The sequence below is a fragment of the Rosa rugosa genome, chromosome 5 (genome assembly GCF_958449725.1).
Source record: "Rosa rugosa chromosome 5, drRosRugo1.1, whole genome shotgun sequence".
Classification (NCBI taxonomy): Eukaryota; Viridiplantae; Streptophyta; class Magnoliopsida; order Rosales; family Rosaceae; genus Rosa; species Rosa rugosa.
This window is the reverse complement of record NC_084824.1, coordinates 14,300,126-14,361,073: the sequence shown is the minus strand read 5'-3', so window position 1 is coordinate 14,361,073 and position 60,948 is coordinate 14,300,126. Positions and strand designations below refer to the sequence as shown.

Below are 60,948 nucleotides of genomic sequence, written 5' to 3'. Positions count from 1 at the left end.
GAGAATGTTGAACCCGATCAGTGAACAGTAACCCAGAAATTCATCTATTCGATTCTTCCTCCACACTGCAAATCGTGGCTCAAGGCTAGGGGCAAAATGATCCTTGGAAAAAACCGCACATTCGACGCCGGTTTAGTGGCCGGAGATGGCCGGAATCGCCGGAAATCGATGAAACCCCCGTTCGGCTACAGTAATCTTCGCGGCTCCGAGCTCCTCCGGCCGAGCCACCGCAAAACACCACCACAGGCGTGACAAAGAGGAGGAGGCGAGCTTGCCGGTGCCCGGATTCCGTCGTGGGTCGGCCGGAGAAGGGAGAAATGGGAGGAAGAAAGGGTCGGGGGAGAGGAGAGAGAAAAGCCGGTAGGTTTCCAAAAATGGAAACTTACCACAGTAACTCGGCTATTTATAGATAAATTACCATGAACAGTAACTTTACCTTTTCGCTTATAACTTTCGTATACGAACTCCGATTTTTACGTACCACATATGCACGCGCTCGGTTTAACGTCCTCTACCACTTTCATGAAGAACATTTTCTCAAATTTTGACTCGAACAAAAAAATCAACTTTTAGGGCCACTAAAAGTATCGAAACAAAGTAAAAAGTGAAAGTAGTTGTCATTTACCGTCCAAATGACTAGTAAACCGGTGAATTCAGGTTCGGGACATTACAGCTACACTCTCCAAAACCAAAAGATACTGTCACCAACACCAAAAGCTATGCTCACCAGCAATAAACGTTACCGTCACCAACACCAGAAAGCTACACTCACCAGTAAGAAAATCTACTCTCGCATCACCAAAACTTACTCTCATCAACGCCAGAAGCAATAATCAAGTAGAACAAAAGCTACTTTCGGAGACTGAGAAAGTTATTCTCAGAGACTAAGAAAACTATGACAATATAAATGATACAACAAAAATAAAATGCTACTGGAATCGAGAAAAGAAAACATATTCAATGTTACAAAACGTATGTTGGGTTCAACAATAATGTAACTATATAAAAAGCTACTTCCATACTTGTAAAAAGCCACTACCATAGTTGTGAAAATCTATTACAATAGTTGTATAAAGCTATTGTCAATGTTGTAATGCTACTATCATTTTTCAATGGTGATGCTCTAAACCCATAGGCATCATTTGCCACCTTTAGCACAAAACTTCATTTCAACATTTCTTGGTTGGCCGAATGATCTCTTGGTCAATGGAGGCTTCAATATCCAAATTCACATGATTTTCTAAATCTACTACTACAAATGCAAAGGAGAAGAACTCTGCAAGAACAAAGATACAACAAAATATTAGTATTTGAAATGAAAGCTAAAACAACAATGTACCGCTGCGCTACAAACGTGACACTCTTTATCAACTAGATAAAAAATAAGCAATTTAAAAAGCTACTGTCATAAATACAGAATGCTACTATAACACACGTACAAAACTACTAAATCAGTAACAAAAAGCTATTGACATAGGTACAAAAAACTACTATAAAACTTGTACAAAGCTACTGGACCATTAATAAAAAGCTACTAATTTTGATATATAAAGCTACTATAACACATGTACAAAGCTGCTAGACTAGTAATAAAAAATCTATTGACATAAATATTGATTACACAAACCAGCTAATTATACATGTTGATAGTGTAACACAAATTTCAAATAAGAAATGCTTGAAATATGAAATCACAACAATAAGAAAATTGAATTTCATTCAGGATCATGCTTTTTCATTTTGATAAGCTATTGACAAAAAACTACTTAAAATCAATCAAAATGAAAACAAAGAAGCTACTGACATTATATTGAAAAGATACTAACATAGAGATAGAAAGCTACTATCACTGTGTTGAAAAACCACTGTAACAGTTATAGTAAGCTACTGACTTGAAATCAATTAAAACAAAAACAGAAAACCTACTGACATCAGCTTGAAAAGATACTAACATAGGCATAAAAAACTACTATTACTGTATTGAAGTCACATGTAGTCCATATTTACCAACGGCTGAATACAAAATTCCACTGGTTGATAAAAGAGATTTTAACAAATATGTTTGAGCATCAGCTGCTCTAATGGCAGTTACATGAGTCACCACAATTGGAGGCAATTGGTATAGAAAACAGAATGGTTAGTCTTGGTTGGTCTCTGCGAAGAGCTGGAAAACTCGGGGTCATGACCTTCCAGCTATGCGACTAATAAGACCACCACGAAATGTACGTAGGAGCCTTCTATCAATTATCATCTAGCACAAGCTACATTATACGTTGGTAACCATTTATTGATTTTTTCCCTAGGGGTCTGGAAGACAACGGAACTACCTATGAAATCCAACACAATGTATACCACATCAAACTAATAAATAAGGTGTAATTAATGAATTTACCTTTCTAGAGCAATAGCAAATAGCATATCAAGCTCAGTAGGTCGTACATCTCCATCCTAGTGTTTGTCACTAACCAATACAAATTCTTAATAACACAACTCATTAATAATCTTTCAAATGAAAGATAAAACCCTGAAAATCTAACAAGAATTCATCTTGATGATTCAAATTTCACAAAGTCCTACAATTTAACAAGAAGCAGAAGCAGGAGAATCAAAGTAACAACATATGGATCGATGGATCTGTTCATAACAAAAAAAGTGATCAATTTCCAAGAAGCAAATTTGAACATGAACCAAACACAAGAATCAATGTAAAGCATCCACTCGCTTTAGTTCTTCGCTGCGCTTAATACTAGTCTCCATGCTAACAATTCACACATCCACAAAATCAAAATCAAACGGAGCTCCGTTTCCAGTTGCATAGGGATTTACATCAAAAATCGATAAGTACAACTAACCTGGATGATGTGTCGATGACGGTGACGGGAATACGATCAGAGGAGGAGATCAGATTTTTGAAGACGAAGCACAGGCCTATCCGATCTCGGAGCGACTCCGATTTGCGCCAAGTCGGCGACGGCGAAATCCTGCAGATCGAGTATAAAGCACAGCCCAACCATTTCGGCTCTTCTTCGTCATCACTACAGGAGAATCGGTCGCCGGCGACGTGAGAGCGACATCGAGATGCTTCAATTCAACAAGCGCCTCCGCTGTGCTTGGAACGCTGAGACCTCTCGCCGTTCAGGTCGTACCTTAGGTTGATAAAGGTCGTTGGTTCTGCTTTGATGAAGGCTGTAGTCGTCTTGGCCGCCGTTGCCGGAAGCCAGAAAAACAAAAGCGACGAGTTTCGTCGGAGGACGAAGAGGAAGAGAGAGGGCTTCCTCGGGAGAAACGCAGAGAGAGAGGGAGAGTGGTTAATCTGATACCAGGCGGTTAGTTTTCTTAGGTAGAAGGGTAAAATGGACAGAGAAAAAATAATTTAAAGAGGCAAGTGGCTTTATGTGCACAAAACAATTTAGGTGGCCTTATGACTAATATAAGTCTCAAAGTGACACTTGTTTTGTAATTTTCTAATTTTTTTTTGTCACCTAATTAAATTCATTAATGTAATTGATTCACCCCCTAATATCTAAAAGAAAATATAAAAGGATAAAGTTAGTGTTGAAATAGTATGATGTGGCAAGATATATTATATGGAATTGAAAATAAATTTTTATTTACTTACATGACATGACACCTGAGATTTGAGGCTACAAATCTTAGGCCTCATTGAGGCTCCATATCATTGCCCATTGTGATCTATATGAAGCTGTTTCGAGCATCCTATATATTATTAATTCACTATACTGACAATTCTTTTTATTTTTGGAATATAATGCCTTGAAAAAAAAGTTTTTGTCAATTTATCCTAATTATAAAATCCATATTTCCACTTACCTCATTAAGTTTTTTTAATTTCCCCTTACTCATAAAGACTCTAATGAGGTGTTCCATAATACCCAATTCAGTCTTTTATTTTTTTTGTAGAGGGTAACATAGTCTCAAAAATACAGTTACGTTTAACACATTTATCAAAGGGTTGTGTGAAGATGGAGAAGTAGATTGGGCTATTAAGGTGCTCAACAAGATGAGAGAAAATGGGTGTTTGCCCAACATTACGACATATAATGAGTTATTGGATGGTCTGTTCAAGGTGAACAGATTCGAAGAAGCATTTGGACTTGTCAGGGAGATAGATGAAAAGGGACTGAAACTGAATTTGGTAACATACAACACCATTTTGAATGGTTTTTGTCGCGCCGGGATGACCAACGAGGCTATGCAAGTTTTTAGCAACATGCTAACAAGGGGAACAAAGCCTGATGCCATTACATATAACATACTGATATATTTCTATTGCAAGCAAGGCAGGATAAAGACTGCTATTCAGCTTTTCAACAGTGCTGGTGCAGCAAAGGAGCCTGGATGTAATAGCTTACACTAGTCTTCTAAGTGGGATTTGTAACTCGGAAGGTCTAGACCATGCCAGGCCATGGTTTATCTTGATAAGATGATAAGGGAAGGTATCTACCCCAACATTGGCACATGGAATGTGTTGGTGCGGTGCTTCTTTAGCAGCTTAGGTCATTTGGGGTCAATCTACATACTGGATGATATTCTTCGTGAAGGTTCTTCGTGAAGGATAAGAACCATGATCTCCGATTTTCTTGTAAGGAATCGTCTGTTAATCACTTAATCCAACTTCTTGATGAAATGACAGATGCTAATCTTAACATAAGCGTCTGCCGTGACATCCTGTTTGCTTTCCTATGCCATGAGCAAGCCCGAGGACTAATAGCACGGTATAACACTGAACAGCATAAGGGCGCAAAGGCCGGTGCACCAGGCTAGCTTGGAAGGTGCTCATACATTGAAATCCTGTTACCCGTGAACGTCTAGAGTATAAGCTCATATGCCGATTCGTGGCTTGCAGAAGTTTCACATGCTGTGACGCTTGGCCTTATGGTGACTTTGTAATGGCAATTGTGCTCCTTGTAGACCATGGTGATGCAAAATGGTTACGGCAGCAGAAATTACTGGTTTAAGGGCAAAAGTCAAGGAAATCATATTGTTGCGCCCGGTAACAGGTCACTGGAACCGTCATATGCACTTCTCGATCTTTCCTGTAATCCACATGGTCTTTCTCTCTTGTCGGATCAAAAATGTAATGCATGTGGTCTGCACATTGTGTATGTATCATGTTTGTAATAGAAACTTGGGAACTTATTCAACGCAGTAATGGATTTTTGCTGTATCTTCTTCTTTCCATCTAATTTACATGTTTTCTTGCTATCTAATATATGAATATGAACCCCCAGTCTATGAGTGAGTTAACGTTGGACTAGTTTTAAGTCTGTATCCATCTTAATCTTACTGGTTAATTTCTGTTCTTTGTTTCATTAAATTAGTGATTTAAATGAAAAAAACAAGGAGTCTGAACAGTATGAAGCTGGAGACAAATTCCTTCATCACAATCATTAAGAACATTTATTTCTGCATGTCTAGAGAAAGAACAAACTGTGAACTAGTACTACTAGTTAGTATTGTTAATTTATAGGGAGTGCATTCAGTGGCGGATGCATGATTTTATGTTCTTGAGGGCGGAAAAAAAAAACTTAAACAACCACAAAACAAAATTTCAATTAATGAAACATTGTTTCAATTAGTACATTTCCTAGCAAATAAAAACATAGATTTTCAATAATGCATTTCCCAACAGGAAAAACTTTTACAATTAGTTATAAGAAAACAAAAAATAAATTTTCAAAAGAAAACAAGCGTCAAGCCAAAGCAAATTAGAAAATCTACAAATATCTTCAAGTTTAGTAATTCAATTTTTTAGCAAAGTAAGTAACTAATTAAAAAACAAATTAAAAGAACATTAGAACCCTATTAGTTGATAATTCAGTCATATGTTGTTCTAAGAAACATAGAAAAAAATATAATCCATCATGAATTCACTTTTTCAAGTCCTATATTTCTAGGAATTCTAGCTGATTAACAACTTGCATATATAAGCAACAAGCCCAATTAACTAAGTATGAATATTGTCCAATTGTAACTTGGAGTGAAGTGGGTTGCACTTCATCAATAGAAGTTTCTTCTGATTTGTCAAGAATCAATGCTGCAGAATATAGGTGTCGTTTGGTGCATGGGTCTGGGGGCAAAACAATTATATAATGTATCAAGATGAGAAAACCAAATATTTGACTGGGGGGGGGGGGGGGGGGGGTCCCAACATACGTCCGCCAACCAATGACTAAAATTCTGAAATATCGATTTCGGTAAATTATCAAGAAAAATGATGGAAATTTTAAGTGAAACTTTTAGATATGTTTATTTTATCAATTGTCTACTATATGAAAAGAAAACCTTGAATAAACATTGTTATATAGTCATTTGTAATAATCTAAGATGAAACGGTAAATGTTGAATCCCTGACAAGTCTGAAATTTTTTAAAATAAACATCTAATTTTTTTTTTTTAATGGCTGGAAACTCAATGGGAGGCTAGGCCATCACGCTTTATATACATTCTTTATACATATCATACATTATACTTGAATTACATGAGTAACTTAGAACCACGTAGAAGACCTATGAGGTACAAAATCTTCACTATCTTCATCATCTCTATTTGTAGAGTCTTGAGTGTATTGTGAAGAATAGTCATTAAATGATACATCCCCTTTGTAGTTTTGCATGTATTGACTTACATGCCAACCATATGGGTCCGAGGGGATTGGCTGTGGGTTTTGGTGCTGTTGATTGGAAGTGTACCTAAGTTTTCAGATTCGTAGGCAAATCAATATATATAACAATGTTGCCAGTAATTCATGAAGAGATGAGTAGCAGAGTTGGCCAAGGCATGGAATGAGTCAATGATAACCAAGGTTCGATTCACAAGTTGGTGATTGATGCTTTTTGAGTGAATTTTAGGCCAACTGATTGTCCCACCACGTGGTGGGCCGTGTGCCATCAGTTTGAACTTTGAAGAGTGGTGGACGTGCATGTGAGTCCTTGTGGCAGAATGGTAGGTCAAAGTTGACCTTGCATGTGAGAGAATTCATGCAAGAATGGAGGGTTGGCGTGAGAAACTAAGAATATTCCGGAAATATCGCTAATTTCGGCGATATATCGGGAAATTTCCAAAATTTCGGCCGAAAGATGCTTGGTATGTTAAAGATATATCGAACCCTCAAAAAAATGAAAATTTCGACGAAATATCGCCGTTTCGATTTTTCAGTCCTTGCCGCCAACTATGCATTGAACAAACTAAGGATAACTCTGTCTCAACATCAAAGATATGTTAAAAGTAAAAGATGAGCTGAAGACTAATGTCTGTGGCCTTCCCTAGAAGATTTGATTTTCAGTTGGCTGGCCCCTCGAAAATACTCGAGCGACTTTGTTTGTTTTCTAGATTGAAATAGACGGACTGTTAGCCCTCAAGAAACATGTGCCGTACCCGTTAGAATATCATCGGCATTTGCAAGAAGTCTCTTGTGATTAACAACAGTCTGCAGGCTGATGCATTGGATGATGACATGCCTCAAATCGATTGTGACCTTTTGCATAGCAAAGTCTAACCATGTGGCCGGCTTGTCTCATACACTCACGGTTACAATTGCAAAAGTTTATGAGGATAATGCCGGTCAATTTCAAGTTTTGAAGCTGCAAAATTATTAGTTTTTTTTGTGGAGGGGATCATGGGTTCCAATTTTCTTTTTTATTTTGTTTGAACGCGTACGTCGAACCTCTTATTTATTTAGCAAACCACTTTTAAGAATCATGCTGTCAAGTTGGCTATTTTAATTACGTATTATAAATCAGCATGTTAGCGAGTTGTGGTTTCTTAGTTATTTAGAATAATTAGTATTGTGAAGGTTTTAAATTCAAAACTTACTGACATTATGAGATGAATTGATTATATATGTGGATTAGCGTATTGAACTTATTAAATTATTATATATATATATGATAAAGATTAAGTGGTTGCCTCTTCATCTATTTTTCCAGATTCCAAATCCAATACATATTAATCAATGTAAAAGAAAAAAAAAAAAACACCACCAATGAGTACGTGTACGACTTCACCTTTTGGTCTTGGGAAGCTTCCTCAGGCATCCTGTCTTGTTCTAGCAGCCGACGTATACATGCTTTCTATTTCTAACATTGCTAACACGCCACCTAATTTCTGACATCTTATCTTTATTTGGAAAGCATAGCTTGTTCTAGGTTTTGGAACATATTTGCGTTTTCCTTATTAACAAACAAATAATAGAACAAAAGTCACCTGTCACATCATTTTGGGATCGAAAATGATACTTTAACACCTATCATTTATTTTTGTGGGACCCGCCCCTTAAATCACTTTTGGAACATATTTGCGTTTTCCTTATCAACAAAAGAAAAGAACAAAAGTCAACATTGTCCCATATCACTTTGGGATCGAAAATGATATTTTAACACCTATCATTTATTTTTGAGACCCACCCCTTAAATCACTGTTCATTACTATTTAATGAATAATTGGACGATTTTGCTCCGGTATGTTTCAAGATTCTCTCTCTAATGAATAGTGTGTTTCCCATTTTGCTCCCCAATTTACTTTGCTCTTTGACCATTTTGTCCATGATTGCAAATATCTGAAACCTATTAAAAAAAACCCCAGTGAGAATTGAGCTCATGACTTTTACAATATTGGATTATAACTTACCAACAATTCACAGCTCACGGGCATTTTTTTTTCCTTAAAAACTGTAAAAAAAAATAGACAAGCTTGGTCAATAACACCCGCTCTTGCTTAAAACTTCTATTTTATGAAAGGATCCGGATCAAGGGACACATAATTGTACACAATTTTTTACACTCCTTATGAGCCCTTAGATTTTAAAATATTAAACGGTTTAGATTAAGTATGAGAATGACATGGCATTATATTTATTCCCTAACATAAATAAATAAAAGTGGATTAAACTATTTTTTATAATGACTACATACTGTTTAGTCCTTGAGCTTTTGACCATAAAACACTTCAGTCCCTGACCTTCTAATTTCACACGTTTAGTCCCTGTACTTCAAAATTTCAGACCAATAGGTCATTGCCGTCTAAAAGTCGCGGCGAAATGTCTATTATGCCCTCAATTCTTTTTTTTTTTTAATAAATTTATTCCTTTCTATTTTTTTTATTTATTCTTTGTTCTTTATTTTATTTATATATATATATATATATTTTTTTCAAACAGAAAGAAAGAAAGGAAAAAAAAACAGAAAAAAAAGAAAGGGGAAAAAAATTCCTTTTAGAAAAAAATAAAATAATTAATTAATTTAAAAAAAATAACTGAGGGCATAATAGACATTTCGCAGTGACTTTTAGACAGCAAGGACCTATTGGTCTGAAATTTTGAAGTACAGGGACTAAACGTGTGAAATTAGAAGGTCGGGGACTGAAGTGTTTTATGGTTAAAAGCTCAAGGACTAAACAGTATTTAGTCCTTTTTATAAAGACTATAATACAAAAATAAATAATACTGGACTTAGAAGAATGGAATTAAAAGAATAGAAGGATATTGTACGATTAAAGAAACAGAGCACCAAGAGCCCCAAAAGAAAAGAAAAAAACCATTGTTGTTCTTTGACCTATATCTAGACTCTTACATGGTAAGTAGGATTATAATATCTCCTTCAATTGAAATTAAATCATGGTAACTGTGTTTCTCTTATTGAATTAGTCCTCAGATATTTGTTCTCTAATATTCAAATGTACCTGATATTCATTGAATATGATAGAATAAAATCACAAGATAGGCAATTTTGTTGATGCTTCCCATAATCCTCCCTCAGCTTGTACGGGGTTGGAAATCTTTGACAGAATTGTTGTTTTCTTCTTTGTTTGGTGTTAGTGAAGTAATAGACATATATTTGGACAGATCATCATGAATCTCAACTCCAATATTTGGAGTTTGAGGAAGGTGATGGGGATGAAGCTTAGGAAAGGAGATCTGGTTTTCTAGTTCTTGTTATTCTGTTCTTACTTTTTTTTATTTTTTTTTTTTATCGTGCTCTGATTCTCTTTATTTTTGTATTTTATTTTTTCTTCAGAAAAGAATAATTTATTTATTTATGTTAGGGAAATATCATCATAACAATCCAACCGTAGCAACCTTTATACCCGGATCCTCAGTCTCATTTTTTCTAACTTGAATTGCATGCAAAGATAAACTTGCTTTAGAAATTCCACACACATTACACATTTCCATCCTAATCTTCTTCTTTAATCAGTAACTGTTCTAAATCTTCATAAAGAAATTAGAAAACAAGAAGAGAAAGAAAAAAAAAAAGTAACTAAAACTCAACCAGGTGGCAAACCCAAGTTTGACTCGGTTACTCTCCTTCTGCCACCCTTCCTAGGCCAAAAGGCTATAAATCAGAGCAACGCCCTTGAATGAGAATATGAGATCACACACATCTCAATAGAAAAAACAGTCAAAGCAAAACATGGCACATTTTGCTCATACCAGCACCACCGCTACTCTTGCTTTCCTCATCCTCCTCCTTCTTTACTCTTCTGAGTCCATTTTGAGTGATGAGTATGGCCTTGAGTCCTCACCTGTACCAGATTCAGATGTTGATCTCTTGGAGTTTCCTCTGAACCTTGAGTACTTGGAAGCTGAGTTCTTCCTGTATGGCTCTTTGGGTTTTGGCTTGGACAAAGTCGCTCCAAACTTGACAATGGGAGGTCCAAAACCCCTGGGTGCTAAGAAAGCCAAACTGGACCCCTTCACTAGGGATGTGATGGAACAGTTTGCATGGCAAGAAGTTGGACACTTGAGGTTTTAAATCTTCTATATATGTTTTCATTTTCTCACCTATTTTTGTGTTCGAGTATTTTTTATTTTATTTTAATTTTATAGTTGATGGTATTTGGAAAGGGGATTTGAACTCAGGACCTCGTCTTGTTTGCAGAGCTATTAAAAAGACAGTGAAAGGGTTCCGAAGGCCACAGTTGGATTTAAGTGCAAAATCATTTGCAAAAGTGTTTAATCTTGCATTTGGGCGTGTTTTGAAGCCGCCATTTGATCCTTATGCCAATAGCTTGAACTATCTCCTTGCATCCTATTTGATCCCTTATGTTGGTCTTACTGGTTATGTTGGAGCAAACCCAAAACTCCAAGGCTCTACTTCCAAAAGGGTAATTAATCTTCAAACCCAATAATAACGACACTTGAAAAAGTCTTCTTGACAAACAGTTTAACATATTATGTTGTGAGACGTAAAATGAATCATAATTAATGATTCCGCTGATTTTTTTTTTTTATATGTGAAATTATATTGGCAGTGTAATAACATAATGTTCCTCGAGTATCTAACAGCTAGCTCTAATAGTTTGTATTGTTTTCAGCTTGTTGCAGGTCTTTTGGGTGTGGAATCAGGACAAGATGCAGTAATTCGAACATTGCTGTATAACCATGCTATGGTGAAAGTGCATCCATATGATATAACAGTGGCCGAGTTCACAAATCGGCTTTCTGATCTGAGGAACAAGCTGGGAAAAGCAGGTTTGAAAGATGAAGGCCTTTGGGTTCCAAAATATGAAGGAGCTGAGGGAAAAATCAGTGGTAATGTTCTGGCCGGAGACGGATATTCAGTTGCATATGACAGGACACCGGAGGAGATACTGAGGATTGTATACGGATCAGGTGATGAACATGTCCCTGGGGGTTTCTATCCGAAAGGAGCTAATGGTCGCATTGCCAAATCTTATCTACAAAATGAATAGAGCTGGAAGAAATTATACATATACTAAAGTAGAATAGGATTTTACTGTTGAATGAGCAATTCTACCGTGATGAACAGTACTACAATGATGCGGTGGTGGTGTTAAAGTATCATTTGTAAGAATAATAGATTTCTTCAAAATAAACTAAATGTGTGGACCAGAGTCTCAAGATAAACGTATCCGCATGATGCTGCGGGAAGGAGTTGTTATATTTAGTAGACGTTAACCAAAGATATTATATATTGCTTTACATATTACGTTTTGTAGAATTGTGAATAAGGGTTCATGAAAATTCAAACGTTCATTCATCCATGCGCAATCTTTACTTTCATTTTGATGTGTTGAATATGGATTCTGGCATATATACACATTTCGTAAAGGGTCTGAATCAAGGGACACATATTAAACGGCTTAGATTAAGTATGAGCCCTTAGATTTTAAAATATTAAACGGTTTAGATTAAGTATGAGAATGACATGGCATTATATTTATTCCCTAACATAAATAAATAAATTATTCTTTTATGAAGAAAAAATAAAATACAAAAATAAAGACTAGAATCAGAGCACGATAAAAAAAAAAATTAAAAAAAAGTAAGAACAGAATAACAAGAACTAGAAAACCAGATCCCCTTTCCTAAGCTTCATCCCCATCACCTTCCTCAAACTCCAAATATTGGAGTTGAGATTCATGATGATCTGTCCAAATATATGTCTATTACTTCACTAACACCAAACAAAGAAGAAAACAACAATTCTGTCAAAGATTTCCAACCCCGTACAAGCTGAGGGAGGATTATGGGAAGCATCAACAAAATTGCATATCTTGTGATTTTATTCTATCATATTCAATGAATATCAGGTACATTTGAATATTAGAGAACAAATATCTGAGGACTAATTCAATAAGAGAAACACAGTTACTATGATTTAATTTCAATTGAAGGAGATATTATAATCCTACTTACCATGTAAGAGTCTAGATATAGGTCAAAGAACAACAATGGTTTTTTTCTTTTCTTTTGGGGTTCTTGGTGCTCTGTTTCTTTAATCGTACAATATCCTTCTATTCTTTTAATTCCATTCTTCTAAGTCCAGTATTATTTATTTTTGTATTATAGTCTTTATAAAAAATAATTTAATCCACTTTTATTTATTTATGTTAGGGAATAAATATACTGCCATGTCATTCTCATACTTAATCTAAACCGTTTAATATTTTAAAATCTAAGGGCTCATAAGGAGTGTAAAAAATTGTGTACAATTATGTGTCCCTTGATCCGGACTCTATTAGTATTTAGATTTTTAATGAAGAGAGATATAATTTGTTATGTTAGAAATTTTTAATGCAGTTACTGAAGATCAAAATGAAACTTTATTTACAAAATGAGTGTGAATACCATCTCTCTCTCTCTCTCTTTTATTTATTTATTTATTTATTTTTTAACATGATGTGAATACCATCTCTACGTAGTGAATAGTGAGTGGTCACTAGTTTTTTACCACTCTCTCTCGTTCTAGCACGTTCAGGATTTCAGCAATTTAAAGTCATTTCGAAGTACTTAATACATAAATTCAAATAAGGGTACAGACAATTATATATATATTACTTGAAAAACCTATGGTTTTAACAAATTTATACAAAACTCAATTCTCAAAACTCTCTAATCTCACTTCTCTGTCACTAGTTTTCTCATCTTACTACTGTGTTTCCTACACTAGTTGTTCTAGTAGTTTACTATCTTCTACATCATCATTGTCAGCGTCAACAATGATGATCCCATCTTCATCATCGTAATCTTCATCATCGTATTCCATATCATCCTCATCCTCGTCATCCTCTTCAGAATCTGTACCTGCATTCATGGACTGAAACTCAGGAGGAGCAGGGCAGTCCTCTGTGATAGCCTCATCCCTCTTCATCACCAGATGCCGAATGACTCTTTCATCCTGGTCCAACAGGCTCTTGAAATCATTTATCCATTTGGCGTCTATCTCAAAGTTCATCAGAACGTAGTAGGCGTTCTTGGCTTTCTGTATTTTGTATGCTAGTCTTCGCATTCCCCAATCACTCAGTCTCCATATCCTGGCTCTTTTCTCCCCTAGAAAAGCTGCAAGTAGATATACACAAGTATCAATGGAAAGTCGTGGCACATGTCAACTGCAACTCAAAAAGAAAATTCATTCTGCTAGACTTGCAATAGGCGTACGCAAGCATCAACAAATAGTTAGCAAGTCCCTTGATGAATTTTCATTCCATGCAATGCCAGGCAACTTGCAGAGTGGACATATTTCTGCAGGGAGCAACTACAACCTAAAACAACCTAACTAAAGATTATCTCAGAGCCCACTATTGACATTCTTGCCCAAAGAGACACACTGTCAGCTCATTGCCTACTCTGTATATGAAACGTTGTTTGAAAAGGAAGATATTACAAAGTGCCGGGCAATAAGAAGCAACAAAAAAAACAAAAACAAAAACAAAAACAAAAAAGCAAAGTAATACCATCATTTTCTTTGTCTTCTTCTTCTTTCTTTCTTTTTTTCTTTTTTCAACCCTTCTTCTGTTTCAAGTCTCTTTAACATAGTACAAGATAGTATAAGAAGACTGGAGAAGCACTCCAAAAGAACTTTTTTCTTTTTTGGTTATATTCACAGCCAATTCTATCATATTTGGTTCAGTAATGATGTGGACAATACTATCAGAGCAGAAGAGCAAAGCTAACCTTCAATTTTCTCCTTCACACTCCCCACCTCTTCAGCATGTTTCTCATGAATCAGATAAACCACCTCATAGTGGCGCACTGTAACAAGGGAAACAGTAAGTTGTAAGACATTTCCAGCCCCCTTAAAAACGAAACAGTTACATATAACTAACATTGTCCGTTGTTAATGTAAGAGACCATTACTTTTTATCATCTAAATCAAGTAATGCTACGTTGGCACGTTGCATCTCAAAAATCACACAAGGTCGAATAATAGTATTTGAAGTACAGTGTAAATTAACAGATATAGTGCATGTGCATACGAGTGTAAAATGCACTATCCTTCTCTGCCAGGAACCAAAGGAGAATCCTAATATCGAGAAGAATGAGCATGAGGCACACTTACGTCTTTCCTCATCCAGATCATCTTGCAGCTGAAGCTTCAGAAATTCATAGACCTTCTCTGCACAGGATGAAAACAAAATTAATTACAGCAGTCCATATGGCGAAAATACTTCTTTGGAAGAAAGGCAATTCCTGTTCTATGGCAAGCAACTGTAACAGATTCGACTCCAAATCACTCACCTTCATCTGCGTCCGCAAACTCAGGGAGAAGTGCCCCATCTTCCTGAACTTTCGACTGCAATTCATAACAAAATTAAGTCTCAAAACCAATCTCAATTGTATTAGTCACTCTAATAATACATGCAACTTAAGCTGAGGCAACCAAAACCTTATCTTATCCATCTTCATTTACTTCTCAAGAAAAAGAAAATCTTTTCTAGTCTCAACCCAAGTTTCATACTTGAATGGTGAAACATTATAGTTTAAAACAACAACAACTAAAATGAAACCCCTATACCCACAATTCAAACCTAACTGAAACCACAATCCACTTGGCTTTAATCTCAGATAACCAACATGAACTCTTTCTCATAATTTCAGAAACAAAAAACAGCACCAACAAATTAAGAGGTCAAAATTTCAAAGGCTACCTGTTTAAGCAGCACAGCTTCAGGAAAAGGCCCAGTAGCCTCATCAGGTTTAGACACAAAGCTATGCTTATCTTCCTTCTTCCTCTCCTTGTTGTTGTTCTTCTTCTTCGCCCCAACAATCACCGACCTTCTGGGCCCAACTGAGAACTTCTGAGCTCTAAATGGTCTGCAAGAATAAGAAAACCAAGGGTACCCATTTGAGAATTCCGAGCAAGAACTCTGGTTCCGAGAAGACCCATTTCCGGTGACCAGTTTCAGAGCCGGTGGAGTGAAGAAAGCTACAGAGGCCATTGAAAACCAGTTTTGGAGCTCCACTCTGTTCCAGGATATGCAATTAGAGGTTCAAGTCAGGGAGATTGGGGTAGGTTTGTAATTTCTGTTTAGTTTTGAGGGTATTTAAAAAAATTAGAAACTTAAGGTCGGGTCGGGTCGGGCTTTGGGGGCCTGTTATATTCTCAGGTAAGTTTTTTTTTTTACTTTTCCTGCAAATTCTATAGGAACAGACAATGGGTTTTTATATATGTTTATTTATTTATTTTGGTGATGAAGAAATTTTTATAGACCCTAACCAGAGGAAAAGAACAGATACAAAAACCAAGAGGGTAATTTTTTTTTTGATGGGTAGTGAAAAGAAAAAGGGTTGGGAATTTAGATATAGTAAATCTTTACCTCTTCAGTGATTTTAAATTTTTGATGCAACTCTTGGGTCTTTGATGTTCATGTTAAAATCTCATATGTTTAAGTAGTAATAAGTAAATTGTACTTCAGATGGGTTGTTGTTCTTTTTTCTGGAAAATGGATTCTTCATGGGGTCCTATTGCTATATTTGCTTATTTATAGATAGATAAAGTACTAAGTTGTGGCAGTGTCGGTGCTTCAATGTTTCTAGCTAGCAAAGTGTCGCACAGTACTTACTTTGAACAAGATGCAATCAGAGCCCAACCTTTTCTGTACTTGTGGAAGTTGGGAACTTTTATGACCAGAGATAGTACCCCTTCATTATATTCAATAAGCATATAATCAATGGATGCAGCTCACATGTTCTTTTGCTATTTTTAGGTTTTACCTGATTTCTTTGTTGGTAGACACCATTGCAAATGCGCGTGTTTTAATGATCACTATATATGCTTTTAGGTTCTTGAGCATTCCATTACATCGAATCGAGTTGGGAGTTGGGAGTTGGGAGTTGGAATGGGGGTGGTCGAGGGGCTGCAGCGTTCGGAATCACCTAGAACAATTGTACCGACAAATGCTAGTCATGGTGAAGAAAAATTGGGAAGATTGTTGCCCAAGTATAAGAAACGCAGAGTCTCTTCTGTTCGTGATTTTCCACCAGGCTGTGGACCATTTGCTCACTTGAACAATTCGAGACCTGTTCAGGAGGTACCTTCAATTGTTAAAAATTATCCTCGGAGAATAGTAGAAGCTGTTCGGGAGTTTCCTCCTCTCTGTGGTATAAATGCTTTTGTTGAGGCCAAGAATTTGAGTCAAGAGAAGTCAGTTATGGGTGACGAACCATCATCATCAGACACAGCAAAGACTACCGTGAAACAAACACAAGTTCAACCTACAACTGAAAAGAAAAGGCCTAGGGAAGATCCTTTAGATTTGTCTTATCAAATTAAACAACTGCATGGAAAAGCTTTTGAGAGGTCGGAACTTGTATCTCATAGAGTGGTTGTGCTGGGTTTGATGGCTGCCTCAAATAACCAACTGCATAGAGAAGATTCTAAGAGTTCAAAAGTTGCATACCAACTGCATAGAGAAGATTCCAAGAGTTCAAAACTTGCATACCAACTGCATAGAGAAGATCTTAAGAGTTCGAAACTTGCATCTCATAGAGCGGTTGTGCTGGGTTTGATGGCTGCCTCAAATTCTGTGTGTATGAAGAGGAGAAGGGGTCTATAAGCGTAAACCAGATGACGGTACGAGTGCAAAATATCTAAAACTTGATTTTGAATGTACAGATTTTTACCCTCCTTGTTTTTGTCACAGTAGTTCAAGCAGGACAAGGGATTGAAATATTGGCCGGAGAGGCAGCCTCATCGTAAGCTTGTTTTCAAGTTTCGACTAGACAGGAATGGAGGCCAGAGCTTGCTCAGAAAGGAATAACTGGCGAAGTTTAGAAGGATGGTGTTTTGGAAGGTCGTCTAGCTATTCAGATATTATAAAAGTTACAGGCCGGGAAGTTTGGAAGGATGGTGCTTGATTACCTAATGAACATCAATCTGCATTTAGTTTATTGGTTCTCTGCATTTCACTACTGATTGATTGAAAAGTATGGGATATGAATAGACCTGTTTTTTTTCTCTTCTAGAAACTATGCTTGGACAGTGGACACTGCATTATAAGATGCCTGTAGAATTATTCTGGTTGTTTTTGTTCCCGTTGAGTATGGAACAGAACATATCACCGATTTTCCTCGAACCACATAACGTGATGTTGCATGCTTCAATGTTCTCTGCTCCTAGTTTCCTCAACTTAATAATGAGAAACTGGGATAAGAGTCTGGTTTACGACTCAAGGTTACACATAGCAGAGATTTGTTTTCCCAGCAGATCTTTCAAACTGAGTTCATGCGTCCGCAACAGAAATTAATGGCCCTCGCTATGAGTGTCTATTTCTCACACCTCAATGTTTACTCTGGTAGAGATCAACAGCTTTGATCAACATACTGATGAATTTCAGCATGACAAACTGATGAACAACTAAATCATTTCAGCATACAATTCTATTATTTTTATTTTTACTTTTTATTTTGAGGACAGAATACGATTCTATTTAGCAAGCTGTGTTACATTGGATTAACTAGTATAGCATGACTCTCCTAGTCCTGGCCTGTCTCAATTTTTGAGGTAGAACTATTGTAAATCAGCCATTATTTGTTACTAATCCAATAGATGATGTTTTTTGAGTTTATCTTTGCATATTTCTTTGCTAAATAGAATATGGATCCAGAGGTAATGTCACTCTAATGTAATGATGCATCAACAATCCTGTAATTAATTTCATTGGTCAGGAAGAAAAATGTCCCTGAGATTGTACCACCAATAATGGCTTACATATCTTTTACATATCTATTTAACAACTAAGATAACGCCTTCTTTTCTTCATTTTGCACAGGCTGATGTTTATGGGAATGGATTTCTGGATTATGGCGAGTTTGCATCAGTCACAGTTCACTTGCAAAAAGTGCAGAATGATGAACATGTCATTAGAGCATTTATATTCTTGAAGTGTATCAATAACAAAAAGACCCGCAGCAAAGCGCGGGCCGCCTCACTAGTGTATAACTAAAGATATAACTCAAGATACATTTAGTTAAAATAAATAATAATGAGACTTGTAAAATATAACCCCCACAATCAAGATATTGATGTGCTTAGCACAAAATTAATAATAGTAATGAGTCATACCCCCCACATTACTATGATATCAAATGCTCCATAAAATTTGTTCATTCTGAAAAGCTGATTTTAAACATACAAAATTTTAAATCGAAGAGAACTTACAGGTGGTCATGAAGCAATATTACCATGCATGGAACACTACTATGTTTGCTTGTGGTGCTTTGTGCAACTCGGAATCCGCAAGTATATTTTTCTTATTCTCAATAAGAAAATTCATGAATTTGCAGCATAGTAAAGAGGCTTTCAGGATGAATGAGTTAATGCATAACACTCATATAAGCAATCAATGTGTAGAAATACTATAGAAATATGAATCAAAGCTCATTAGTTAACTTTGCACATACGTCCATGATGCAAGAAGTAGAAAACATAAGTATTCTTTGTTAGTATAAAGCTCAATACTTTCATCTCTAACAATAAAAATGAAAATCAAACCTGGAACTCTCTTGCTCAATCTCCAGTAATATATTCTTTCTCTTGATAAATATCAAGATGAAGCAATGGATATGGCTGTACAGTAGCAAAGGCTTTTCCTCTTGCCTTCACCACACTTCTTGTGTTCTAGTTACTAACTTACTGCAGATGTATTCTTTGGGCCAACACTTGTATCTTTAATCTTTGAACTTGAATCTCAACGAAGTAGCAATTAGTTCTGGCAATCAAAGATTCATTTGCAAGATCACACGAAGATATTTTTCTTTCTTCAATGTCTCTTTGGTGGAACGATCTAGACGACAATTAAGCATCTCATGGAATGAGAATAACCAAATCATGGCTTCTCCTGGTTTCCTTTTTAAGCATCTAAGCACTGGAGGATTGCCTCAGAGTAGTGGCACTGGCAGATATATCCAGATTTTGCTTATCAGACTCTGATGCAGTATTACTCTTTGTCCTGATCTCACTTGTGGGGATTGTCATCAAAATCTTACATGTACACACAAGAGAATTCAATGCAACGGTTATAAACAAATATAAACTCCATGTAACTGAATGTAGATTTTTATCGAATCTGATCCAATGTGTCTATTCAATTAAGAAGTATGACGTAGCAAACACCACAGCAATTTACTAACATAAATTTCTTCAGACAAAGCTTTATTAGAATGATGACAGTGTTCATACATCCATAATAAAATCATAGAACTTAAACGTAAATAAAAGAATAGACATGGAAGGTCATGCAGATCTTGAAACAAGTCATGTATTACTGTAGTCATACAGTTTCATGACAAAGAAAGTTATATTTGATTACATCTAAAACCATTATTACCACTTTCTCAAAGTATTCATGTATGTGCATTTATAGAAATACTCTTAGCTATTTTCGCCCCTAGCGCTCTGCTAGGGTTTGTGGAGCGGCGCGTCTCGTGGCCGTCGCATCCTAAATCTGCTCCATTCATGGAGATCATACTACTAGGCTTTGGCCTCTGTGTGTTTACTCTTGTTGTTTTCGATGGTAGAGTGTTGTTTGAGGAGAGTTTTGGCGTTGGTGTGGTCATGATCCGGGTAGTGGGTGGAATATGTTCCCTCTCTCTCACGGTGGTCTTAGCAGGTTGTACCATTCTGGCGCTGACGGTGCGATGAGCAGGCTGTGGTCTGGTGTAGGCGACCTTGTTTGGGCAGTCGGCGATCTTCGAGATCTGCGTGGTGAGGTAGACGACGGCCCTTTGATTGGAGGCATGGAGGCGACGGATACCGGGTGTGTCGTCGGCGGTAAGGTCGATTGGCCAGATGCTTTGGGTATGGGGCGAAGACCTAGTGGGTTCTGGGCTCAAGAGTTTTTGGACATGGGCCGAAGCAGCCATAGGTGGACAAGCGGATTTGGGCTTCCACAGTTTCGGATCCAGATCTGGGATCCGGGTGGTATTTGCAAATGGATTCGGATCTGGGATCCGGGTGGACGTTGGACTTGGACTGAGACCCATGTTTTTTTGTGGGCTGTTTGTTTGCAAGAATGGATTGGGGCTCCTGTGCTTTATTGGTATTGGATCCAGGACCCAATTCTATGGTATTTGTTCGTGAAAGATCGTCTGCCAACATGGCCATGTTCTGACACCCTTGGCCGGCTTCGATCTTTAGGTGGGAGAGTGCCTTCATTCCAACGCCAAGTTGATTTTTGTCAATTTGTGTGTTGGAGTTCGATGGGTAGTCAAACCACCGACTACTCAATTCACTACACGGCTGCAATCCGTAGTGTAAAATTAGCTGGCGTTTCGACGTTGCTACTCTTGCGTTTTTCCTTTTTTCCTTGTATTTCAGATGCAATTTTTGCATCTTTTCTTTTTGTGTTGTTTTCTTTCATGGTTGATGCATTTTTGCATCGTATCGTTGTAATCTTTCATTTTCAATAAAGGGCTGACATCATTTTACTCAAAAAAAAAATGTATGTGCATTTATGGATCTGTACGAATGCCAAATAGAATTCCTAATCTCATTCTCCATGTAAAAGAAAAAGTCAATAACGTATTGCTTTTAACACAATAATACACACATATATATGCACTAATATTCCCAAAATGGTGTTGCAAATATCAGAAATTATTCAATGCACCGACGGTGCAAGTAACCCAACACTTATAAAATAATCTCAACCCTTGATATTTATTATCAACCTTATTTTTAGAAAACAAAAGGTTTATTTAATGCAATCTAACCATCCATTCATGTTGGTGCAAGTGCACGTCGGTGCTCTGAATCCTCTCCCAATAATATATATCTAACTTGAAATTTCAACTTTACGGTTATGATAAACTGATCGTAAATGGTTTCAGTTTAATATCTAAACAATGTGACTTTTGGATTACCTGATCAAACACTTTATGTGGCATCCATTGGTTTCTATGTTCAGACACATGCACACATTCACTATAACAGATCAAGAACAATGCAACGACAACTCATATGTTTGGTTTCTAATTAATTATTAGCTTTTCAAGCAATCAAGCATCAGGTCATGCGTCCAGTATTTGTATTATTAACGCACATGATATACATACCTTCTTAACCATGCATGAAATATTGCACCACATCTAGTCTTTCTCTAATGGATTTGATCTAATTCTAGAACAAATCATATATATGCACTCAGTCTCATGCGTACCTTGGAATATTACAGACGGTTTAGACGAATATGATCTGGAGAGATCACCACATACAATATCAAACTCATAAGAAAGGTAGACCGATCTTTAAACATAGCAACTAAGCCAAAAACTTTCGTCATACGGCTTTATATTGTTGGAAACATGGTAGCAAATATTCATATGTAATAAATTTAAGGGTTAATTACAGTTTACCCCCCTGAGGTTTGGGGGTGTCATCGTTTCACCCCCTCTACTTTTAATTTTGACTTTTTACCCCCTAAACTTTTCAATTTCAATCAGCCGTGTCCAATTTCTCCTATTCCGTCCAAATTGGACGTTAAGTCTGACCCTTGAGGGCTAAAATGGTCATTTCAACATAAAAAAATAATAATAATAAAATATTTTTTCTGTTTCTTCGTTTTTTTTTTAAAGAGTATTTTTTTTTTTTGGTCTTCAACCTATACACCACAAGTTATAATAAGTTTATAAAAACAAAAAAAATACTCTAGGTGGTTGAAAGTCGCTCACTGGTCTACGATATTTGTGATATATCTCCGATAAAGTGAAGAATTTAGGATATATCTCTAACAGAGTGAAGAAATATCTGTAAAAAATAATTTTACACTTTATTTGTAAATAAATATCTGTAAAAAATGATTTTACACATATATTTCTTCACTTTATTTATTGGGGATGTACAAATATTTCTTCACTTTATTGGGGATATATCCTAAAATTCTTCACTTTATCGGAGATATATCACAAATATCGTAGACCAGCGAGCGGCTTTCAACCACCTAGAGTATTTTTTTTGTTTTTATAAACCTATTATAACTTGTGGTATATAGGTTGAAGACAAAAAAAAAAAAAAATTTAAAAAAAAAAAAAACGAAGGAACAGAAAAAAAAAACTAAAAAACAGAAAGAAAAAAAATAATTTTTTTTTAATTTTTTTTTTAGTTTTTTATGTTGAAATGACCATTTTAGCCCTCAATGGTCAGACTTAACGTCCAATTTGGACGGAATAGGAGAAATTGGACACGGCTGATTGAAATTGGAAAGTTTAGGGGGTAAAAAGTCAAAATTGAAAGTAGAGGGGGTGAAATGATGACACTCCCAAACCTCAGGGGGGTAAACTGTAATTAACCCTAAATTTAATCAAGCAACAAAATCAATTAAATCAATTGATCATATAGACACAAATAATATAAATAAGAAGAGATATGAAGAGTCAAGCATGTTGATAGCTAAATTAAAGCTATTGATTTTCCTTATTCTCCTGCAAATATGTCAATTGTAATATAGGGAAATAAGGGTCTCCCGCAGAGGATTAAGTTAAACTAAAAGCTTCAACAAAAGTCACAAAACGTGACTGCAGTTCCTACTGAACAGCAGTCAAAAGACAAACTACGAATCTAACCAAAACAACCCAGAAAAAATATGAAAATTTACAGAGACGTACTAGACACACAAGGCGTCCAGCACACAAAATTTGGTGAATTTCGGAGTTGATTTTCTATGGAAATAAAATACAGAAAAACAGAGAACAGAAAGAAAAACGAAATTGAAGCAGATTTGAAGTTGGTTGATATCAAGATAATGAAACTAGCTAGGAAGGAAGTATCCACCCCCAACAATCACACACAACACACTTTGTCCAATTTACTACCAATTAACTTAGTTGAAGACACTCAGATTGGCTCGGTACGCTTGAACACAACCTATTACTCTTTCTTACTTTGTACGCTAGGCAGGAAGTGCTCTACACCTAGACTATTCCCAAGCAATGCAACCTAAAGGTACGCTTATTAGATTAAACATGCAGAGATCATTAAGTTTGAAAAGAGTTTGAGCAATCACTAGGCATCGCAAATAACTTAGAGTCTTGCTAAATCTAGGGTTTTGTTTACTTGCTAGTGAAAACTAACAATTACTTCTCTAGACAATTTGAGGAATCCAACTATTGATCCAGGCATCAAACAACCTAGCATGCATACTAAGTAGGCCTCCAAAGCATACAAACATAGAATTCATCAATGAGAAATTGGTAAACAAAACCTCAACTTTATTAATTGGAAAACAAATTGAATGTCAAAGTATGTTATGGATCATGTCTAGGGGCTTCAACTGCCCCCTAACTACTGGAAATTTAGTTACACATAATTGGAATCAAAAAACACAAAATAATGAAAAAGGGAGGAAGAAGAAGAGAGAGAGAGAGCTGCTGCAGATTGATCTCCTTTTATATGCTTAGAGGTTAGGAAATCCAAAACCTAAAAGAATTAGGGTTCACGTGCTTAGGTGGAGTTTTCCTATTGGCTCTTGAACTTGATGACTTATTCTAACCATTCACATCGTGCCATTTGTCCATCATAAGTCGGAATATGAAGCACAAACTCGTCCTCGGGCTTCTTGGTGTGATTTGGGCCTCGAAACATAAATTCCCGTCCAACCTCAAATTCACGCGCAGCCTGACCTCTTGTACTAAATCGGCCATAACTTCCTCTAGAAAAATGATATTGATGAGCCGTAAAAAGATTCGGAAACTAGACATCCGAGGCTATCCATCAATATAAAGATAATCCTCTGGATCGTTCTGAGCTGGTTTCAGTGCTCTGTCGAAGTTAACTGATCTGCACAGGCAGATTTCCCGATTTTGCTTTTCAATCCCTCTTTTACTTCTTTTCTTCTTCTTTACTCCAAGATACCTATAAAACAAATAAACAAAGTAAATAACTAGAAAATACACTAAACTAACAAAGAAAGTATGGAGATTAACGCTATTAACATCGCATAAATATGCTCTTATCACATGTGAGTACAAGAGAGGCATGGCATTCGCTGTCCTAAAGCCGTAGACGCTTCCCTACGTGCAAGTCATAACAGTCGTCTACAACTCCAAGATACAACCCTTGAAGTCTCACAGCTTTGCACGACTAACGGTAGACGGGGTGCCAATCGATGAAGAGTAAGAGAATGAGAGCATTACTAAGACTTCCTCTTTTTGTCTCAAGAGTTGAGTATTTATAGAACTCTTCATAATCTTTTGAAAAGATATGACACTTCAATTTAAATAAATAATATTTAAATAAAATATGAGTTTTGAATCTTAATAATTTTAAGCAAAAACCAACATCCAGTACCATCACAATAACCTCGGGAAATCGACTACAAGTTTTCGGCTTAGAATTCAGATTAGTTATTCTTCACTGAATGCAAATTCTGATAGTTATTCTGTGCTTCTAGTGTTGGATGAAATGGACTTTGAAAGTTGAATACTTGTTAATAGTTTCGGTTATAATTGGTAAATTTAAACACTTTCTTATCAATATTTGCATGTGTGTTGGGGTTTTGAGTTGATTCCATGAATTGTGTTTTTAGAATGGCGGATATCAAAGCAGTAGTTGGTCTCTCATGGGAACCAAAGATTCCGAATTTTTCATCGGCAAGCAAAACTGGATTTACAGTTGATGCAAAACCTCAAGAAACCAGTCACCTTTGGAAACCCGCCACACAGCTTGTGGATGGCCTCTTTGTGCCACCAAATAACCCCAAAACGCTGAGCAAGTTGCAGAGGAAGCAACTCAAAGACACGACTGGCTCGAATTGGTATGTCAGCCCTTTGTGTGATTTGGGTCTTGTATTATCTTAGAAACCATTAGGGAATGCACAGTGATTGAAGTTGTTATGTTTGCCTGTGTATTCTGATAACCTATGTTATTCAGGTTTGACATGCCTGCACCAACCATGACCCCAGAGTTGCAGAAAGATCTCCAATTACTCAAGGTACGGTACTATATAGCTGCTGTTTTGTTTTGTTTTGTTAGTTTCCTTTACACTTAAGTTGGAATTATGCACATCCGTTGTTACTTGGCTTTGCCACGTACCTTTGCGCTTGCATTGTTATGTGTTTTCTTATTATCGGACCATTACACTTCATCAGCTGACTACTTGTAATTATAGATACTTGTCTTCTGAGATAATTCAGTAGATCGAATAAAATCCCCTCTCACGTTGAAGTTTGCATTTGATGTTACAAAGATGGTCTTGCTTTTAGTGTCACTCCTTGTCCATTGGATTTAATCAAATTTCGGCTTTAACCAAAATGAACCTTCTCGAATGTTAACACATTCTATATTAAGTGGCCTTTTTCTTACCTATGGCTTTCCAGCATCAGATAGCTTTCAGCAACATTAAACAAGGGGGCAGTTTGTTGGCCTAATAAACTCCGATATTCACTGTTGCATTTTTCTATGAATCCAGTGTTCAAATTCATCCCACTATTGATATCTCTTTGAACTTGCACCTTTCTATGACTCCAGTGTTCAAATTTGTCACACTATTGATCTCTTTGAACTTACTGATGATGTGCACCTTTATACGCTTGTTGGGATAAGTGGTTCCTTTGTTGACTTCTGTTTGTTCAAGAATATTCCAGTTTACCTTGTCCACTTTATGCTTCAATTGCTGTTGAAATGAAGTTTAGTCTTGACATTTTGATTGGCTATTTGTTGTAGTTAAGGAGTGTCATGGATCCAAAGAGACACTACAAGAAGGGTGATTTGCAAACTTCCAAGTATTTCCAGGTTAGAATCAATAATAACATTGCAATTAGCCAGTTTCAGGAATGTATTAGTGCATTTGTCTAATTAATTTTCTTTTGTATTGAAGGTAAATTAATTTCCTTAATAATGTTATAACATATGAATCCTTCGTATTCATCAGGTGGGAACAGTGGTAGAGTCCTCATCAGAATTCTTCTCAGGTAGACTAACAAAGAAGGAAAGGAAGGCAACCGTTGCAGAGGAGTTGCTTTCTGATCTTGCCCTTGCGACCTACAGGTGAGATCGCAATACATATGACGATACTTTTATTTGTTCCCAAAATTTGCTCCTTAAAGCTTAGACCCCCTAAAATTCGATGGTATCCTCACTTTTTTTACATATGTATTTTAGTACAAAAAAAAAAACGAATAAATATGTTCATTGATGAGTTGTCTCTTTGACATAATTAATGTAATTTGTCTGGTGGAAATTCTCAACAAGGTTTCATAAGATCTTTTAGATGCTGAAGTTTATATCACTTTGATATATAAGGATAAGTATCAAAGTTCTAAAGACTTGCTCCTTAATTTTGATCCGTTATAAGGTATAATTAACTAAATATAATTACTGAAGAAAACAAGTGAAAAATGCTTCCATGAGTTTTATTCATGTAGTAATCTGTCTAATTGAGGAACTTGGGAGAACTAATGTGATACCCAGCTTATTACCATGCATCATATATCTCTGACAGAATAATTTGATGTCCGGCTTTTGTTTATTCCACATGTCACTGTTTTTTAATGATGCTGTTTATTTTGTGAATCCACCTTTCAGGAAGCGGAAGGTTTGTGAGATTGAAGAGATGAATCGACCGGCTGATAATGAAAAATGGAAGAATAAAGGGAAGACGTCCTATAAGCGTGCAAAGCAAAGAAGGCACTAATGTATCTCAATTTTACCAGATTTTGAAAATTTATTGACACATTGTTAATGTTAAATTGTAGCAATGTGGAACCTGTAGTTCAAACCTTGTATGGGAAGCTTTTAAGTTATAATGATCATATGTGTGGTTCATTTGCCATTTTCAACCTTTTACACCACGACTTGGTTCTATGGAGGAAATTTCGGGCTGGAGGGATAAATCCTTTTATATATATATATATATATATATAAGAGAGGGAGAAATCCTGTTACAGTCAGAGAAAGTGCTATTAATTTTGTTATTTCAATGTCAAAGGCTTAGTGAAGGCGCGCATAAGTCATGCATGTTTTACAGCCAAAATTGAGTTTAACTACGTCAACCAACTCCCTTGACGGCTTGACTGTGTGCAATTGAAGTGCCGATGCACAACATCTTCAATAAATGGGCTGAGTGAGTCGGGTCGGGTAACCTATTTTATAAACAGATTGGTTTGGATTCGGGTAACTTCGTTCCATCGGATACCTTAGAAAAGGTAATCCCTTCACTGAGAAAAAGGTTTAGCGCCACAGTGTCCATTTCAATCGCGCTGGAAAGGAAAATATCGTGGCCGAACCCAAGGATATAATGGCATATCATCCCCTCGGCCAAAGAGCTCAGTAGAAGATGTGCAATTTTTCTGTTGAAAGCGCCACCCATAATATGTGTAATTGGGAATTTTTTTTTTTTTTTTTTTAAGAAAGCGATATAAGGGCTTACTCCACGCCCTCATTCGAAATTTTATTGATAAGAAAAAATAAAACAAAGAAATGGGGGACTAGGCCTAAACCATTTCCATAGAACACGAACCAAAGAAGGAACGCACTAAAACCAAAGCCAACTGGAGGCAACAGACTGAATGAAAATAAAACTAAACTAAATAAAGACCTAATGAAACCTGTGAACATTTGCAGAGGACAGGTCGCACCCATATGAGCCAGCTATGAAGGCTGGTAAAACATCCCACCAGCTAGAGCCAATATTAGAGGAACCATAGTTTGCTAAAGCATCCGCTACTGTATTCCCCTCCCTATAGATATGACTAACTTTGAACTGAATCGAGCGAGTAATTGGAACTTTGTAGCGTCGTAGGTTGGTAGGTTGTTTCATGTTGTTGATAAAAATAGGAAAGAATTGTTTGAAACAAGGGAAGTGACAAGACCCGTCCTGAAATTTCACCCTGAAATCCGAGGTGGCCATGCGGGGCCCATTTTTCAAGAAAATTCAGCAGATATTTCCCTAAAATGGACAACCCTAACCTGAAAAGAAGTAAAACCACACTTCTAAACAACCATCCTTATACTTCTGGAGCCACCCTGCTCCCCAAGTATCATCGATATAACAATAAATATTTAAGGGTTTTTGTCTATTTACCCCATTTTTAGAGATTTTTTTCCCACCTACCCCATTAAGTTTTTTTAATTCCCCCTTACCCAAAACACTCTAAGGAGGTATTCCCTAATACCCAATTAAGAATTTTTTTTTATTTTTTAATTTTTTTTAATACCATTTTACCCTCACTCCTTTGTTACTTAGAGAGAGAGAGAGAAAATGGAAGAGAGAGAAACCATGGGAGACTTCGCCGGAGCCCGGTCACCGGCCGCCGGAATCCGGTCAACTTTTGCCGGATTCCGGTCACCGGTCGCCGGATTCCGGTCAACTTTCGCCGGATTCCGGTCAACTTTCGCCGGATTCCGGTCACCGGCGCCGCCCACCGGAATTTGCTGAAAATCTCACCGGAAAGTTTTTTTGCCCCCAATAGACATCTATTACCCCCTAATAGAGGGGTTATTGCCCCCCAATAGACGACTATCAGTCATGTATTGCCCCCCAATAGACGTCTATTGCCCCCCAATATGACTTTCAGTTGCCAGAATGGGAACTTATCTCCCTAAATTTAGACAAATAAAACTTTGATTACAGAAAAAAAAACAAGAAGATTACATCAATTTAAAACGTCTATTGCCCTCCAATAGACGGATATTGGGGGGCAATAGACATTCAAAAAAAAAAATTTCTTTCTTTCTGTCCCGTTACTTTAAAAAAAAAAAAAAAATTGATTTGGGCACCCAAAGAAAAGCTTTGGGCACCCAATCAACAATCTCCTCTGCCATAGCCTGGGTCGAGAACCGGCGGCGTCCAGGAAGCCATAGGCGACGCCAAGGAGACGGCAAGGCGTCCAGGAGGCCATGGAAGACGTCGTATGGTCGTCGTTTCAGCGCCGGCCGAGCTTGGGCGAGCTGCAACAGAATCTGGGCAAACATCTAATGGACGCCGGCAAAGACGATCTCGAGGGAGGAAGAGCAAGAGTCGATGTCGCGCTCGTCCCCTACGCCGCCTTCCTCCTTGACCTCGGCGGAACTCCGGTCGTCGCAATCCTAACCCGCCTCTGCTGGTCTGAGAGTTGCCACCGTTTGTATGGCCGGCGGAGATCGGAGGATTGCGAAATCGGGATTTGATTTTGGAGAGAGAGAGAGAGAAAGAGAGAGAGAGAGGTGAGCGAAATCGCCTCCGGCGAGGCTCTGGCTCCGGCTCCGGCTCCGGCTTCTCATCCTTTGCAGAAACAGTTCACAGAGAGAGAGAAGGGGAAGAGAGAGATAGATAGGACAGAGAGAGATCGAAGGAAAAAGGAGAGTGGCATAAAGTAGTTGTTTAATTAGGTGGAGGGCAGAATTGTCATTTTATTTTAAATTGGGTTAGTGAGAATAAAAATCTGTTAGTGGGGTAAGTGGGATAACTTTTATTCATTTTGGTGCTTTGGGTCAAGGATCCAATTACTATGCTTGATAATTTAAACCAATTATTTAAATCACAACTCATTTCCCAACCAATTATTTAAACCAATTATTTATAATCTAGATATATTATAATCAATTTACGAAAATCAAATCTTAAATCCAAATACGAGCATAATAAATTCATATCCAAAGCAAAAATGGAAATCAACGCCATTCATATGGAAATTCATATCCGAAATTCATATGGAAAAATTAATGCCAAAATTATAATCCAAAGCCCAATAATATGCTCGGTAAATAAAATGATAATAAATAAAATATTATTTCATGAAAAATATTTGCATGCATCATTATTTCAAAATAAAAGTCCACTCACAATACTATTTTCGCTACCACGCATAGTGAAGGCTCCACTAAGTAGTAATTCAATACGTCACCCTGTACAATTATAATCCGCGTAAACGAATAAATATAGGGTGGAAATTTAATTTACGATAATTAAAATCGAATTTCTAAACGTCTCCTTTAATCTGAAATTCTGAACTCCTTCAATTCTCCTAGATATCAATCCAAACTTCACCAATAATTTATATTCATCGATTTACAATTTCAGAAGCAAATTCGAAAGAAATCCGACGGTCGGATTCTCGTAAATCGATAATCGAAATTCTAAATTTCAGAAATTTATAATCGATTCAAAACTTCTCCAATCTTCACCAAACTTCACATATATACTCTACAATAATTATAGGATTTAATAGGCTAAAAATAGAAGTCAGAAAACAGCCCTACGGGCCTCCACCCGCCACCTACAGTGGCGGCGCGTGGTGTTCACGTGGAATCGGCCACCACCTCCGATGGCTACCAAATTTCATGTACAACACCGTCTCAACATTTCCAACAGCTTTCTCAACTGTGGAAAAGTCAGAAAATAACTCTAAGTGGCCGAACAATTAAGCAATCCGAAGTACAGTGAAATTTTCCAATTATGCTTTCTTCCTCCATGCTTCGATTCTCTGCAAAATCTTTGGAGAGGATGATCTACGTCTCAATCCACTTCTTATCGTCCAATTTTTTCCAGTTTTGGTTGCCGGAATCTGGAGAAATCGCCGATGACCCATTTTGCTACAGAAAACTTTAAGGCCGTGGTTCCTCGTTTTCCGGCCACGGCACTGTGTTCCACCACCACAGGCGAGTCGAAGAAAGGGAGAGGAAGAGAATGGTGGCCGCGGCTCCTCCCCAGGTAGCCGGACGACGGAGTTGCAGAGGTGAGCCGAAGAGAGAGAGAGATCGCCCGGGAGGAGAGAGAAAGAGAAGGGAGTTACCGAGTGGTGCCCACAGTAAAAATTCAAATTTATACCATCTACCCTCTACAGTAAATTTCGTACTTCGCTTATAATTTCCGCATACAAACTCCGATTTTTACCAACCAAATATGCACGCGCTCGGTTTAACGTTCTCTACGACTGTCATGAAGAAAGTTTTCTCGACTTTTGACCCAAACAAAAAGTCATCTTTTAGGGCCCCCTAAACGGTCAAAACGGGATCGAAAATTAAAATAACTCTCGTTTACTGTCCAAACGACCCGTAAATCAATAAATTTAGGTTCGGGTCGTAACAGGAAGACATCCTATAAATGTGCCAAGCAAAGAAAGCTCTAATTTATCTCAATTTTGCCAGATTTTGAAACAAGTCAATGACTTATAATATGGTCACTTTAGTTCTATTATTTTATTTATAGTAGGAGGAAGTGCTATAAATTTACCGGTGTTATTTCAATGTCAAAGGCTTAGTGCTCTTGATAAAACAAATAGTAGATGGAAATTTTTCTTGTGAATATGACATGAAAATTTATTTTCTTCCATGTTAATTTGCTTGTTCTCCTTCACTTACAAGATTAATTATTCATTCACTTGTCTTGATCGACGCCATTGACATCATCAACCCTTAATTTGATTTTGGCATGCACATTTTGCGACAACTAGAACTCTTCAAAATTAAAAAATCACTCTGATTGATTCTGAACCTTTGTCACATAATCTGCGAAGTTCTTTGGTGAATTTTTCTACCATGCTCATCCTTGACTCTGACCAAGTTGGGAAGTAACCAAGGTAGTTTCTTAGTAGGGTGTGCATGTTTCAAAACAGTACATTGTTAAAGGAAATGGAAAAATCCTCATATGGTACCTGGACTATGGTGTAATGCACATTTTGGTACCTAAACTTTCAAAACTACCCTGATGGTACCTGAACCATTGCTCTGTTTCTCCATATGGTACTTTCATCCAATCTGCCGTTAACTTTGCCTACGTGGCTCATTCTTATAGGATGGCATTCATCTCCCAAAAAAAATTAATAGGCAAAGTTAACGGCAGATTGGATGGAAGTACCATATGGAGAAAAGGAGCAATAGGTCAGGTACTACGAGGGTAGTTTTGAAAGTTTAGGTACTAAAAGGTGCATTGGATCATAGTTCAGGTATCATTTGAGGATTTCTCCCTAAAGGAAATATACCAGAATAATGTCTCACGCAACAATGCCTAATACAATCTCTTAAAAAAAAGATAATGCCTAATATACAACAGAACCTATCATGCTAAGCCTTCGTAGTCGTACAATCTCTTCAAAATTGTGGTAAACAACATGGAGTATATTCGGACACATAGCTGATGCAGAATTTTCAGTCCTTATATATTTCTCATCACTTTTATCAAGTACTGACATAAAAAATGGTGGCAGAAAATGTATGAAGATGCAAGCGAAGTAGCCAATGATGTTGTGGGGACAATTGGTTCCTTTTGTGCTGAAGAGAAGGTGATTGAATTGTACCAGAAAAAATGTGGACTGGAAGAAAGAAACATTTGGGTTGATTATTGACAAAAAACCGGAAGGTAAAATAGAGGCAAGATGGCTCCGATCTAGACCGGAACCTAGGCAAAAGCGCCCACAAGGGGGATGAGGGAGCGCCACCAACTCTCAACTTGAGAGGATGAAAACCAGAGCGCAGAGGTTTACAGAGGCATTTATGCTTCTTTAGCAGCATTACATGCAAGTGTGTCATATATGTTAGAGTGCTCTCCATTATTTGCCCAAAACATAAATACCAGCAGCTAAACAGCTTCCTGCACAAATTAGTAAAAATTGCAAGGGAAAACCAAACATTAAAATTGTAAAGTATTTCAATTTAACAACGTTATTTTTTTTTTAATGCAATCTTTCAATTGCACATAAAATGAGGGTAGTTTAAAAAAAAAAAAAAAATCTTACAATTGCACATAAAATCTTATATATTGATTGACTTGTCCAAGTGTGACAACTGCTTGTTTTCAATTTTTCCTAGACCCAAACCAACGTCCCCATGAGGCTTTGTCCTTGCCGAGTGACAAGACCAAGACAGACAGTGACACGAAAAAGAAACAACACATGGAGCCCTTAAAATTGGGCCGAATAGGAATGCTAGGTCTCTTTGCCTCTATGGAATTGTTTTCTTTCTCCCAGTCGCATGGTCCTTCGGTAATTCCATGAACAGTCACCTCTGTCTCAATTATGCAAGTATCCCACATCAAAAAACGACTTAAATTACTGAATCTAACGAAGTCATGCCAACCATGACTTTTCCCGCCAGTAGTGAAACAATACTTGACTGCAAAAGCGAAAAAGTGATATGTTATCCGGGTTAAAATAAAGATGAAAGAAAAAGAATATGAATATAAATACTACTTAACGTTCATTTGTCACGAAATTATGAGCAATTACTATTGGTGAAAAGAATTATTTTTAAATTTGATTTATTTGCTTTCAATCATTAAACTAGATCGGAACAAAACACATAGTACACTACTAATTTCATAGAAAACGAAATAAAGCTCATGCACTAACACAGTTTAATTTGTTAATAGTTACGAACACTAATACCTGCATCAACTTCGTGCCAGTTGTCAAGCCATGGATCTACATCTACAATGCGTATGGAAAACTCTGTAAATACTTTGGTGGCAGGAGGAGCTGCTTTTTTATCATCCAAGCCCAAGAAAATACCAATATTTGTTTTTTGTTCGTTGACTCCCTTCGGATAGAGTTTTATATTCCTGCAACAATACAGGATGAACAATAAGCATGCAACATCTTCCTCAAAAGTTTAACAAGTATAATGGTAACAGACGTAACTATGCTCACGACAATGAAAGTGATGAAGTATATACCATTTTTGGCCTCCAGCAGTGAATGGTTCTGAGATATAGCATGGATCAGCTAACTTTGAAAAATTCTTAACCTTCCAAATATGCTTGTACGTGATGGGATTTTTTACCCTCGATATACGTTCTCCGATTCCTATTCTTGTTTCTTTACAAACAAAGACCTCGGCTCCGAAGACACACTTGTCATCAACGAGGTAGCCATGAGAGGGATCATGAAATTCATCAAGAGGGAGTAGTTTATCAAAACCCACATCAAGCTTCGCCCCGTGAAAACAGTTTTTCCTTGTAAAAGCATCTGAGTAATGAAACACAAACACGTACACACACACACTAAAGTATCAGAAAAACTGCAATGAACTTAGCATAATAAGAAATTGAGAACTTATTGTACTGAAGTATATTTTACCCTCAAACACCATGTAGACATTCTTACTCTGATCGAGCAAAAATAATCTGAAGTCAACATACACTTCCCAACCAGTCTCAAGTGAATTTGCTCCGGCTATTTGCAAGTAGACAGAGATGTGGTCTTCCACATTCTTCTTCTTGTTTCCATTTGGATAGATGACCAGTTTCCTGTGCGCAAACAAGTACATATAAGAAATGCACTAATTAATCCATGTAGAATGATCGATGCATTAATTCATGGCATCTACATCTAAAAAGAAAATAGGATAGAATCGAGCGTACACATATGGTATATATAGCAGATGATTGAGAATATTACCATTTGTATCCCCCAGCTTTGAACTCCTCTGATTTATATTCATCCACTGGATGGTTATATTCAGTTATCAATGAAAATGATTCTATATTTAGACTGCAATGAGTTGGTGGTGAATCTGAAAGTGATCTGAAAACACCTGAAGTTGAACAATGGCAACAGTACAAGAAGGCATGGTAATGCAAACATTAGTCATATGTGGTGTTGTGTTATACTAGACATTATAATAGCAACTCCCATATTGGAAAAACTTCCTACAGAGAAAGAAACTTACCATCTTGGTCAAAATAAAGCATGGACATTGCAATAAAAAAGGGGGAGAAGGGGGAAAAAAAAAAAAGACAGCAACAACAACTTCGTAAGAAAGGTTATACAGGTGAGGAAATCAAGCCAAGCAAGGCTACTTCCGCCCTTCACCTCCCCTAGACTCTATTTTTTGGTCTTCCAACTAAGCAATTGTAATTTACCCTTTCGAATATGTATGAAGTAGTAACATTTTTTTTCTACTGGTGGAGCACGAAAATAAAACTAAGAGGAAACAAAATAGAATTCGTTTCCTTTGTATACTTTAATACACAATACCCATCGTTTCTTTTGCCTATTTTATATACATAAAACTTAATTAGTAAGAGGTATAGCTTCGACACTTAGATGAATAAGTATGTATAATGATCTATAAATACTGAATATGTATGTCAACCCATATAGATTAATTTGTAGAATATATACTCATACAAATTACTCATGTACCAGGAACCAGAATTGAACTGGTGACACGATGGTGCGTGTCTTCTGTTAAAAGTTCAACAGTTTTAAAGAGCATTAGTTTCCGGAAAATGTCAATTCTGAAAAATGGCATGAACATCAAGACTCAAATGGATTTAAACTAGTTACCTATTTTTTTGAACCTGTGGAGTTATCAAACTGTGATGAGCGAAGCTAGGCAAACTAGTAGACTAGCTTACGTTGAATTGATAATTAGGGAAAAAGTAATAGATGAGTAATAGTACTCATTAATGTTCATGCAAGAGTACTCTACCAACCACATTGATGTTCATGTTTCCTAGTCATGGGTCTATGAGAGCCCCCCACCCCAAAAAAAAAAAAAAAAACCGTTAGAGGTTCCATTCTTCCATTCCAATATAGAACATCTTGTGATGAGCAATTACTCAATTAAGTAATTAATTGGTTTAATCGTGTAAATACAGTTTCAATCAAGTTATTAGGCTGAATAATAAGAATACATTAGATGAGTTACTTACTTGGAATAGATGATAGCGATGAATCCATGTCGATGAACTTAATAGAACTCTTTGCCTGTTTGCTTCTCCTCTGATCAATCTTCCAGATGGAATCACACTTTTTTTGTGGTTGATAGAGCAGAGTTATATAGACATCCACCCTAGGAACCTCCCATAAAGTATTCCTAATTAATCTAATCCAATCATTAATATCAAGAGCTTTCCTATGTTCTATAAGAAAAGTTTATTCCTTAACAAAATAAGTCTACAATCCAACCACTGCAAGTGGCCTGGTGGTTCTTGCCTAGTTGGGTGTGCTCCCCAACCTAGGTTCGAACCCCGAAGTTGTCAAAGTGGCCAGGCACTGTGCTGCAATGCACAGTTGGAGCATTTCACATGCGCTGAATGAGTTTATCTTGGGCCTAGGAAGCTTTTGGGTTCCCCTTGACAAAGTCACAAAAAAAAAGTCTACAATCCTGAACATCCAAGATTCCTATGTGTCCTAACTACTTAAGTAGAACTTACCATATTCCCCCGATTACTTGTTCCACAAGAAGTATGACAAGTTGTTGAACCAAACAATTAACAATGACAAGTCGATAAGAACCCAAATCTCAAAGCTTTAATTCTATCAACTAAAAATCGGGAAGTATTAAAAAACATAGATTTGTTTAAGGATACATAGATTATGTGTATGGCCCAAATACTAGTAACTTGTTCTAGTTGTAATAGAGTTTAGTCTTGTAGATATCTTCTAAGATATCCTAATCATTTTACGATTATCTTTCCTTGTAAGACTTAGATTCTCTGCTTGTAATCATCCATATAAAAAGCTCATTATTATCAATGGAAATATATAATACACAATTTATTCTCCCAATTCAGTCTCTCGTTCAGTTTATGTACAACAAGATTATAATTATTGATTTACCTGAGTCTGGGACCACTGAGAACTGGATGAAAGTTAATAAAGTTAGTAGCTGGAAAAGTTGAAGGCCGAAGAGTTATACGAGTGAGATTACGAAGCTTTGAAGTTTGTTGATAGAGGCGTGAAACTGAACTGAACTGAAAGAACAAAAAGTCAAAGAGAATAGGACAAAGTGAAAGGAGATATATAACACTTTTATATAAGAGTGTAGTTGTAAATTGGGTTGGCTCGATCTGCATAGCCCTAGTTTAACCCGAGAACGACCCATCACGGATTGACCGGTTAAATGTTAAAATTTATTTTTTAAATTACAATTGGTGACTGAAAACCTTTTTTTTTTTTTTTTTTTTTTTAAATAACCATCATTCATCTTATAGAGTGAGATAAAGTTTCAATAATGTAATGTAATACAAAGTAGAAAATATCACGCAGATAGTAAATTAATGTTGTTTTAAATTCTTTCGGCCACCCAACCCAATTAACCATATATAAAGAAGACCCACAGATGTTGCGCGTAAGAGTGATATGGTGGATAACTTAAAATTATAAAAATAAACATAAACGATCTCATTTCAAATCATTCATACCACTCGATCTAATAATCACTTGTTATCAATTTCGACACAACATGATATATCCGTTTAATAAATAAGTAATTTTCAGATTAACTCGTCAACATGAAATGAAAGGGGTCGAATCAGGTTGTACGTAACTCATTTAGGCTTGGGTTTGTTTATCGTTAGTCTTAACACATTTAGTCTAATGGGCTATAATTATCGTTCTGTAAGCAAAAGTTGCTTCTTCTTTTTTTGGGATCGTTTTGTTTTTGTAACCAAAACTTGGCGTCAGTTTACTTGACAGACAATGCGAACCCTTTGCCCAAGAGATCCACAACTTGATTATGCTTCACCAATCAGGCAATCACCCAGCTCCCAAAACATCGTTGCATCAAGTCCAAAAATGGCGATTTGGTTTATGCCCTCCAAGTGTTCAGTGAAATTACCCACCGGATGCATTCGTTTTCAACATTGTAATGAGAGGACTCCCAATAGCTATAACTCCCTTCTGTTGTCAGGTATACCCTCCTAGCTTTCTGAGATTTGTATATTTTAAATTGCTTTCGAGGTGAATTCTGATTAATCCTCTGTTATGTTGCCGTGTACAATGTTTCAATTTTTAAGATTGACAACTTGTCTTTTCGTTAAGTGAGTGCATGCAATTTAGGCTAGTCTGGTCTGAGTTAGATATCTGCATACAACGTTTGCTTTCTAGTTTGTACCATAGTTCTTGGGGTTTGCTTGGTTTTTCAACTTTGTTGTGCTACTTCAAATGGTAGAATAAAATTGTTTTGAGGTGCTCGATTGAGCTCCTGAACCAAGATTGCATACCCAATTTGTTTCTTTTTTTTGTTGGTACAGCATACTGGTTATGCACCAAGTATATCGATCTTGACATGTATAAACGATTGCGCCACGTTCCATGAGCAACAAATGTTTATCGGATTTTGGGTTGATGTAGCAAGCTGATTCGCAGAGTCGTGACACCTATATATATCTGATGTATTTTTCGTTGTGCTTGATACACATTATTCTTGAGCGCTCTTAAGCTACTGAAAGCATGCCTGAACTTATTTTTTTTATACATCTTCTGCAGATTCATATTTCCCAACTGCCTTACTCTTACCAACATCCTCTTTCCTGGTGTCGTTGACCCTGCAATGCTATAAGGTTACAAATGGAGCCTTCTGTTAATGCTATTAAATTTCTTTTCTGATGGTCAAAAAGTATTTTATCTTGATTTGTTTTCAGATCCCTGTATGTCAGGCTCATGATGGACACTTCCTCGTGTTGAGTTTATAAGTATTTGCTGAAAATTCTCTAAGTTGCAGCTAATAGAGTCCTTTGGGAATCTTGTTGATTCTAGCTCCATATTCTTCCATAACATGCTTGGAATTTGTTAAGTGCTGTCCATTAGGATCCTTATCCACAGTGTTTATTATTTCCTTAATTTGATCTTACGAGTAGCTAATAACTTCATTCGTACATGAATGATTTTAAAACTGTTGCGTCTGTATCAAGTTCAAACATTTTCCACTTAGAATGGGAGAGAGGGGTTTCTGAAAAGGTACTGGATTAAGTTAGTCTATGGTGGAACAAGTCATGTAAGCCTTTGTGAGTTGCTAGAATGAGACGATTTATTGGGATTTAAAAAAAAAACTTGGAGTTTTATAAGCCACTATTAAAAATTCTTCAGTGGGTATAGGGGCTATGCATGCTTGTTTCTGTGTTGAATCTCAAGCTCATGTTGCTGTAGATTGGCCTAAAGACATCTGCTGTGCTGAATTTGTTGGTTCTCTGCCATTTTTTTGTGGTGTATTATTGAAACATTGCATCAATGGCTACTTATTTCTTTATTTTCAGTCAATTCTTACTTCTGTCTTTAACTTTGCAGGTTGTAGCTCCTGTCAAAATGACACTAGAAATGTAAGTGACTTAGGACATAGCTCCATGCAGGTATCATATTTTGATGCTCTCAATTATATGCATTGAAAGATTAGAATTTGCCCTATCGCACATACTTTTTTGAGGAGAACAGCATATGAAGTGACACTTCAATCATTTGACATCCATCGCACTCTTGATATAAGATAATTGACTGAGGTTTGGAATGATTTTTGTTGGTAATGGAGAAGAACACAAGAAGGGACAGTTTAATCCTTTAGCATCCATCAGAATCTTGATTTAAAATACAGACTCGGGTTTAGGGTTATTTTGTTCGTTAATGGCTATTCTTGAGTTTGTTGGTCCTGTAAATCTTGAAGTGTTAATCTGTAATTCACATCATTTGGCTGCCATAGTGAATTCTCAGACTCTTGAAGAGGTTGCAAGACTTGAACAGGTGCTTTGCCTAACTGGAGAAAGAACTTCATTAACTTTGGATGTTTTCTCGCTTAATTTTTGGATATTAACGTATACTTGTTTTGCATGTACAGGCACTGAAGTCAGGTCAGCTTCCTGCAGATTTGAAAATTTTGGATGAGGATACTCCAATGAATACTGTTAAAGACAAGGATAATGAAATGGCTGTAACTAATGAAAATGAGGCCAATGTTGAAGTAAAAGATGTGGAGGAACAGAAGAACAATGAAGCAGAATCAATGGATCAGGTATTATTACTTTTCCTTCTAACTGTTGAACTTTTAACCTTTTGGTTTATTCTATTCTACCTCTTTGTGGACTATTCAGAAAGCTCTTCTTTCGTTTGGAGAAAGTGCATGCGACTTTGATGGCCTTAACTAAGAATCATTTCTATCAAATATCAATAGAGAACTATCCTTTTAATGAAAAAAATGGTTCCGTGTAATTTGCCTGTACAAATAGGACCTCTAAAGGAGGGAAAGTGTTGTTGGTTTAGAAAGCAGTGATTAAGAAAGTGTGTTGGGAATGGGCATAAATAGGTCGAGTTATTTTGAGCTTTGTCTCTTTATTTCATTTTGAGCTTTGTCTCTTTATTTCGTAGCGGTTTGAACTCTTGTCTTGAATATATGATTCTAGAATTATGACTACCATCAGTTGCGAGTGTAGGCTAAGGTTTTGATAGCTTTTGGCTTCTTTACAGTAGTGTCTTGAAATTTCCAACAGCATTAAGATCTTGGTGAGTACAGTAGTTGTTGGCAGGTTTAACACTGTTCAAGATTCTAACATAGGTACTAAATCCTAATGAGCCAATGAGGTAGATTCCTTATTAATTTATTGGCAAACCAGGTTAAGTTGTTACTTAGTGTAATGGTAATTAGTGTTCTTTTTTGTTCGGAATTGCTTGACTACATCTGGGAACTGAACTTCTAAAGGTTTTTTTTCCCCCTGTTATGCGTCTAATTGATAGATGTTGACAGCTTCAACTTCTCATTATTTGAGCTTCCTGTTTATTTCATCTTCCATTATTAATTTTCTCAATATTTTAGTACATTTGCTTTTTATAATTCTAGACACTACCTCATAGTATCGCTTGTCAATTCAGTCTGTTTAGAGCTTAAGCATCTATTATGTCTTTAGGATCAATCCATCGCTCTTATATTAGCTCACAATCTTCTTGAGTAATATCAGCAAGGGTGTGGATGTCTTTCTCTATATAAGTAGAATAAGATAAAAAATGATAAAAATAAAGTACCGTTACACCCCACAATGGACAATAACTAATCCTGGAGTTCATTTATCACCAAGCTTATCCTTTGTTCAGTATGCTCCTCGGCTTATCTACGTCATCTATGTTTTTTTTGTAGGGATGATACTAGAGTTCAGTAGCATAGATGGAGATTTAGAGTAATGCATAGCGATTAGGTAAAGTGAATGGATTGAGCTCCGCTTTGGAAAGGTTTTGAGGATTCTTAACAAAATCTAGTTCATGGATTGTCCACAGCCAAACTCTGTATCTTCCTACTGACCTGTACCCTGTATCTTCCTACTTGTTTTGGCTTAGTTCCCTACTGTCATACCTAAATTTCTAGTGTAATTCTTTTCCCTAGATCCAGTTAGGACTAAGAAGAATTCCATTGTTCATTTTAACAAGGTTGTGCAGATTCTGTGATATGTCATAGTTTCTAATTTGTTTGAGGATGAAGCCGTTTTGAGATTGTTCTTTACTTGTAAACTAGTATTGTATTGGCATGTGTTATGCGATTTTGTAGCTTCTATGGACTGCTAGTAATGTATTTCTTTTTTGTTGCAGGAATAGAAGGGATCTGTTTGAATTCCAGTTTCATAAAGCTTGTCCTATTTTGAATACCCTGGTGGCGACTGGAAATTTTATTGTTAGGAAATTGTGATGTTCCGGAACTTTGTTGTTCAATATATGAGGAATTTTGTGACTTGTTATATTAGACATGACAACAAATCTTGTGCCCTAATTAACTGATTCTAATTTTCCCTTTTCCAACTAGTTTAAAGCAGCAGAAGGGAATACGTATATGAGTGTGTTGGATAGATTATCTGAGTTCTGTTATTACAACTTTTTCCATTAAGAAAAAAGAAACAATCAGAAACATACATCAGCAATCAGACAGGTCTCATGTTAGTTTTCTTTCTTCTAAATGCATTCTCAAAATTTCGAGACAATCAAAAATTTCAATATTCTGTTGTATAATCAGGTTTCTCTACACATGCACAGCAATGTTTTTGACAAAATAAGGTTCTTCAAATTCATTTAGGACCTTCAGAATTCTGAAATGTAGATCGTCTTGAAACAAATGTAAGTTTGTTAACTACGTGATAACCAATGGCGTTTTTATCTTGAAAACTCTGTTCGGTCCTCAAATCTCCTAAACCCAGGAGATAGATGTTTGGAAAAGGAAAATTCAGAGTCAAGAGTTTGGGGGATCTTTTTGCACTTTAGGGCCCTTTATTCTTATCGGGGAAGATGTAACACGGAGCTGCAGGGGCAATGCATTGTTTTACATTCGTTTATAGGAAATGTATGCTTGATTTCCCTGTTCAAATTTCCAGTAGCCTAGGCTCTTGATTGAATAGTGCAGAACTTTGAATGTGCAGAACAATTGTAATGTAAAGAAAATAAGGGAAAATGATCATTTACCCGATTTTAGGCTAAAAATTGTCCACTTGCTCCACCAACTGTTTTTTAACCCCATTTACCCAAAACACTCTAAGGGATTATTTCCCCTTTACCCAATTAATTCTTTTTTCTTTTTTTTTTTGAGACTTTTTGCCCTCTCCTTCTTTCTCACTTAGAGAGAGAAGTCACCTTCCACCTTGCTGTGCTCCGGTGACCAGTGGCCGGCGCGGTCTCCGGCGACCGGTGACCGGACTCCGGCGAACGGTGATCGGATTCCGGCGACCAATGACCGGATTCCGGGAACCGGTAACTGGAATCCGGAATCCGGCTATTATTGCCCCCCAGTAATCATATTACTGTCCCCCAGTAATCATATTATTGCCTCTCAAAAATCATATTATTGTCGTCCAGTGAATTGTATGAACTCCCAAAACCAAAATGAATACACTACAGGAACAATTGATCAATTTATAATCATATTATTGGCTCTCAATAATCATATTATTGCCCCCCAATACAAAGTCCAATGTCTCTACTGCCTCCCAATAGACCACCAAAAATGCACCATTTTGTATGATTCACAGATAATTTGTCTTTAATACACAGAAAACAACAGGTAACTTATCAATACACCACACTATAGTGATCCCTGTCCCTCATTTCAAAGTCTACTGGGGGCCAATAATGTGTCTACTGGGGGCCAATAATGGGTTATTATTATCTTCCAAATAACCATTTCCAAGTGCCTGATCAAGTAGGTAAATCTCTTATGTTAAGAGAAACCTCGATCTGGTGGCCTACCCACGGGGCTCAGAGCCACCAACACATCAACACCAATCCCAGAGTAGCCAGTCAAAACAATCCATGCCATCACCTTGAGACGCGCAACACCAGAAGGCATGACCACCTCGAATGCCAGCCGCTAGAGAAGAAACCATAACAGTAGTGCCACGCAGCCATTCACCAATCTGTGAGAAGCAGAATGCGCGACCTCCATACTTGACAGCGCCAAAGGAGGTAGCTCATCGAGGCGACGAGGATCATCACCGGGCATCGAGGCGACGAGGATCATCACCAGGCTGTACTGCTCCGCCAATCGGATCTGACAGAGACAGAGTTTCAGTCGGATTCCGAAGGCCTCGACATCGCCACCATCAGAGAAGTGAAGGAGGTTTGGTTTTCGTGACCGGAGACGACGGCAACGCGGATCATCACCGGGCATCGAGGCGACGAGGATCATCACCAAGCATCGAGGTTCTGGGCCGTGAGCGTGAGGGAGGGAGCGAGCGAGCGAGAGAGAGAGATTAATGTAATTTATTAATTAAAATGAGGGTAATACTGTCAAACACTGTTAGTTTGGGTAAATGGGGTTAAATAACTCTTGGTGGAGTAAGTGGGCAATTTTCTGTCTAAAATTGGGTAAGTGGTCACAGCCCCAATAAATAAAGACAAACCCATAATTTACTATTTACAATTTATTTATTTATTTAATATTTTTTAAATTTGTTTACATTTTCTTCTTCTTCTTTTTTTTTATCTTTTTTGTTGCTCGTCTTCTAACAAAACAAAAAACGAAAAATACCTATTTTTTCTTCTTCTTTTTTTCCTAAAAATGAAAAATAGAAAAAATAGAAGCTTCATTCGAATCGGGTCGGGTTTGCGCTCACACGTCGCCCCCCTGGCGACCACCTTGTCGTCGGTCTCCCCAAGCACCAACCACGGCCTTCACTCCCTGAATCAGCAGCCAGCCGCCGACGACGCCAATGGCACAGCCGGTGGCCAGCGGCTAGATCTGTAGCTCAACCGGTTTCACATGGAGCTCGAGCTCGATCCGGACAGGAGGCACCGGCGCGGCGACGGCTTCTCCGGCGAGGTGAACCAGCTTGAGACGATCCCTCGCCTCCTCCACCATAACTTCTGAGGTTTTGCTCAGAAGCGTGGTGGCGGCGATCCTCACCGCCTCGTGCGCGATGCGAGCCATGGACATCTGCAAGACAAAAGCAGACAAATCAAAAACACAAATCATATCCTAACATTTCAAAACGAAAATCGAAAACACATGCATATCAATTGTTGTGTTGTGAATCAATGAATAGCCTTAACAGTCTGTCTGGTACTGGTAGAGAGAATGAGCGTGTGAGACGAAGGGAAATTGGAGAGAGAGAGAGAGTGTGTGTGTGTGGAGGGAAATGAGATCGATTTTGAAATTTGAATTGTGTTTTGTGTTGAACCAGGGACATTTTATAGAGGGGAGTGGAGGGAGTGAGCGACAGAGACGAAGTCCCCGGTTTTTTTATTATTATTATTTTTTTTTTAGCAAATTACCATTAAATACACTTTCATCTGAATATTTACGATTTACCATTGGCAGGCCTCCTTTCTTTATTTCCCTTGCGGTAGTGTTGCTAGCCCATGCGCAAAGCCCAAACCCGTGCGGCTATTTTCCGTCCAATTCTGAATGAGATTCTGTTAACGAGTAAATTACCAAAATAACCTCTATAGACTTAAGTTCAGTATCATTCTGAGGGATTTGCCGATTTAATGTACTGAGCTTCAGTATCATTCTAACATACACGACTTGCAGTTCTTTCCAGTTTCTAGAGGCAATTCTGAACGATTAATCGGTTGAATTGTTTGTATAAAAGAGCCAAAGTTATGTGACCTTGCAACATTTTTTTTTTTTTGAAACTTAGTAATTAAATCGATCCATTAACACTAATCAATAAAGAAGACTTCAAAAAACATGCATCTCTGTCGATTTACTTTCGTCAAAATCCTATTAACTCATAAACACAAATCCACATCCTCAAAAGATCAATTTTTCGCTATTAATTAATCTCACTTAACAAAACAAAACGATTCAAAATGATCAAATGTAAATCCTAATCCAATCCAACCTAATATGGTCTTTGCTTACCTTCGATTATCACCTACTTTCGAATACCAGCTCTCATCATGGTGTGAAGAAATCTCTCCACCATGGTTCTTCTCATGTTCTTCAATCGGTACATCCTCTTTGTCTATTGCAGCAGCCTTCCTCTTTGCCATTTGAGATTAATCTGTGTATGGGTGCGGCGACCCAATTAGTATTTGTTACCGGTGTTGGATGCTCTAAGGTATTCAAGTGTTGAGGTTTGGATGGATACACCACCGGAGAGTCTCCGGAGTAATTGGTCATCTTGCGTTGACGAATTGTCACATCACATTATTAATATAATAAGGTGAAAATTAATGAATTCATTTTAATGAAGTGAAATTACCATTATAAAGTAAAATTATTGTACTTACGATTAACGAATTCGAATGTCATATTATTAAAGATTTAAAGTCTAAACTGTAAAGTGATGTTCATAAATCGCAAGTGGGGTGAACTTGATCTAAAAACCAAATTTTAGACTTTAGAGTACAACATATTTTAATATTGACATTCTCTTGTGTGAGCTAGGAGAAACTTTAATCTCGGGCTGCCCTCATCAACTGATGTGCAACATGTTTTCCATTACAATTGACAACAGCAAGTATATAAACTCCCAACCCGACCTGAAGCAAACCATATCTCTACTCATCCTACTCTATGTTGGTTGTTAGATCGTGGCCCAGCAAAGATTTCGATTGTCAACTCGGTGGCGACAAAGTTGACGTCCAACTCAACCAATTTGCAGAGCTTCACCTGTATACTACCTGCGATCTTAACCAATTCGTCACCAATCTCCACAGGCACCTTGAACATGACTGAAGTAATCCCATCGTCTCTGGTCATAAAAAGCGATTTCTTCATGGAATTGCATGGTTGGAGGTCTAGCATATTGAGATTCTCAAGGACATGAAAGGAGACATGGTAGCTCCTGACACCATTACTTTCGTTAGTGCATCTGTTCATTCGGGGTTAGTAGAATAGGGGCTGACAGCTAGTTCTTCCGATCAGGTTCATGCTTCAAGTACGTCCATGGTTGCATGCATGGCTGATCTTTTCGGAAGAGCTGGGGTGCTGGAGGAAGCTAATAAATGAGATGCCTATCTATATATGCCCTGATGTAAGTGTATTGGGCGCTCTCCTCAGAGCTTGTAAAGTTGTAAGATCCATGGAAACGTTGAACTAGGAGAGCAGATAGGTAAGAGAGTAAATGAAATGGAAACCGAACTATAGTGGGAGCTATGTGTTACTGGTAATGCAGTACCCAGAATTCAGGCCAGAATCCCAGAGCCTGCTAATATTGATAGAAATATACCTGTATTAAGTAATGATAAAAAAAATATACTTGTATGAAGTATCAAGATTTGTGCATAGATTTCCCAACTCCTATTTGTGCCTTGGTTCTGAGCCATTATACAAACGATCAAGGCTAGATTCCCTTTTCTTGACTGCACCTAAGAATTTGTCACCGCAATATAGACAAGCAAAGGTCAGAACAATTGCAAACAGAATATCCCGCAAGGAAGTTACTTCTGGAATTTGCAAATTCTTTTACCATGCAGGAGTTCCTCTACAAGCGGCAAACTCCATATACTTCCATAAGATGCTTGAATTGGTTGGCCAATATGGGCCAGGTGTGGTAGCACCTACAAGCCAATTAATATCAGGTCGGTGTCTGCAGGAAGAAATTGCAACCATCAAAAACTACCTTGCTGAGTATAAGTCATCCTGGGCAATCACTGGTTGTTCTATAATGGCAGACAGTTGGCTAGACGCAGAGGGTAGAACACTGATCAATTTTTTAGCTTCTGGTCCAAATGGTGTATACTTTGTTCCTTCAGTTGATGCCACTGAAATAGTTAAAGATGCTTCAGAATTGTTTGAGCTGCTCGACAAAGTGGTTGAAGAGATGGGAGAGGAAAATGTAGTTCAGGTATTTGGTTTCAATATTTTTCTCACCTAATTCCCCATCCCAAGTTGTATCTAGCTACTAACTTTGCTTGCTTCTAATCCCTCTTCTGCAGGTAATCACTCCAAATATTCCAAGTTATAAAGCTGCTGGGAAGATGCTTGAGGAGAAGAGAAAGAATTTGTTCTGGACTCCATGTGCCACCAATTGTATTGATCAAATTCTTAAACATTTGTCAGATATGCCTAGTGTAGCAGAGTGCATTAAGAAGAGCCAAAAGATTACAAACCTCATCTACAGCCAAATTTGGTTGTTAAATTTTATGAAGAATGGCTTTACTCAGGGGAAGGAACTTTTGAGGCCTTCCATTACCCAGTTTGCCTCTAGCTTTGCTACCTTACAAAGCTTGGTGGACCATAGGATTGGTCTTAGAAAAATGTTTCGATCAAACAAATGGATTTCATCTCATTGCTCCAGAGCACGTGAGGCGAAAGAGGTGGCAAATATTGTATCAGACGCAGGATTTTGGAAGAATTTACAGGTTGTTAGGAATTCTGTGGACCCAATGATGCAAGTTCTTCAAAAGGTTGAGAGTGGTGAGTGCTTGTCAGTGTCGTCTATCTACAATGATATGTCCACTACAAGTCTTGCAATCAAATCCATTTATGGTGAACATGAGCCAAACTGCGAACCAATTTGGGATGCCATCCAAAATCATTGGGACTCGTTAAACCACCCTGTATTTGTGGCAGCTTACTTCTTAAATCCATCTTATAGATATCGACCTGATTTTATGGCGGTAGGAGAAACACCGACTGTTTCAATCATAGTTTATAATAAATCAACTATGATTGAAACTCAAAAAGCTTTGTTTAGATATGGAACCAATCCAAGTTTTTCAATTTAGTTATAAAGTCTGATCATGTGTTCTATGTGGTGTATCGAATTAAAACCAAGAGAGAAGAAACAAAGAAAAAAAACTAAGGTTTGTTTTCTATATGGTTCTGTTCTTGCTTTGTCTTTGTTAGTTTTTTGTTTTCTAGATTTCAGTGGTTTTGGTTTGATTTCTTATGTTATCTCTTAACTTAATGAGATTAGTTCATACCACAACTAATGGCCAAAAGAGAGTAGTTTGTGATGTTCTCATGTAGCAGGAAGTTGAATAACCTTGGCACTTCATCCATTCAGTTTTCGGTTGTAGAGGAAGAGAGCATATCGAATCGATTATAACCACTACCTACATTCCACAAAATTGTGCATTGAATTCAAGGGATATGGACTTCATGACAACGTTGCCCAAGTGCCAGTCAGGTTCTTTCGACGACTTAACAAAAACCTCGTTTGTCAAAAAAAAAGTTCGGAATTGTAAGCATAGTATACTAGCATGGATTCCACATTAGAAAAGAGATCAGAACATTTTAATCGGATCCTGATGCCAGCTATCATATTTATCACTCTTTATCTCATCAGATAAAAGCTAACCAGTAGATTACATCCAACATCAGGTTTCAGTAATACACTTCCTTCACTCATGATTCATTTGGATCCCTCCACAAAACCAAGTGCAAAAAATATGCAGTGCAAGATCTCCTTGCGCCACCATGGATAAGTTATTCACAACCTAATTCCCATTTGATGTAGGGATCTTTCCCATCAGATAGACCGGTCAGAATCTAGATTCTAATTAGAGTGAAAATAAATGGAAAACAAGAAGAAGATTGATGAAGATCTGTAGTATCCAGGCTAAATTGTGATTGATTCTATACTTATGCCATATTAATGGAGTCAAACTTTTCCTCGGGCCTGCTTTTTCTCGAAAACAGACAATACACCACCAGTGAAATAGATTATGAACCTTCTTTATCACATTCAGTAATGCTTACACAAAGACTGGTGACATAATAAACAAGGGGAACAACAGGTTCTATACTCACCATTGCTTCTTTCCCTTTTTCTTTCTCTTGTTAGCACTGCCACTAGTCTTGGTACCATTTCCAGATTTGGCAGAAGGGCTCTCAGTGGAGGTGCCGGCACTAAAATTCTCATACATGCCTGTTTGCATTGCATTTTGTAGCCACTCAACAAATTCTTCCTCTGTCATGCACTCTTCAACAGATGCTGGCATCCGCCCGCCTCTTTGTCCTGAATTTGTTCCCTTTCCAGAATTGTGCTTCGTAGAGGTCACACTAGTGTTCACATGAAAACTAGGTTTGTGTGTGTTGGCTGGACATCTCATTCCCTGCAACAAAAACTTAGCTTTATGTAAATCTACTTTCAATAACTGCAATACCTCTGAGTTTGTGTATGAGGCACCTCCCAGAGAACCTAATTAAGAAAAATGTTACATAGGATTACCTGACAAATATACCACTCGCTAGCATTATATATCTTGCTATCTGCACAGACAAATGCAGATGGAGTATCTACCTGCACATTTGACATTATTTTTAAAACAAGCATCTTGGATTAGACACTTTTCACATCAATGCTAATCACCGTTTTCCACTTTCTTTAAATGTTGATTTCTTTTCTTTCGACTGACGAAACAATGACTCATTCAATATCAGTTAAAGAGGGAAATCAAGTTATGAGCAGACACATGAAACATCAAATTCCAAAAACAAGCTTCCAACATAAAGGCATGTACCTTCTGCAATAATCCAAAGAAGAAAGGTTGTGAAGATTGTTCAACCCATCCATCACCATCTTTCGCTTGATGAAAATCTTTGCAATCCTTTAAAAACAAAAAAACCATAGTGAAAACATTACCACCAATAACAAAAAATGCCAGCTGTTTATGGGAAAACAAGCATCATGGGCATAATCAAAATAATTATGATAAATGCAAACTAATAGAACATCAAGAAGCTTTCAAAAATAAATGAAATACCTGGCACCATCTTGCTCTCGATTTTGATTTTCTGGTGAGTGACCAGGTATGAAAGTTGTTGCACTTATTGCAGGCGATTTGCCTTGACTCTCCAAATGGGTCCTCACCATCAGCCTCTGGGCTTCCAAATCCAGAGGGGAAGAAACCGTTTCCTCCATTCTGGGAAATATATTGCATTAAAAGCTTAGATAAGGTAGATAGGAAACTTGGAACCAGTGATACAGCCCTAAGAGCAATATTAAACAAACAAATACTTGATGGCAGAAGCTATAACTAGAAAGACCATAAGAATACTTTCTACTGACAAATCCAAGTTAAGGATAGAACCCCCTTGGATTTGGAACCAAGTGGCAGGCATCACTTCACGATTCAACTTCTCAGGTTCCTCATGAATATTGAAGAAATTGGTCAAACAATTTCACTTTCCCACACCGATTAAAAAATTGAATACATGTGTAACATATGAGGACAAGATTATTACCTTTTGTGAAGCACTTTTAAACCTACGGAAAATGTTCAGCAGTTCCTGGCTCCTTAATTCGTCATCATATGCTTTTCGCTTCAAGGAATCAAGTAAAACCTAGAAAAAAATATACAGCAAAATGGTACAACAATTTAATCAGAATGAAAAACCAAACAGCAAAAAAAAATCTCAAAGGATATATCACAAGAATCACCTCATATGCATTCTGTAGTTTCTTGAAAGCTTCAGCAGCCTTTTCATTTCCCATATTCTTATCAGGATGGACCAACATTGCCTGATAAGCAACATAAAAATTCAAATAACACAATTATTTTAAGTGACATATATGGAAATGGACCCGAATTGCCTGATCAATCCCGGGAAGGATCAAAATCATTCATTAAATATCATAACAAGATAGTCAGATTTTTCAACTACATAGAACACCATATTGACCAGAAAACCAAGAAGAATTTGGAAAAGAAATCCCAATACAAAGAATGGCAATTACCTTTTTCTTATACTCTCGCTTCAGTAAAGAAATATCTACGTCTTCATAGCGGGAGAATCCCAGCACTGAATAGTGGTCAGTACAATTTAGCAGCCGAACAATTTCATCTTCAGAAGTTAACTCAGAATCAGCCCCACTGGTTGAAGGCACTCCAGGGCTACGATCAGCAGAAAACCATGGGCCATTTTCTGAGGATGAGGAATGCACGTGCTCACCATTGAAGAAGCCTTGTTGATCGTGCATTCCAGACGTTTGTTCAGGGGATCCGGTAGGTCTTGTATTCTGATTTACGTTGTTCTTTAAGAAATATATTAGACACTCACTTGAGATAAAAGATAAATTTAACCCCAAGAGCACACCCAGCCATCCAACATACGTCCAAGCACAATACATGGAATACACAGTTGCAATTAACAGTGCAACCCGCTCATGGCTCAGAGTGAATGCCAAACCTGAAATTTGAAGAATAAAGAACCTCAGCACGATCTGATAATCAAATCATTTGAATAAAATGATTAAGAGAGTAGAGGAAATCACCTCCAAAGAAGATTACAAGTAATGTTGTCCAAAAGCTTCCATAAAGCCACAAGAAAAGAGCTCCAGAAAGAGCAACCAATAAAATTGCAAGCATGAACCCAATGAAAACTCCAATTAAAGCTGCTGAGACCTGGTTATATTCAAGCAATAAGTATGAATACATCGGAGACTAATACAAATGAATAAGCTAAGAAATGGTAAGGTGAACTTAATCAGCATGCCCTAATTGCAAGTAATAATTATTCATGAGGATACATTTATATACTCGGAAATTCCGGATGCTCAAAAAGTCATAATCGTTTAGAATAAGCCAAAAAGGTGGGAAACTACAAGGAACCATAAACGGGGTGCATTCTGTTAGAAAATAAGCCCAAACATAAATCATTGAAAAGGCATAATAATTTTCTGATTATTAAGTAGTCAAGACTCAGCAGAAAATTAGCAATACTAGGGCTTACCAAGACAATCAGGAATTTAAACATCCCAACCATAGAAACTACTGAGAGAATGCTGAACCATATCACTGAAAACAAGGATGTTGTCCCCATGCGTACGAAGGAATCGATACCCCTTAAGGTAAAATTGAACCAAAGCATTGATATAATAAACAGCACACTCCAAAGCTGCGTAAGCCACTTCTTAACTATAGGATATGCCTGATCAACCTTTGTTTGGACATAATCACGACCATTCTGTACTTTACTTGTTACAGTCAGAATCATTGGTTTGTGCCTCTGCAGCCATTCATTAGCCACTTTCAAGAAGGACAATGTTGATGCCCTCAAATTTCTAACCAATACGCTATCTGAAGACTCTATCTTCCCCATCAGATTTTTTACATGCCGATTCAGTGAGTAACCTGATTTTCTTTTTGCATGTTTGCGACGTATTTCACTATGGGGTAACGGCCCACTATGCTCTCTTACGCTTGGAGCTTCATTATTTCCGTTGCAATTTCCTGAATCACTTCCTGAAGACGTCGACTGCCCTTGACCCGGCATTGGATCCGTCCCTTGATTCTCTTTCCTCAAAACCTTGCCAGGTTTTTGCTTGCTTTTATTCTCATCTCCAGCATGATTGGTTTTACCCACACCTGCTGAAAGAGGACTGCTTGGCTGGTCACCATTTGAGATTTCTTCTCCAGGGAAAACTTTCACCTCACTTGCTTTCGTTTCTGCTGGTGACTCCGAAGCCTTCTTCTTTTGCTTTGACGTCTGCCGATCAACCCCATTCTTCTGTTGATTAGCCTTCCGAGCCATTAGTTACTCCTTGACGTAGACTTAAGGAGAAGTCAATTTATGTGATACTCAAAGCAGCCATGCCATGCACGCTAGATTCCACATCACCATGTGAGAAGCATAGTCTGCATATAATGAAGAAAACTAAAGTCACAACAGACGCTAAGCATTTAAACAAACCAGACCTACTGGACTGGAAAAACAGTAACATGGTCTCTAAACTTCTCAAGCTTACTTATAACAAGATCTTCACTTAGACTAGTATTGAAGAGAGTAACCAGTAACAACAGGCGCAAAACACAAAAACTGAACCAAAATCAACATAATAACTGGTGGAGTCATAACAAAAACCCAAGAATCATAAACAAGAGCATGCACTTGTGAGCTAGTTTCCGAGACTTGCATTTTTCGCCTACCGCAAGAAAACACGAATTAAACGCCATCATCATGAATTGAAATAAACCTTCGAATTTAGAAAACCAAAAACCCCCCTTTTTTAGATTTAAAGCCTCAAATGAGAATAAAACCCAAATTGGGCAGGTTCAACACGGATTGCATACCAAATCAAAATTCGATGAAATCGAGCAAGACCCAGATTACACAATCAGTCATGAAAACTATACAACATTGAAACATGGGTTCCAGAGAGACATACATACCTGACAGCAGAGATGAGAATGAATGAATCAGAGTGGCGTATTTGGGTATTTGTGGGAATAACAAGAATGAGATTTTGGGCACGCACGCACTCCCTCTCTGTTCTCTGGAGTTTCTGTGCGAGACTTTTCTCATCCAAGACATGCGGATTGGGCCTGGACGTTACGGGCCTTGGACTCCCACGTGTCCCAATAGTAACATTTGGTTATGGTCAAAATCAAAGCACATAGGGTACCCCTGCAACGGAAAGAAATCATAGGTTACAAGACCAAACTGTATAGGAAACAGAGATTCAAACTAGGGGTGGGCGAAAAAGCCCGTAAGCCCGAAAAACCGGCCCGGACCGCCCGGTTTGGTCCGGGTTTACAAAAAAAATTTGGTAACATTCTCCGATCCGGTCCGAACAGACTCAAACCCTGTCCGGTCCCGGTCTGAGGTTTTAAAATATAATAAAGCCCGTTGGGCCCGACTATTAATTAACAAATATTTTTTATATGTTTTATTAGTCTTCCTACCAACTTTTCTTTTCCTCCTTCTCTCTCCACGTTCTCCTTCTCTACTCTAATTCTCCCCGGGTCCCACCCCTCCTCTTTCTGACTCTCTCTTCTTCTCTTTCTTCTCTTCTTCTCTTTCTTCTTTCTTCTTTCTTTTCAGTTTTCCCGTCCCTCTCCAGTCCCCTCCCCCCTTCTTTCTTTTTCGTTTTTTTCTTCTCTCTTCTTAAGTTCTTATCTTCTTCCTCTTCTTTTCCCCAAACGCCTCCATTGTCTTTTTTCTTTTCTTTTCCCTTTTCTCCCTAGCCCTCCTTCGGTCCTTCCCCATTAGATCAATTGTAGAGAAATTCCTAATTCTTCTTCTGTCGTTACTCACTTACTCAACCCCAAAATCTCTCTCTCCCCCCAAAACTCTCTCTCTCTCTCTCAATGGTGGTGGTTAGGTGGCTATGGAAGTTTGGAGGGTGGAGGAATGGGTTTGGAGCAAGATCTGAGAATAGATCTGTTTGTTTTTTGTTTTTTTTTTTTTTAGTCTTTTGGGCCCGAAAGAACCCGAGGACCGGCCCGGTTTTTTTCGGTCCGGGCCTTTCCGGTCCCTGAAACTTAAAAACGAAATTTGAGCCCGACCCGAAAAATTCGGGCTCGGTCCCGGGCCTTGCAAATTAGGTGCCGGGCTGGGACCGTGCCCAGGCCTAATTCAAACTAAGTTATGAGTGAAAAACTGAAAATGATGTCTGTGTCTGTAACCAAACCAAACCAAAAATATGACTATTTTGAGCACTAGGGATGTGACCGGCCACTATAAGTTTTAAGTTTAGTGACAGGTTATTGAGAGAGGATCTAAAGAGATGTATTTGCTTAACGTTGGTGTAACCCCGACCTATAATATTGTAGCCACTTATGGTTATTTTGACTTAACGTTGTGATTGCTTGGCCTATAGGAAGTATATGGTTGACTTGACTGATTTAGGTATCAGCTATGGCTTTCAACTTATCCAGTTTAAATTTAAATTGATATGTAGTTGATACTCCACTACCTAATGACAAAGTCATGGGTTCGAGTCACCATGTGGGTAGGAGTGAACTCTTTTGATCATCTTTTAAATAAATAAAAAATATGTAGTTGATACTCAAGGCCGTGCAATGAGCCGGTAATTTTGACAGTGCTACGCTTGGCGTGGAACATATGAACTCGATGGGGGTGTTGATGAGCAGCAGTACTATCATGCAGCTAGCCTCTCAGCAAATACTTGAATCAATCATGTTCACCTACTCAATAAATTCTCTGCTCAATTGTGCTCAACTATCGTTAGATTTAGATTACATAGCGAAGAATAATAAAGTAATTGAAATTTACTTGTTTCCTTATCCACCATTGAATCTAAATCTATACACTAGTTGAGCACAATTGAGAACATAATTCATTGAGTATGTGAACAGGACTCTACCTAAACCCTAGAACCTATAAATACCGCGGATAACATAACTGAACTCTAGAGCGAGGGCAACAGAGCACTCAACAATTTTCATAATGTCAAATTCATGGTCTGTTCTTCTTCCAGGTGAGCTATGATTTAAGGACCTTGTTCGCCTTGGTGTGGTATGCAAGACTTGGAGACCGGTCGTTCTTGAAGCTATTCAACACCATACCATTATGTATATGCCATGGCTAACTGCGCATGCCCCTTGGAGAAGTACGATACGTATTGGAACAATCTTCAACAATATGCTTGAACCTCGCGCTCAGTCGACCAAACAAACTTACTACTCTCGTAAAGAAACGGTTGTAAGTAAAGAGGTAAAACAATTAGATTCTGCTAGCGTTTGTGCTTCGAGATATGATTGGTTGCTTTTGTTAGAAACAAAGGTGAAAGGTTAGTAGTGAAGCTGTATTGTTTTTTTACAATCCTTTTCTTAATGAAATTATCTTTTGGCGCCAAGTCTGTGCTCCTAAAGCTGAGTCTGGGCTTGGTTTGCGAGATCTTAGGACTCTAAATAGGGCTGCTCTCTTGACCATGGGATGGAGTACTCTCACTTTGAAATCTCTATGGAGTTCTTTTGCATGTACGAGGTTCTCAATCTCCTGTCATATGAATTATCGCTATTTTGGTTCGTCATTATGGCAGGGGTTGAAAGCTACTCTTCCCATAATTTTCCAACACTCAAGATGGCTCATAGGAGATGGTAAGTCTGTTCTTTTTTTGTCTGATCGGTGGCTTGATACTTCTCTTCTTGATAAGTTGCAGGTCAATCGTTAACAACTACTGTCGCTTCTTTTATTTCTGGTCAGCAATGGAGTTTGCCACACCGTTTCTCTACTTTATTTCCAGCTCTAGTAGATGAGATTCATAGTTTGCCCCTCCCTATTGTCCCTGAAGATGATCTTTTGATTTGGGAGGATTCGGGTAATGGGTTTTTCTCCATTTCTGAGGGATATAATCTTCTACGTCCACACTTTGCTTCTAATGGTCCACAAGCTCAGGTTTGGTGGCATTTTATTCCACCACGGTTCTCTATACTTGTTTGGCGTCTCCTCCATAACAAGTTACCCATAGATGACCAACTTCAACGACGGGGCATCCCATTGGTTTAGGTATGTCGGCTTTGCTCTTTTTGCACTATGGAGGACTCAACTCATTTATTTGTTTATTGTTCCTTCGCTCAGCATGTTTGGCAATGGTTGTCATTGTTGAAGGATATTGACACTTAGTGTGCCTAGTCAAACTAGGATAAGTTCTATAGTTGTAATAGGAGAGGTTTCCTACTCCAAGTTAGAATAGGAATCCTTGTACTATTTGATTATGCACTTTGTAATCCCTATATATAGGGCTCCTATTCTCTATAATGAAATACACTTCTCTCATCAATCTCTCTCAATACCAATATACTTAAACACGTTATCAGCACGAGCCCTAAACCACAAAAGCTAAAACCCAAAAACCTGAAAAGAAATTGTTCTCCTCAAAGATCTGCCGCAAGCTCCTAGCCCTCGCTAGCCTCGCTCGCTGCTGCTGCCCTGCGCGCCCCTGCGCCCACTGCTGCCCCGCACGCCTCCGCAGCCCCTAGCCCGAGCTAGCCAAGCCTTCGCTGCAGCCTGCTCCTTGCGCGCCCAGCGCTACGCGCCCCTGCGCTCCGTGCTGCCAGCCTACGCGCCCGTGCGTCTGCAGCCCCGCGTCACTGCACTGCTGCTCCTGCAGCTCTGCCGCACATCTGCTGTCCCTGCAGCACCTACGCGCCCCTGCGCACGCATCCCTACTGCCCCTGCAGCACCAACGCACACCGACTGCACCTTTCCCCTTTCCTGTGCACGTCCGTCTGTTTGCAGGCTCCGAAACATCTAGTTCGGAACCTCGGATCAAAATATTTTCTTCATCAAAGTTGTTCATCTCTGTCTCTTCAATCTGACCTCCGAATTTCAGCCTTATCAGAGTTATTTTGAGACCAGTACAACAATCAAAGTGAAAACTATTCAGAAGAGAATTTGATCCGAATTTTCAACAAGCTTGACCTTATAAACATTCGCTGCACGCCTCTACTCGGATTGCTTCGCTCCATCACGCCTGTATCGACACGCGCGTAATCCAAATACATGTAAGTATTCAAAAGAGTAAGTTTTGAAGTTCCTATAATTCGGAATTTATATTTCTTCTTCTTTTCTGGGGGACTTGAAAACCTCCCTTCTTCTACATCCCACCTTTCTTATAACGTGGGTTCGATCATTGAAAAGCGGAATCGTGGGGATTCACGCAATTAACGAACTAAGAGCGTTCGTAAGACTTCGGACTAAGAGCGTCCGTAAGCATCGATTTACGACCATACAAACATCATTGTTTCGGTCTAATCCAATCATTCTTGGAAATCGATTTCTTGGTAGCATAGCTCGGAAATCTTATTAGTTTTCGTGGAAGCATTGACTCCGAAACTAACTTGTCCCTGTTTCATCTTTCAGGATGTCAAACATGAACAAACTCGATTTTGTTCCATTGGATTATGCAGGCAAAAGGTACTTAATTTGGGTCACTGATGTCGAGATCCACCTTATTGCCCGTGATTTATTGCATACAATCCAAGAGCTTTGTCCTATAGAAACAGCTCCAGACCCTCAAACTGAGAAAGATAATTCCAAGGCACTTGCCTTCATGAAACGTCACATGGATAGTGACCTACAGTTTGAGTTCATAAATGAGGATAGCGCCATAAAGCTTTGGCATGCGCTTCGCGAACGATATGGCAATGTTCGTGACTCCATACTTCCGAATACAGAAGCAGAATGGAAAGATCTTCGCTTCTCTGAATTTGACACTGTCATGCAATTTTATTCGGAAGCTCTCAGCATCAGAGCAATGATGCGTCTTTGTGGAAAAACAATCACAGAAGACCAGTTGATTGAGAAAACCCTCAATACCTTCCCCGTCTATGCTATGAGGTCCTCTGACTTACTCCGGACTCATGTAAATGCAAGACGGATCACAAGTTTTCAACAGCTTATTGAAGCTATGGCCACTACTGAAAGACGTGGCAATAAACTTGTGCAAAGAAGATTTGATAGGCTTCAAGATAGCTATCAAGAGCATCGTCCTATGGCTAGAGAAAGTCGCCATCGACGTCATGATCCATACAATCGAAATGCTTAAGAAGGTAATCGCTCAAGGCGACAATCCCACGACCGTAGGAGGCGTGATTTTGAGGGACATAGGGTTGGAAACCATGGAGCCAACGTTGGCCATGGGCACCACTTTCCAACGCCACCAGTCCTAGGGACTATGCATATTGCGCCAATGCGCCTCAATCAAGGGAGAATCCTCTTTATGGTGTCTATTTCTGATATGGAACGTCTGATCAATGGACCTGAATTTGCAATGTACCTACGAAGGTAGTCGCATCAGGGTGATCAAGACATCGAGTTCACAAAGACTTTAACTCTGGCGATGAAGACAAAATGCCGCAGATCTTTATAGTCTTTATTATTTCCAAGAATCATGTAATGGCAATTATGCCTTAAATCAATAAAATGACTTATTGTATTAACTCTTTCCCTCTAGGCGTACTCAAGAGTAATTGTGATGTCTAGGCAAGGTTTGATCTGAGAGAACGGTTTTAAAAGTGAGCAACGCTCCACCAAAATCTCGCCTTACCTTACCTGGTTACAACTAAATTGAAATTACCGAACGGATTGAGTGACTACGATTTGTCAACGGTTTGATTTTTATATTGGATTAGATTTTGGTCAAGAAACTTTGATGTAATCATTGGCTATTATTAATAAAGTATCGATTTATTTTTCATGTCATGGACATATTTTTTCGAACTTTATTACTTCAAAGATATAAGAGCCAATGGTTTTCATGTGGAAACACATTGTGAGAATGGACAAGAGTTCCTTTGCATCACCTCTAATGACTACGGACATAAACGAGTCTTAGAGAAACTTATGTGTCGCTCTAGTGGGTTGTATGCAACCACTATTCGAGTCATTGAATCCAACCATGTCATGAGAGATGATTTATGGGATTCCGACACATATAGGCTTTGGCACGACCGTTTGGGACACCCAGGTCATGACATGATGATCCGTATATTAAAGACTTCACACGGACATCCCTTTTTCAGAACGAAAAGAAGTAAAACTCGGTTTTTGGACACCGAAGGAGCCCCTGCACCTCACGGAGCCGTTCACCCCCAAATCCGGCCATCCTTGGTCGGCGCCGCCTTCCCCCTGCGGCCTCAGGGTGGCATTGACGCCACCAAGGCTCCTTTGTCTCCAACTTTTACTTCTAAAGTCACTTGTGATTTTGTGGCTCAACCAAAATCCTCATTGGTTGCTTCTAAAGCCCATCATTCGTTCTGCAAAGCCTGCTCTTTAGCAAAGTTAGGATCGAGACCATCCTATGCAAAGGACACCAAAGAAAATATACCATTCTTGCAAAGAATCCAAGGTGATATTTGTGGACCTATTCAACCATCATGCGGACCATTTCGATATTTTATGGTATTGGTTGATGCATCGACACGCTGGTCACATGTCATGCTATTGTCCACAAGGAACGCTGCATTTGCTAAACTCCTAGCACAAATAATTAAGTTAAGGGCTCACCACCCTGATCATCCTATTAAGTCTATAAGATTAGACAATGCTGGAGAGTTTACATCAAAGACTTTTGATGATTATTGCATGTCCATTGGGATTGATGTTGAACATCCTGTTCCTCATGTTCACACCCAAAATGGTCTCGCAGAAGCCGCCATTAAACGACTACAAATGGTCGCTAGGGCATTGGTAATGCGCACCAATCTCCCTATTTCTGCTTGGAGCTATGCAATATTGCATGCAGCTGTGCTTATTCGTCTGAGGCCCACTGCCACTCAACCCTTTTCTGCATCCCAGATGGTGACTGGGTATGAGCCTAATGTCTCACACTTACGCATATTTGGGTGTGCAGTTTATGTGCCAATTGCGCCACCACAGCGCACCAAAATGGGTCCTCAAAGACGATTAGGTATTTATGTTGGATATGATTCTCCAACGATTATCCGCT

At 38.0% G+C, this 60,948-nt stretch overlaps 5 protein-coding genes across 6 annotated transcripts; 3 read left to right on the top strand and 2 right to left on the bottom strand.

Moving 5' to 3' along the window:
* Positions 1–10,370: 10,370 nt before the first annotated feature.
* On the top strand, positions 10,371–11,964 carry LOC133710053 (ferritin-like catalase Nec2). The gene is made up of 3 exons (XM_062136028.1): positions 10,371–10,765; positions 10,899–11,124; positions 11,335–11,964. Exons 1-3 carry the CDS (start codon positions 10,431–10,433, stop codon positions 11,710–11,712), a joined length of 939 nt encoding a protein of 312 aa, XP_061992012.1. The 5' UTR covers positions 10,371–10,430; the 3' UTR covers positions 11,713–11,964.
* A 1,298-nt stretch (positions 11,965–13,262) lies between these two features.
* LOC133709733 (protein REGULATOR OF FATTY ACID COMPOSITION 3, chloroplastic) lies at positions 13,263–15,767 on the bottom strand. The gene is made up of 5 exons (XM_062135577.1): positions 15,412–15,767; positions 15,002–15,056; positions 14,823–14,879; positions 14,438–14,515; positions 13,263–13,822 (listed from the first exon to the last, which is right to left on the bottom strand). Exons 1-5 carry the CDS (start codon positions 15,700–15,702, stop codon positions 13,425–13,427), a joined length of 879 nt encoding a protein of 292 aa, XP_061991561.1. The 5' UTR covers positions 15,703–15,767; the 3' UTR covers positions 13,263–13,424.
* Positions 15,768–25,285: 9,518 nt separating this feature from the next.
* Positions 25,286–27,564, top strand: LOC133713204 (rRNA-processing protein fcf2-like). The gene is made up of 5 exons (XM_062139323.1): positions 25,286–25,512; positions 25,629–25,689; positions 26,421–26,489; positions 26,629–26,744; positions 27,282–27,564. The coding sequence occupies exons 1-5, from the start codon at positions 25,286–25,288 to the stop codon at positions 27,388–27,390; spliced, it is 582 nt and encodes a 193-aa protein (XP_061995307.1). The 3' UTR covers positions 27,391–27,564.
* A 19,479-nt stretch (positions 27,565–47,043) lies between these two features.
* On the top strand, positions 47,044–48,532 carry LOC133711235 (uncharacterized). Its single transcript, XM_062137391.1, has 2 exons — positions 47,044–47,649; positions 47,741–48,532. Exons 1-2 carry the CDS (start codon positions 47,044–47,046, stop codon positions 48,530–48,532), a joined length of 1,398 nt encoding a protein of 465 aa, XP_061993375.1.
* Positions 48,533–49,362: 830 nt separating this feature from the next.
* Positions 49,363–54,062, bottom strand: LOC133709485 (uncharacterized). Of its 2 annotated transcripts, XM_062135256.1 has the most exons (11): positions 53,924–54,062; positions 52,485–53,389; positions 52,027–52,156; positions 51,490–51,941; positions 51,193–51,273; positions 50,997–51,095; positions 50,516–50,674; positions 50,273–50,359; positions 49,981–50,052; positions 49,560–49,864; positions 49,363–49,437 (listed from the first exon to the last, which is right to left on the bottom strand). In XM_062135256.1, coding segments are annotated over exons 2-11 (2,187 nt in total). In that variant the 5' UTR covers positions 53,286–53,389; positions 53,924–54,062; the 3' UTR covers positions 49,363–49,436. The 2 variants fall into 2 exon arrangements, with proteins under 2 accessions (XP_061991240.1, XP_061991239.1); XM_062135255.1 differs by having other exon boundaries at positions 49,363–49,864.
* Between the last annotated feature and the right edge of the window lie 6,886 nt (positions 54,063–60,948).

Bases quoted from the DNA above. Each gene is read 5' to 3' on its own strand.
- LOC133710053 (XM_062136028.1), top strand. From the start codon at position 10,431: ATGGCACATTTTGCTCATACCAGCACCACCGCTACTCTTGCTTTCCTC. The intron at 10,766-10,898 runs GTTTTAAATCTT...TCTTGTTTGCAG, and splicing joins CAAGAAGTTGGACACTTGAG to AGCTATTAAAAAGACAGTGA. The intron at 11,125-11,334 runs GTAATTAATCTT...TATTGTTTTCAG, and splicing joins AAGGCTCTACTTCCAAAAGG to CTTGTTGCAGGTCTTTTGGG.
- LOC133709733 (XM_062135577.1), bottom strand. From the start codon at position 15,702: ATGGCCTCTGTAGCTTTCTTCACTCCACCGGCTCTGAAACTGGTCACC. The intron at 14,516-14,822 runs GTAAGTGTGCCT...CCCTTGTTACAG, and splicing joins TGATCTGGATGAGGAAAGAC to TGCGCCACTATGAGGTGGTT. The intron at 13,823-14,437 runs GTTAGCTTTGCT...ATCTACTTGCAG, and splicing joins TGTGAAGGAGAAAATTGAAG to CTTTTCTAGGGGAGAAAAGA.
- LOC133713204 (XM_062139323.1), top strand. From the start codon at position 25,286: ATGGCGGATATCAAAGCAGTAGTTGGTCTCTCATGGGAACCAAAGATT. The intron at 26,490-26,628 runs GTTAGAATCAAT...CGTATTCATCAG, and splicing joins AAACTTCCAAGTATTTCCAG to GTGGGAACAGTGGTAGAGTC. The intron at 26,745-27,281 runs GTGAGATCGCAA...TCCACCTTTCAG, and splicing joins CTTGCCCTTGCGACCTACAG to GAAGCGGAAGGTTTGTGAGA.
- LOC133711235 (XM_062137391.1), top strand. From the start codon at position 47,044: ATGATAAAAAAAATATACTTGTATGAAGTATCAAGATTTGTGCATAGA. The intron at 47,650-47,740 runs GTATTTGGTTTC...CCTCTTCTGCAG, and splicing joins GAGAGGAAAATGTAGTTCAG to GTAATCACTCCAAATATTCC.
- LOC133709485 (XM_062135255.1), bottom strand. From the start codon at position 53,285: ATGGCTCGGAAGGCTAATCAACAGAAGAATGGGGTTGATCGGCAGACG. The intron at 51,274-51,489 runs GTAATTGCCATT...GTTGCTTATCAG, and splicing joins AGCGAGAGTATAAGAAAAAG to GCAATGTTGGTCCATCCTGA. The intron at 49,865-49,980 runs GTAATCCTATGT...TTTTTGTTGCAG, and splicing joins GCGAGTGGTATATTTGTCAG to GGAATGAGATGTCCAGCCAA.